The sequence below is a fragment of the Peromyscus leucopus genome, chromosome 1, assembly GCF_004664715.2.
Source record: "Peromyscus leucopus breed LL Stock chromosome 1, UCI_PerLeu_2.1, whole genome shotgun sequence".
NCBI classification, from domain to species: Eukaryota; Metazoa; Chordata; class Mammalia; order Rodentia; family Cricetidae; genus Peromyscus; species Peromyscus leucopus.
This window is the reverse complement of record NC_051063.1, coordinates 181,279,138-181,351,002: the sequence shown is the minus strand read 5'-3', so window position 1 is coordinate 181,351,002 and position 71,865 is coordinate 181,279,138. Positions and strand designations below refer to the sequence as shown.

The window sequence follows — 71,865 nt, the reverse complement described above, 5'->3', positions numbered from 1 at the left end:
CCAGCCAGTCTGAGCTAAATGTTGAGGTATAGGTTCAGTGGATTCCATATTTTAAAAACCAAGGTGGAGAGTAATAGAGAAAGACACTGGGATTCAACCCCTAGGCTTCACATGCACTTGAACTGCAGAACCTACACCCACTACATATACACACACACAAGCACCCATCAGAGCAGGAATCTGGACAAAACATAAAGTGAACATCAGTCATAAAACAACTGTTCAGTTGGCATCAGGAGTTGGAACTATCGGTTAATTTCTTTCATTATCTTCCTCTCGCACTTAGTAGACACCTAACATTGACAGTTCATACACAGGGAGGTGAGTGAGATCAATATACATATGGGTTTTTCTATGCAAGGTTTCTCCATGCAGTCCTGGCTGTGCTGGAACTCTATCTGTAGACAGCCTAGCCTCAAACTCAGAGATACACCTGCCTTCACATCCCGAGTACTGGAATTAAAGGTATGTACCATAGTTCCAGGCTTTGATGCAACTTTAAAATGATTCATGATGCTGGATAAGAAAATGATCAATTTTATTCTATTAATAATTAGAGCTCATTATCTGTTTGCCCACTGGGTGTTCTTTGGGATTTTTCAAAATTTTAATGGTTGTTCCCAGTTACTTCTGCAATTTTCAGTAGAGTGTTATAATTGTGAATTGGTTGTTGTCAATAATTTGTACAATGTGTGTTTTGCAAACATGATCTCACTTCCTTGTGTATGTACTGTCAACACTTCTAAATGTGAAACAATAATCAGTGCCCAGGAAGTGTGGGCTCCACAGGGCTGAGCTGCCTCTTCCACACCTGAATACAAGCTGCACTGTTACTAGGCATGCTGACTGAAAATGCTATTTGGTAAGTTTTTATAGTTTATAAAAATGTCTGGTCTAGACAAGGATTAAATCACCAAAAACAGTAAAAAAAAAAGTGTGTGTGTTTTATTGGGAATAATATAAGCATACCTCTATACCTAGAATATTGCCCCTGAGAACAACTGTGTTTTAGAGCAATTTCCTCCAAATTAAAACATTCACTCTAGGAAGAGGGGCAGTGCAGATTCACAAAGTAAACACATTTTAGAAATATAGGAAAACTCAAACATACAAGATTCATGAGGGTCCCTCCACAGGTTATAGAAGCAGCTTTTTTTAAAAAAAAAATCTACTAAGGGAGGATGTTCTGACCTATGAACTACTTAGAACTTCTCAGAACCGTTGCCCCAAGTCAAGCAGGGATACAGGGATGCAGATTCCTTGAGTCTTCACACCCCTGAGAGGATGGACTTTTCAATGAGGCAGCTGCATTTGAGTCATGCCCACTCCTGTAAGAAACCCTGCAGCCATACTCTGGTAGAGAAGTCCAATAAGAGTTTAATTTAATGGTTTACTACCATCTGGGACTTTGGTGTTATGGTTGCTTTGATCTGTTTTTGGTTCCCTATCTTGGGTGAGTAGACTTGTGTGCATCATGTCATCCCTAGGAAATCTCTCACCACAAAATGATACCCAGCAAGCCGATTCCTACATTCTGTAGGACTTCCTCATCTCTCGGCTTGGTCTTCACTCCCATCGCTTTTAAACCTTTCAATGTCTCTGACTGAAGAAGCTGGATTGCCCAGTCTTCACTCTGAATATTTTATGAGGCAGACATTTGTCTAGAAATTAAATGCCCAGTTCCCATGACTGAAGTTCCCTGGGATGTGAGCGTCAGTTGTTCACACACTTTTCATCCTGTTCTGTTTTGTTCTGTGCCTGTTGTGCCAACAAGCATCAACACCTATGATCTATGAATTCCCTGTCATCAACAGAAGAGTGAGAGCACTGACTTCTGCAAGAACCTAAAAACCACCATCACTCTTCATTTTGACTGTTGTGTGAGACTCTTCCTAGGTAGAAATACCTTATTCACATCTACTCACCCCAGAAAGGGAACTCATGACAAGTCAAAGCAACAATTCTCCCAAAGCTCAATTGTATGAACTATTAAATTTTAGTTGGGGTTACTTAGGGGAGTATGGGTGAGCTGGTATTGAGAGCAGCAGCTGCCACATTGAAAAGCCCACCTCAACACACTGGTGGGAATGCACAGGAGCTGCATCCCTGGAGGTATCCACATGACTTGCTGGCAGCTCAACTGGTCAGAGAAGCTCCTCTTGGTAGCTGGACTGGACAGAGTCTTCTTCTCCAGTGTTGGGGCCACAGAGGTCCTTGTACTCACAGAGAGGCACAAAGAAAACCAGGAATGTTAATCACCCTGTGGTGTCTCCTCAATGGAGGAGATCAAATCAAATGCCAGCATTCCATTCAGAAAGTTGGGAGAGGAGATTCTTAACAACCTGGTGACCATTTTGCTATCTGTGGAGTCAGACCTCATGCCAGCTCCCCAGAGTAATTATGCCACACTCTTCCCTTTCTAAACTATTGTCCATTCTTGCCAGAGACCAACCTCAGCAGTTTCAGGGGTCCAAAAGACAGGGCACTTGGAAGGCATTGTAACAACTCAGAGACAGTGCAAGCTGACAGGTCACTTCAGGCTTCCGCAGTTGCTACATAGCTTCTGCTACAGCATCTGCTTTTGCATTGGTAACCTCAGACTTTTATTTTCATGAGTAAGGGGAGACAGAAAGAAAAGGGGAAATCACCCAATACGGAGTGTTCTCGTGATTCCAAAGGTTATTCTTAGAAAATCACCAATATATTCTTAATCAACTTTAGTTAAACACAGAAACTGTCCCAGGCTGAACACCAAAGAAAGCATAATCTATTTTTATTACTAATGATTATATAATATTCTGAGCACTTAACCCAGAGGCTAGCAACATGCAATTTCACAAAAAAAGGTAAAAATAAGAACAGTGGTCAATGAATGAGACAGTCATTTCCTTCTTGCACAGCCTGCTCCAACATCAAGACCTCTGCAGCTGCCTAAGTTCCTCCTCAGCCCTCTGCAGACACCAAGGCCCATGACTGGTGGGCCACAATAACTTCAGACAAGAGATCTATCCCTGCAAGTCAGCATCTTTTGTCCTTCTTATCCCAACACTTCCAAGGAAAAACTGATACAATTTTCAGAGCTTCCATGAAAGGAAGCTCACCTTTCCTGGCAGCTCTTTTCAATCTAGGAATCCAAGAAAACTTGCAGCAATCACTCCAACCATTGCCACATTGTCTCCACACTCTTTCAGAAGGAATCAAAATATCAGGATTAAAGTTGCCATCTCCCTTTCTTGGTGGAGGCCACTATTTTCTTCCTATTCTAGGTTCCCACACTTTAGTTTATCATCCCATCTATATGTGACCCCATCCACAGTCTTCAGCCAATACCCCTTAGGCTCTCAAGTCTTACACAATGCCCTTGGAATACCCTCAGAATCTGAATTATTCATCATGGCCATATTAAGTCCAGTGTGCTATAGTTGACCACACACTCGGTACAGTTTATCCAAGCCTGAAAAGCTTCCCCAGGCTTCAGGTTCTCTCCCATGACCTGCATAGCTGCCTTGACCCCAGCCTGGGTGATCACCTCTGCATTATTTCCCATGAAATTTGTTTCATTCCTTTCCTGTATCACAGAAATCACCATTGATCTAGGAACATAGAACATGAAGATCAGATAGAAGAAAAAGACTAGCATCACAAGAAGTATTTATATGGAGGAGAACATGACATGTGCATGCCATAAAGCATGACCTTGGGACACATAGGCATTTCTGCCTTGGCCCTCTAGAGGCATGCAAAGCAGATAATGTGGAGGGGATCGCACAGAGGGTTGATACTCCACAATCTCAGGTCCCTCATCTCCAACCTCTGCTGGCAGCACATCAGGCATCTTGTATGCTGTCCCCGGCATGTCCTTAGTGGGAAATGTCACAGTACTTTATGGCCTGCAGACCTCTATGCTATCAGTCAAAGACTACACTAGATTCCAGGTCTTTTAGCTATAAAACCCACCCTCATGGTCCCACATACTTTGTAAAAGAGTCTATATGTAGTCACACCTTACGTTTTATTGGTACCCTGGAAATAGACGTATTGTTGCCCGGAAGCCTTTTCCCAAATTGTACTGTGTACTTTCATAGGCTGACAGTAAACTGTCTTGCATTAGACTTCCCAAAGTCTGATTCAGATTGACAAGTCGATCTTTAACGGGTTTTCATTTTTATCTCTTCTTGTGGCTTGCCCCCCTGTATGACACCTGCAGGGATGTGCTCACTTTCTTATTCCCCTCTCCCAGGCAGGGAGGCAGAACCGCAGCCTTGCATGAGAAGCCTTTCCATCACATCATGTTTGCTCATGACTGACGGCTGCCTATTGAACTGCTAGAAGAATTCATCTTCTCTCCTCTCTTGTGAGATATACTTATCATTGTCCACAGATAGTAATAAAGATCATGTCCTCCCACTACTGTCATTTTTCTAACTGTACAGAGAATCTAACTGCCTTCCAAATACTTATCCTTATACTCCTAAATAGGTCCAGTTCACACGTCTCGTTTATAGAGGCTTCTTTTTTAAGCTAATAGAGATTAACTTGAAGAATACAAATGAACAAAATGCAGAGAGTGACTGCCTGTGGAGTGCTCATATATATCACACTCTCTCCCCTCAAAGCTCAGGGAATTTCATGCCACATGAGGTGCAATGGTTGTAAAAGACAGATCAGAGAAGACTTCTGGGAAACAGTATCTTGTGGACACAACAGGCAGTTACATTCCTGACCTCTCAACAGCTGTATTGGCCTGCACAAGACCCTCGTGAGTTCAGTCTAGTTAAAGTTTCAGCATGGATAGTGGGGGGATCACAAGATTCCACCTCTATCTGAGATGCTACAGGCAATTTGCTTGGGAAGAGAGAGTGAGCTTTATTCAGGCATGGAGTCCCGTACAGATTGCCTATTGTATTCCTGGCAATTCTGCAGCCCTACACTCATGAGCAAAATAACTTCCTACTCAGATGGAAGAGGGACTCCTAGAAAATTTCTGTCTCCTTGGCCTTCCTAACTTCACTTTGCTCACCAGACACACAGACCTGATTCTCAACCAGATGGTTTCAGCCAATTTCTTTGTAGTGTTTTCCAGAGAAGTCCCTCAGATACTAGAAGCCTTTGGATTGAACTGTGTCCTGGATGAGGCTGGATATAAAGTTCTCTACTATTTTCACTCAGTGGCCAGAAGGGCTTCTTGCAGCACTAAAGTCCTTGGTAGCTTCCAGGCCACCCAAAAATAATTCCTCTAAGTGGCATTCTTCTGAGGGTCCCGATGAGATGGTGCCTCCCACAGTATCCTCAGTGGGATTCAGCATCTTTTGATAAGCAGGCAAATAAAAATTGAAAGAAAATGAGTATTTAAATGTTGCCAATGACTAGTGCTTGAAGAGTCCCTCTGCCTACTCATGATTCCTATCCAGCAGAACAAAGCGACTCTAGGCAACTGACTTGTAGCAGACAGACTCCATAACCCCAGAGTGACCTTCAGGACACACCCCTATCAATTTTCTTATAGGCAGGGGCTTTGAGGATTTCCTGAGCAGGAATCCTTGACTCCAGGTGGGTCTGAGGACTGTGAGGGTTGAAGACTAGTACTTTTGTCCTCTCCCAGATGGCCTTTGTGTCTCAAAGGACTATCTCTCTCCCAGCTCATAGTGGTATTTCCATCCTCCCTTGAGGACTGGCTGTGTGCCTTCCACTCCAAAGATCTTATGCATGCCAAATCTTATGCAGGTATTTTCTAAATTGAGGTACCCTCTTTCCAAATGATTCTAGCTTGTATCAAATTGACATGAAACTAGCTGGTAAAATATTGTACTGATTTTTAAGAAAGCAGAGTAATTAGGCTTTCCATGTCATCATACTATTTATTTGTTCATTTATTGATTTATCCATATACTTCAGAAACTAGGATTCACTTATTCCAGGCTTGTAGTAGGAATCTTAAATGGTCTTATTAATAAAAACAAACCTGAGGCCAGTTATTGGAGTGAATGCTGGAAGATCAGAGAAGTAGAACAAGCCACAAACACCTCACCTTGCCAGTTCCCCAGCTGATCCTGTTTCCTCAGACTGGAAGCCTCTCAGTCCTCATCCAGAATGAATCTCAGCTGAACTACTGATCAAAAGCCTAAAAGCTTAACCAGCCAAAAGCTTCTAGTTTCTGGTCTTCACGCCTTATATATCTTTCTGCTATCTGCCATCACTCCCTGGGATTAAAGGTTCACTTTCTGGATTAAAGGTGTGTGAGTCACCATGCTTACCTGTTTCTAGTGTGGCCTTGAACTCAGAGATTCAGATGGATCTCTGCCTCTAGAATGCTAGGATTAAAGGCATGAGTGCCACCATTTTCTAGCCTCTGTGTGTAGTGGCTGTTCTGTTCTCTGACCCCAGATAAGTTTATTAGGGTGAACAATATTTTGGGTGCACAATAGCATCACATTTCCCCTTTTTTTGTCTAGAATTTAAAAAGCTTATAACTAATACAAGAAAAACTATCCAATATGTATATACAATATACACAGTCAAGAATTACATTAACGATGCCTAGTCCATTAACATTTGACAGATTCAGACAAAAAAACTCCATTATATATATATGTGTGTGTGTGTGTGTGTGTGTGTGTGTGTGTGTGTGTGTATATATATATATACACTGTGGGATGTTCTGTATAGCAAATGTGTTGCCCTGATTGGTCAATAAATAAAACACTGATTGGCCAGTGGCTAGGCAGGAAGTATAGGCGGGACTAACAGAGAGGAGAAAAGAAAGAAAGGGAAGGCAGAAGGAGACACTGCCAGCTCCTGCCAGGACATGCAGCATGTGAAGATGCCCGTAAGTGCTGAGAGTAAGAGGCTGCGAGTGCTAACCACTGAAAGGGATGTAGAGTCCATATTCCCCTCTCCCATGCTCCTATGCACAGTTTTAAAATAAAGTATACTTTTACACTATTCATCAACAATTGAAGTTTATTGATGGATATTTAATGTATAGCATAAGACTGCTTCTGTTATGTGTAATACATCTTATGTTCATAAACACTCATAAATATGTCTAACTCATTAAAATTTCCTGCTTTATGTATGTATGTGAACAGTTACAGGCTGTTAATACCTGAGATGAGGAAGCCTACTTGTCAGTCTTCTCACACACAAGTAATTTATTCTTGAACTTTCAGAATCCAAAGGGAAGCTTTGCCAGTCCTCTTGATCTTGGCCTATATGAGTAATGGCTTTGCCAATTTACCACTTGCTAAATGGTTATAGAATTCTTAAGAGACCATGTCTTTGCCAAAATACATTTTCAATGGCCTTTGTTTCAGGTTAATAATAGCTGCATAAAAGAATTTGGGAATATTACTGTTTTGTAAAGGAAATTCATTTCTGATTCTTGACATGGAGCCAACTACTCATAAATAGTGAGGTCATGGGTCTTAGAGGAGAATCTGGTACTATCATGTTATTAAACCAGCATAATTCCTAACCACATGGCACATTTTTATCCTTGTAACCACAGATAAGCATAGGCCTTACACCTCATCAGAGAATGTGCTTTACAACAGATGGAGTCTATTGGAGAGAACGATAACAAACCAAAATGCTGAGAACAAGAGGTCATGTGTTACCTGACCTCATCTAATACATCTGCAATATAATAACTGCACCTCAGCCTCAAGAATCATAGTGCAAGAAAGGTTGGCAAGATTATAAGAGCCAGAGGATCGGGAAGATTTATGTGATAGTCCATCTCCCAGAAATATCAGAGAAGCTTCACCCATGAAGTCTCATCAATGTGGCTTCCAAAATAAGACCTAAACAAGGGTGACATTGATAGACATGCAAACATGGGAGGGGGAATCTCATGAGGCCTCAACCATAGACAGACAGCTACACACAACCAAAGAATATTGAGAACAGAAGAAATAGTCTTCTCCAGGGAAGAGCCTATCAATTGGTCATCTAACCCCAATTAATCAGCCCTGAAAAATAATATATACAGGTAATATTTTGTAGACAAATAAGTTTGTATATAATTCCCAGAATTCTCCTTGTCTGTTTATCCCACCTAATCTTCTTGCCTGGCTACTGGCCAATCAGCATTTTATTCAATCAGTGTACAAAAGCCTTATCCCACAGAACTCTTCCTTCAAAAATTAAGGATCATCATGAAAGAAGAGGCAGAAAGCATATTAGAACATTTATGGTGGTAGGTGATTCCAAGAAAACTGGTTTTGTCCAGACAGAACAGTGCCCTTGTACATAGGAATTTGCTTGTTATGACCCTAAGCACAAAGCCTGCACAGATCAGTCTAGAAAAATCCAAGTAGAGTGGAGGTGTTCAGGAAGTCCCACTCTTAGCTGAAGAGCTAGTGGCCACAGATGGTTTCTGGGAGATAATATGTCAGATATGTAACTTTTAGAGACTACTCATGATTCCATAGATGCCACTCTACTAGGCACATAATAGTGTCACTAAATAGATGTGTTGATTTTTAATTTTTGGTCTTTTTTTTCTTGTGTTAAGGAACACATGAAAATTGAAAGAAATTGTAGTTTGTGGATAAATCAGTGAAGTGTGGAATCCACAGAGACACAGAGACTTCTCTAACTTTCTCATAAATCTGAACTCAAAGTTTCTAGCGCCATCCCCAGGTGCCCTGGTCAGCCTTCTAGGCTCAAGAAAACTCAGTGCCTCTTCAATAAAACTTATCTCTATGGATAAAATCACAAGGAACTCTAAAGGGTCTTTACTAATTAACAATGAGAACTTTTTCATAAATGATCTAGTCTCCCAAAGCGAGCTCTGTCCCTGTCGTTGCCACCGCAGTTGAAAAGAAAATTACAGTTCTGGAGGGAGGTGAGGTCACAGAGTCACAGGCCTCTTCATCTGCCTTGCTATAACACTTCCACAGCAATGCTTATTAATGAGAATAGATCTGACCAATGAACCGACCATCCTGCAGAGACAAGAAGCTAGGTGAGTGCTTTGTACTTCATTCTGATTGGCAGAGTCCACAAAGAATGAAGGTCTGAGTAAGTGTTCCTGTCTGGTAATGAGATAGGGGATAGAAACAGATCTATGGAATAGACAAGGAAGGCACAAGAATAACTGCATAAGTAAGAGATGAGTCAGACAGATCAAAGCATTCCTAACCTTGTCTCTGTTTTTTTTCTTAATATAATGTAAGTCCCCCACCATGGGTGACTTTGGGTAACACCAGGATAATGCAGCTCATCTGTGAATGTGTTGAAGCATTTTGGTAATAAGACAATATAATATTTCACCTCAGTTAACATGATGTGTATACTCTCTTTTCACTATTATTATATTAGTTGAATTTATCATGGTTTTATGTCCTATTAAACATTAGAATGGAAATATAAGAAGTACACATCCTTGGGAAGTGCAGGATAAAAGGTTTGTAAAGTAAATGTTCATATGTGACAATAAATTTATGATCAGGTTATAGAAGCAATAACCGAATTTTTGTTTAAGGGCCATAGTTTAAGTGACTGGTTTGAAGCCTCTGCCTCTTGCCCTTGGAAAAGGCAAATGGAAGGGAATGTCCAGCATGAGTATCAGACAAGGACATCCAGTACCAAGTTTATCTTGAGTTATTTTCCCTGGTTTCATCATACTCTATTATTAAGTACAACATGATGGCATGCCTTTACTCACTGTTTATCTGTATTGCTAAAGGGAGACAGAGCCTTGTGTATGATGTCCCAGGGTTCTGTCAACTAAATTGGTACTAACATTTAGTATGCTACATCTCATTGGCCAATATTTAAGGTTTCACATTATTCAGATTGCACTTTATTATCTCACATGTCACCCCTCTATTTGAATGCATCATAAATTTTATTGTAATAGATTCATCAATATAAGAATAAGCAAATAAGCCAGGCGTGTGGTGAAAATCTTCCTCCGAGGACTTGGGAGGCAGAGGAAGGCATATCTCTGTGAGTTTGAGCCCAACCGGATCTACATAGTGAGTCTGAGGACAGCCATAGCTGCATAGTGATACCCAGTCACGAAAAAATCACACAAAATCAGCAAGTACATGCTCACATTTAAAAGGAATGTTTAGGAACTTAATGTTCCTCTCATGCTATTTTTTGTTAATTACGTATTAGTGCTTCATGTACATTTTGTACAGATTAATAGTGTTAGTAATTCCTCTGTATTACCTACTAAAGCCTTTACCTGTGTGATGACACTAATTTATATTTGTTGTGGCATTTTGTGCTTCTGAAATCAAACTGAAGTTAGGACAGTTTTCTGTCAGGTCAGACTGTACTGAGAATACTGCACTTTACTCAGAAGCACTGGAACTTGACATTTTCTATGAGATAAACCTTTATGTCAAAGTGAAAGGTTATTTCTAAAAAGATTTATATGCCTATTTTTATTTTGTGTGCATGTATATTTTTGCCTGCATGTAACTACGAGCTCTTTGAGAATGCAGTGCTTGCAGAGGCCATTAGACAGTGAGGGAACCCCACAGAACTGGATTTATAGGCAGTTGTAAGGCACCATGTGGGGGCAAGAAACCAAACACAGAACACTTACAGCAACAACACACTTTCCTTACAATGAGTAACCTCTAGTCTGCTCAAATGACAACCTTTTAAAGCCAAAACATACAACAGAATACCAATAGAGTGAACAAAAATCAATCACACGAGGAACACAAACTGCACAGAATTCTGTAACAGGTTTGAGACCATCCAACATGGCTTTATTAGCATTGACTGAGATGGCTGTGCTTGTGCCAAACTAGCCATGGTCTAGTCCCAATATTGTCTTTGCCTAAAGCATTTTTAGTCTTTAAAGAGGCACATGCTCTTTGTGATTCTAAATTCCGTTCTTGACAATGGATATAATGATGCTGTCTATATTATACAGTTTTAAACATCAAAGAAGGTGTCAAACTTAGAGCATAGCAGTGAATCATAAATTGTCATTACTTTTTTCTGATATATATATATATATATATATTATTTAACTCAAAATAATTTTATTTTATATTATACACTTATATTTACAAAATTTTAAAAACTGAATATTTTCATGTGAAAATACAGGATATCAATGGATGTGACCACTGTGACCACACTCTTCCTTCAATACTTGTATTTTTGTTCATCCTCCCAGATTTGACAAGGTAGATGCGCTGGCATCAATTCCCTAGAAATGTTCCTGGGCTCCGAGTAAGCACAACTCCAGGCATGTAGAACTTTCTAAAGCATCCAGGGATGTTGAGTTTTCATTTGTACCATGTTGAATATTGTGTATTTTAAACTGTATCACAGTTGGCCCCTGCACTCCAGAGAGGTGTACCCAACCCCTCATCAGAGGCAGGATGAAGCGATGCTGCTGGCATGGGCATAGGGATTTGATTCTGCCCCACATGAGGTCAGTGGCCACAGTGATCCAGAATGACCCTCTCAGTTACCAACCAGGCCCAAGCCTGGACAATGGGTTTGGGCACCCTAGTATCTACCCCATTTAGGGCATGCTGTAGCTTTTGAAGAGACTGATCCCATGAAACAATACTGCAGGGATCTCCAAGACTAAGTAAGAGCATCCATGGAATATCCCAGAGGAGTTCCAGTGAGAATCCAATGATGACAGCGTACAAGAAACCAGAGGCCTTGAACAAGACCAGTGACTCATTCAATGAGCATTTGCTAGTAAAGATAATAGGATGACAGGATATAATATGTGACACATTGAGGGCCACAATTCTACCAGGATGAATGAAGAGGTGTTGGAGATATGGGAAAGAAGGAGAAGCTAAGAAGGGTTTTTTTGTTTGTTCTTTTTTTGTTTCTCTGCTTGCTTCCTTCCTTGTTTGTTTTGTTTTCTTTTGTGGGAGGGCCCTGCAGGGGTGAGGGAGGAAATGGAGAGATCATGAGGTGAACAGAATTGGGATGAATGATGTGAAATTCAGAATCATATAAACAAGTTAAAAATTAAAAAAATATGCCATGTTTCCTATGTGTATGATCATCACCAGAAGAAGCAAAAACATGAACAAATAACATGTTTGTGATACTGTTCTGGTGAACTTTTCAGTGATCTCAATCGCCAGTGAGCATCAGTGTTGACAAAAATTGGAACATGTTTGTTGCAATATTAGTCTCAAACTGTAATTCCATGAGTTTTATGTGCAGACACCAGCTGTCATTCCTCCAAAAACCTTAAAACAAACTCAATTTCTTTTTTTGTTTGAGAACTGTACATTTTCAAATAAGGAAACAAAACTCATACCCATACATCTCATGAGAATGTCACAAGAGAAATATCACTTAGAACCCAACAGATGAAGCACAAAACAATACTGCAAGTTTTCAAGGACCCTCTGGTATGCAGAATTCTGCCCTGTATTTCTATTGAGTAATTGATCAAGAACTGCAGCTGGACTAATGTGGATGGTCTGCAGGTTGAAGTATACAAGACAATAAGTGGATTATAACCACCAATTTTATCTGATGATACAAAGAAATTTATTTTGGTTCTCCTTATTTGAACTGGCCTTATTGGCATGTATTTGTTCCCCATAAACAGATGTGACCATATTTTTGAGTGCTTGTGGTGACATTCACTGACATTGCCAGGCTGGGATGTTCTTGGTTTACCCAGAATTATAACCAACTTTGGTGTTGTCAACATACTTTCCTTTAATAGTTTTCATTTTAATTATCTATTATATTTTGGTAACTAATTTTCAATTAGATTAAAAGTAGCAGGTTTCTTTTATGCCTTTTCCTATTTAATGTTTTGATTTAACCAGTCCCACTTTTTTCCCATCTGTCCACCCATATCCAGCATATGTGATCCAGACACTTCTTCTATTCTGTTATCATTGTATGTTCTCATCTTCACTGCCTTCATATAGAGTCTCTTTTTAATCCTCTTATGGACCCCATACTAGCTTTTGTGACCTTGATACACTGTCATTCCCACATAATCATGTATTTTAAAAATGATACACTAAGAAACAACATTGAGACACAATGTACACTATTGATCCATCAAGGTCTATAGTACCTGGCTTAGAATACTTTCTATTTTCTGATGTATCCATTTTCTAGGGAGTTTCCAGTCCCAGAGCATGGATAAAGAGAAACTGCTGCTCTCTGGTAGTTCCTAAGGTCATCTCTGCACTCTGTTTTAACTTCTTCAGATTTCAAGATTCACTGGCAATTCTTCTCTAGTTCTTGATTGCCCTGTTGATTGTCCAGCTAACTGTCTTTGCATAGCGAATTAGTGAAGTAATGTCTTCCTTCCTGAGGCTCCTTGGTTTAGCCTGGTACTGATTCACAGCTGCTTCTGCCTACATCTTCAAGGGGATCTCTCACTCTACTAAAGAGGGCTACAGACACATTCTCCTGCAGTAAGTGTATTGCATCCTGAGAGTCTCCTCTATCTGCACTTATGGGCTGTTTAACCAACTGCCTTCTTTTCTACAGTTTCTACTCTAGACTTCTGAGTGCTGACTGACTATCACAGACATAGTTTCAATAGAGAAAATGAACATTTCCCCATTAGCTGTCATTCTTCAGATAGTGACTCTTTCCTTGTTATTTCTGCTGACTTATTTTGCCTACTATTATTCTGTTGAGTATTGTGTGGCATTTCATCCCATTGGATGTGCCCAATTCTCTAACAGTCCTAACCTAAGTGTGCACAATAGTGTGTGTGTCTATTTGGTGGGACTTTACATAAGAGCTAGCTCTTAATTTCATAAGATAAAAGCGGTCACTTACCCCATCATCTGAATATGTTTTATGCTCTTAATAAAATTTTCTTATGTATAACTCTAGATATATTCTGAATGACATTATAAACTTTTCATGACTCATCTTTTAGTTTTAGATGAGATACATATGAATAAATGATGTCTTTCAGTTTTTTAAAGCTATTGAAATTATCTTCTTTTATACCAATTCTAGAAAATATTAGTATATTTTCATTCTCTTACATTATAATTGATAGTATTGGCTCTCACACCCCATTGCTTTTCACAGGCCAAATATCCTAGCCCATAATGCTGCCTGTTCCATCATTATGAAGACATATCCCTAAGCCACATTTGTGTGCTGAGGCCTTTGGATATCTTACAGTTGTATGCATGTTGAAAATAATTGTCCCTGCCATTAACTTTGAGAAATTCGTGATATGTAATCCAAGCTGAGATTGTACTCCAGAGCTCTAAAGGACTTTTTAATTTAGTCATTTCTAAAACACTTTTTTGATTACTAATACTTTTCAATCATTTGACCAGAGAAATTACTTTGGCCATTATTTACAGAAAAACATACCCGATCACAAAATGGACTTCTGGAATCTGACCATCAAAATCATATTATTGTCACAAACTACAGCTGGAATTCTGGGAAATTTCTCTCTTTTTTACTACTATCGAGTTCACTATGGAGAAAGCAAATTAAAGCCCACAGATTTGATTCTCATGCACCTAATGGCAGCCAACACCTTGATCATTCTCTCTTTAGGAGTGCCACTCACAATTGCAGCTTTTGGATTGAATCAGTTTGTAAATTATTTTGGATGCAGATTGATTTTATATATTCAAAGGGTTGGCCGGAGTGTGTCCATTGGCACCACCTGCCTCTTGAGTATCTTCCAGGCCATCACCATCAGTCAGAAGGAATTCTACTGTAAGGATCAAAAACTTAAATCTGCAAAATACATCGAATGCTGCATTGCCCTCCTCTGGGTCTTGTACATGTTGATAAATGTCATTTTCCCTGTGTACCAATTTATCAAAAGGAATAGTAAAAATGTGACAAGAAAATGGGACTTTGGATTCTGCTCAACTGCTGGACGGGATGAAATCAATGACTCCCTCTATTCAGCACTGGTGGTATGCCCTGAAATCTTCTTTTCTTTGCTCATGGCCTGGTCTAGTGGCTACATGATTGTCATTCTGTACAGACACAAACAGAGGGTTCAACACATCCATAGCACTTGTGGTTCCAGCAGAATCGGCTTTGAGTCCAGAGCCACCCAGAGCATCCTGGCCCTAGTGTCTACATTTCTGGCTTTTTATACTCTCTCCTCCATCTTACAAGGCTGCATTGCTCTTTTGCATAATTACAATTGGTGGCTGGTGGACATAACTTTCCTAACATCTCTATGTTTTCCCTGTTTTGGACCCTTTGTTTTTATGAATCATTACTCCATGGTGCCTAGACTCACTTGTTCCAGATCATGAAAAAAATCACCTGTTCTTATTTTAAGTGTGTAAATGATATGTTTTGTGGTTTACTTACACCTTGCCCTCAGAAAGTCAGTACAGAAAGTTAAGGATGTAATGCCTTGCTTTTAACTATTAACAAAAATGGTGAGTCGCAGAGTTTTGTCAGCTGGTTGTATTAGCCTTCTCCCTGAACGTATCCCATTGTGTAGAGGATGATCTCACTCTTCAATTACACCTGCTAGGCTTCCTTTTGTCCAAATGATGTCCAAAGGATAAAGCAAAAAATTCTCTCAATAATGCTGACCATCTTCAGGCTTTTATTCTGCCAGGGCATCCTGAGTACTTGGTTATTTTACAGACAGCTTGTTGGCCCTACAGTCTGACTGCAAGGAAAACTAAAACCATGTTTGGACATGAAGTTGTGCTTCAGGAGGCCCTGGTCCATTCATCACTGTTCTACTCTGCATCAGTACCAGCAAACTTCTTCAGTTGTAACTTTCCAAATACTTGCTTTCAGCTCCATGAGAGACAATTAGGTTGATTTGCTCTGAAGCTTGTAGCAACAGTCCTCAACAAATCTCAGAAAAGAGAGTCTTCCCTTGCCACTTTTTCAAAAAATATGATCAATATCTTCCATCTCCCACAGAAACCAATGAAAATGAATGATGGTTTTGATGTTATCTTGGATTTAGGTTGCATATATGTTCATTAGGGAGATTAGTATGTAAATTTTCTTTGTTGCTGTGGTGTTGTTATCTGTTTTGGTATCAAAAAAGCCTTAGTTCAGGGGGAGGTGTTTGGACCTGCCTCAACTGAGTATATTAGACTCTGATTACTCCCCACTGGAGGCCTTGCCTTGGAGGAGGTGGGAATTGGCATTCGGGGGGAAGGCTGGGGTATGGAAGGAGGGAGGGGAAGGGATCTGTGAAATAAATAAAAAATTTCTTTAAAAAAAAGAGTTAAGAAGGCAATTAATACATCCATTGAGGACATTGATCAAAAAAACTAAAAATAGAATTACTCTATAACCCAGCTATTCCACTCCTGGGCATATACCCAACTCCATACTCTTCCATGGAGATATATGCACATCCATGATTATTGCTGCTCTATTTAGTATAACAATGAAATGGGACCCACATATATATTAATAAACATGTAAATCCATAATCAAATTTATGTTCATATATAAAATGTATTATTACTCAACAACAATGATTGAAGATATCTCAAAATGTGTAAGAAAATTGATGGACGAACCTAATAACATTAAGCCAAATCACACAAACTCAGAAAGAAAAAAAAATCACATGTTCTCTTTCATGTGCAAATCCTATCCTATAATGTGCAAATGTGTATAGGTAAATGGGTGAGTATAACTATATTCTAACACATATAAAGCAGACCAAGAAAGGTAATGTTACACAAAGAAGCAGGCAAAGGCATTTGTTAGTTATGGAACAGTATATCAAGTTAATTATTTTTCTAATTTCAACTCTGCCATTTTCTTATTCTGCAGTGGATAGGGGCATAAAAATAAAATTGCTAGTGACAGTGTAAAATGCTAAACAAAACTCTATGGCTTCACCGTTGCTATTCTAACTGTATAGAACTAAAGTGAATCATACTGAGCTTAGGTGTGCGCAAGTGTCCTTTGAGTATTGATTGCAATGTTATCTCTTTAATGTGTTTATTCATGAGCTCATTACAATAAAGTGATTTTAGTATAAAATAAAATGGTGTCAAAATTTATCCAAAGATATAAGAATGGCTGAGCTATGGCCAGCTTTAAATGTAGTACATCACAGATATGGACTCAATGAAAGATATCACTTGATTATCTAATTAGATGCCACAAAAATATACTTTCTTTTTTCCCTTTTATTGAAAATACTAAGGAGGACCATAAAAATACTAAATGGAAAACTATATTGTATTACAGAGGACTAGGTGAAGACCTGTGCAGCCCCTGTACTTGTGGCTTCAGTCCTAGTGAATTCATAGAGTTTTGCTCAGTTGATTCAGAGGACCTTGTTGTCCTGATGTCACCCATGCCCTCTGGCTCTTGCACTCTTCCTGCCTCCTCTTGCAAGGGGATGTCTGATCTCTGAAGGGGTGAGTTTGATGGAATCATCTACTTTTCCAGCTCTGATGTCAGAAATATTTTTAATAAAATCCAGCATTCCTTCATCATAAATGCCATGGAGTGTCAAGAGATACCTCAGCATAATAAATGCCAAATACTACAAACCTACAGCCAAAGGTTAGGACCCAAGAATATTATACATAGGAATTACATGCTTACTGACCACTTCCAGTTATGTTTAACCAGCAAAAAGGTCCACAATTTTCTAAATATTGCTATAGTTGGGGAACATCCTGTAAAACAAAAGACTTTGGAAAACTTTTCTATTGGAGCCTTATTAATAAAAGGAACAGGTTGGGTGAACAATAAAGATATGATAAGGGAAGTTAAATGAACACAAAAAGCCCCAAAGGGAACTAGAGGATACAGGACAATTTTGTATCCAAGTTGTATAAAAAAGTGCTCCATGAAATGGCAAAGACTCTAGGTGTTAACAGTATTTATTAGTGTCATAGAGGATTTGAAAATGCCAAAAACATGAGGGGCAAAGCATTTGGAGTAGTGTCTAGTGTAAGATACTGTGATTGAGAGGAGGCTTAGAACATGAGGATGGAGACAAAGAAGACTGACAATGACCAATTGGCTGGAGGCTGGGAAGGTCACTGCTAAGTGAAAACACAGTCACTCACAGAGTTTCCAGGGTAGAAATGGGATGCAATAGACATTAGTGGGGGTATGATGAGGTGTAGTGGGTTTGTGAAAATCACAGTGGTAGAAAGACATTGAATACATATAATATTTCATAATGACCCTATAAAGCCTCTAAACCCTTTTCTGATACTAGATATTGGTCTATAGTTCAAAATATTCAACATGCATCAGACAGCACATGATGCAAATAACATTTAAAGTGAATCTAGGTTACATTCATACTCAGATTTAGACACAATAACCATGGTCAACATACCTAGGAGTTTTATAGATCTTGAATTTAGAACTTTGTGTTGCAATGCCTGAACCTGTCCTAAAAAGTGATCATACATAATGATGTTCATTTTTTTTTGTAATTAATATACTATAAGATCTACCATTAGAAGGGTGCTAGCTGTCCTTCAAATTCCTAGTCTTTTTTACTTTACATACATATAAAATTAGGTATATATAAATGATATGTTTTGAATTATATAAAATAAATATATTACATATGTTTATCTTTATAATAATTAGCATTATATGCATACTAATACACTGCTAAATTCTTTTAGTGTTGGTCATATGTATATAATTTTAGGGCTGACTACATAGTATTGGATAACTAATCCCTAAGGAAGATTGAGTCTCCCTTTATGTGCACTCATTAAATAGCTTTCCATCCAGAGGCTGAGAATTGGCAGATTTCCCATCCATGTTGGCATGTCAAATTGTGCTGCCACTGTTCAGCCTTGTTTCCAAAACCATATTCTTGAAATTTCATGAATAAACTTAAGGCTGTCTCAAGAGGAGAGAATTCATGTCTGGGACTGTTAACTTAGCTCCATATTTTAATGCCTGATGAGGCTGTTAATCTAGAGGAGAACTTAGTATTTCCACCATCCTACACCAATATAATTTAAAAATGTATTCTATGTACTTACTCTGATACCCAGAGGTAAGAGTAGGTCTCAGCCTTCATCAGCAAAGAAACTTCCATTGGTAGTAAATAGAGATCATTACAGAAGTCCAAAACTAGTCAAAATGCAGAAAACAACTGACTATTGGGTACTGAGCCACAATTTGATGTTCCTACAACACATATGCTGCAACTAAATCTCAAAGAACAACTTTCGAGTAGTGGAAATGTAAAATTCAAGGGTCAATACATATGCTGAGAGATTATATTCTCTCTATATAACAAAGAAGCAGAACATCCAGGCCCTTCCTAACTACCTTCTCATTTCCTTTATTTACTCCCACATTTAAATCCATATATAACAATTATAGGCAGCATGTTCATGAGAGTAAACATATGCTATTTTTCTAAGCTAACTTAGAAAACATGCTGCAAATTTGCTCTTTTATTTTTTCTCCACAACTCAATTAAATTCATACACACATAATGTATCATTGATTATGATACATATTCCTAATGCTCTTAATTGCTATGATACCTATTTTTCCCTATGGATTATGATCTCATTGAAAGAAATGGTAATTTTTTAATATTTACATCCATCTTTTGATATTGTCCTGAGCAGAGATGAATTTTCAGTAAGAATTTGATTATAGGAATGATAAGATGACACAACAAAAGAATAGAAAGAGGACAGGCAATGTAAATGTTGGAAGTCTCTGAATTGTAATGTGTTGTTTGATATTAGCAAGTACAGCAGAGCATTGAACCTGAGGTGTAGTGACTGATGAGCAGAAAGGGACAAAATGCTGGAAATCAAAGAGCTATTTATGCAATGCCAATGACCAGCCACCTAGTGATTCCAGTTATAAAAGTTAAACACATGGTTCAGTTGTCAGATATTGTATAAAAGAGCACAAAACTGTTCGCCACGACAAGGATGGTTTGGGTGGCTATGGTGTCAGGAGATGACCTAGGACACAGGACTCTACACGTGTTGGAACCTCTGATTGTGTTTCAACAAGATAAGCACCGTGTAACTACTGGCATGCATCATGAGTCCCAAACACACGATGTCAGAGGAGCCCAATAAAGGTACATATAAGATGTGGATAGATTTTTTTAGGTTTGGGTACAGCACAGCATAGGAAATCTCTAAACCCAGTGCAGTTCCTTCCATCCCAGATGTCTATCAGCAGTAGAGCAGTGAATCCATAGTGATCAGTTGTGGGGACCGACCAGCATAGGATGACAGAAATTCCAATGATCTTGGGGGCTGTGGCTTTAAGATGTTTATATTTGGCATTCCTTGACATGATCATGCCTGACTGGAAGAAACTTAAGAGGGATGTGGAGCATAGGGACAGTCTTATGGCCACTCTATAGAAATAAAAACAATTTAATATACAATGCTATATATAATATACATCCAACAAAATGCAGCATTGCTTGAGGTATTACTTCATGCAAAAGAAAATGAGGTTAGCCCCAGTCATGTGTTTGACAATTAGAATTATAGCTCTTGCCCTGATCTCAGAGAATTCATCCATGATAATACAGCAAAGCAAGGCTAGGTTCAGAGCATTTCCATTGCTGTCTGGACCAGCATAGCCATGTCTGTGGATGGCGTTCTAATATACTTCTAGGACAGAGAAAGAGATTTAGGTAACAACTCAGAGGAGTCATGTTCCCTTCAATCATGTAAATCTCTGGAATTACAAGGGATAGAGGGAGGCACCTTTACAAACTGAACCATGGTAGGTAGGTTTTCAAGGTGAAGCATATATATTTTAGACAGACAGGTTATCTTCAAACACTTTAGAGATCTACTCAATATGACATTTAAGGTGTTTTAATAGCACAGATTCTTTTTCATGACTATGAAACATGTCTGCTTCTGGTGGCACCAATCTACATCAATAATTCTTGTTTGAATATAAAAATGAATTTGGTTCATATGACTGTTTTTTTGCTTTGTTCCATTTAAAAACTGCATCTGTGTTTCTCAAACTATTCTATTGAAGCTTGAATTGCTTTGTAGGCCAATATAATGTAGGTATGAAATATAATTATAGAAAGTGTCAATAATGATCATATAGTACACTAAAACATCTAAAACTTGAATTCAATAAATTTAAAAATTGCTTCAATATCAGAATTAAAGTCATGAGAACATTTGGCTAATTTTTTATCAGTTATCATTATTTGCACCTAGAAAATTATCACTAATTCAGTGCAGTTGTATAAATATGTTACAAACTAAATTTTATTCACATAAATAAATACAGTATCTAATATTGATAAGTATACAGAATGAAAATGCCTACTATGTCTGGATATACAACCAGGGAATTACCCAGAAGACAAAATAATGTCTAAGAATTAAAAATTCAAAGATTAGTAATGTAAACATGCAGCTTCAACAATGAAAATTATATTTGGTACAGTGAGAGAACCCCATTAGAGTTACTTGATATTGGTATCTACAGATGTCTGACTTTTCTACATTTTATACACATAAATTCAACATTAGTTCCTCAGTACTATTACTTCCCTTTACAAGGGGAAATAGCCTCTTAATATCCACTGTGCACTGAGGTTTACACCAGGAAAAAGAAAACCATTGATCGACTTCTTCTGGAAGCGGAGTTTATACAATCAAGCAAAGTGTATAGGAAACCACTTCCCTATCTCACCATGGCCGCCATGCATTGCAGCATCTCACTGAATAAAGCCTGAGATATCTTCAAAGGGGTAGGGAGAAGAGGAGAACCTCTAAGCATCATGATGGCAAGTTACAATCACAGAGATCGCACCTCTGTCTTACTGGTACAGACCTACAGCTAAAACAATAGCAAATACCTCCAAAAAGAGCTGAACAGGACGGAAACAACACTTCCTGTACAGGTTTCTTGAACCTTATTTATGCTGAGGAATCATGGACATCAGTCTCTCTGTACGTATTTTGCCTCTGCTGGTTTCTCTAATGAAAGAGAAAACTACTACTGAGCTCTACTCACAAAGCTTGCAGTAGACTTTTGTAGCTTCTGCAGGCCGGAGGGAATAAACCAAGACTCACTTATTAAAAAATATTTCTCTGTGATGACAAAACCCACATAGGCACTCAGTGGTCAGATGGACAGACAGCCTGTCTCCATGTAGGAGGGAGTCCATCATACAGTATGACTGGCATGTTGATATGCTGAGACCTCCTCTTCCTGGTGGTCAATTTGATGTTACAGTAGGCAGCCATAATAGTGCCTGCTGAGGAACTGATGTCATCCCTGAAGAATACTTCTTCCCATCACAAACTGAGAGACTTCCAATCTGGTTTGAAAGACCAGAAAGACATGCTGAAGACATATCTGAGTTCTGCTCTCCTGGGATGTAAGGACACAAAGAGACCCAAGGAGCTGGAGGAGAGGGATGGATTCAGAGGAAGAGTAAGTGATGGTGAAAAGAGACACTATGGGTGGATTTTGAATTTTTGAAACAATATCCCCCAAATTTACTGATTAAACCAATAAAAATGACATTAACACACACACACAGACACACACACACACACACACACACACACACACACACACACACACACACTCACACATACATAATACCAAACCAAAGTATTTTTTCAGTAAACCAAACACGACCTGCAGAAATTTCTTTGTAGGAACAAGACTTGGATTACTTAGTGCCACAGTTCTGTCACAACTTAGGAAACATCCTATTATTCTAATTTAGGAGCAGGGAAATTAGATATGCACTATAACAATAAAATTTCCACACACCATAGCTTGCTTTCCTTATGGGTCTGGAGTCACCAATAGATTCTTCATGGCCATGAATCAATTTGAATAAAAAGAGGCTTTTATATAGCTACTGTACATTTACAGATTGGGCCCAGGTCTGCAGCCATGGGCTCATCCAAAATGCAGAAGGTAGCCCTATAGATGGAGGAATTGAAAAGTCATAACTCACAAGATTATGTGTATTCTGCCTGAATGTACATAGAGGTTGATTTTAAAATATGTGTCTTGCCGGTGTCTTAATCATGTTTCAGAGCAGAGTAAGGAAGTTTGGTTACAAAAGCAGAAATAGCAGTTAGTCTTATGACCTACTACCTTTTAAGAATATCAAATTTTACAATATCAGCCTATTTTTAAAAATAGATTTTTCATGTCTGGAAAATTTGGAGGCATTTTTATGGTACATCCTATAAAATTTAGGGACATTTGAGTTATATGTATATATATAATTTAGGAATAGTAATTAAAACCTAAAATGTATTGGAGGTAAAACTACTTCTGTAAGTATGTTAACTGAATCATGGAGACCAAAAGCTCAGAGATCAACATGTTCATTCCTTTACTATGTTCTCAAAGGGAATTTTTAGCATGTGTTACACTGTAAACTTGATAAACTTAATGACCATAGTGTCACGCAACATTAAGAATGGGCATTTAAAGAAATGTTGAGATAAAATTCAAGCATCACTGCTCAAGTAACCCCAGAAGAGATGAAGGAAAAGAATGAGAATCATGTGGAAAAGAAACCTGAAATGAATTTACATGATTACCATGATCAAGTGGTCTTCATCCTAGAATTGCAGACTTCGTTCACCATATGAAAGTCTGTCGATGTAACTCAACATATAAACAAACTGAAAGAAAAATAGCCTCATGATCATCTCCCTAGATATTTAAAAGTTCTTTGACAAAATTCAAAACCCTTTGGAAAGATCAGGAATACAGGGAACATACCTAAATATAATAAAGGCAACTTACAGCAAGCCTGTAGTTGACATCAAGACAAATGGAGAGAAGCTCAAAGCAATTCCACTAAGATCAGGAACATCACACTCTTGTATATTCTTTCCATATATATCTAGTAACAACTAGCTAGAGCAACAAAATAACTAAAGAAGGTCAAGATACAAATTGGTAAGGAAGAAGTCAAAGTATTGCTGTTTGCAAATGATATGATAGTTAAATAAGAAAGCTCAAAAATTTTACCAAGGAACACCTACACCTGATACATACCATCAGTGAATTGTCTAGATACAAGATTGACTTAAAACAATCAGTGGCCCTACTATCTTGACAAATGATCTGAGAAAAAAATCAAAGAAACAACACCCTTCACAATAGACACAAATAATATAAAATATAATTGAGTAACTCCACCCAAGCAAGCAAATGACTGGTATGATAGAAACTTCAAGACTTGGAAGATGAACATTAAAGAATATGTCAGAAAAATATGGAAAGACCTCCCATGCTTATGGATCAGTAAGATTAACATAGTAAAAATGGCCACCTTAATAAAAGAAATCTATAGATTCAATGCAATCCTCATCAAAATTCTGAAACGATTCTTTACAAACATGAAAGACTAATACTCATATTCATATGGAAAAATAAAAAATAACAGGATAGGTAAAAATATATCCTATGAAAGAAAAGAACTCCTGGAAGTTTCACCAACCCTGAAATCAAGCTGTACTACATAGTTACAGTAATAAAAAGTTCATAGTGTTGGCATAAAAACAGAAATGTTGATCAATGGTACTGAATCAAAGATCCAGATATAAATCCACACAATTATTGACCGCTGATTTTTTTATTAAAAAATCCAGAAGTATAAAAATAGAAACAAAAAGCATCTTCAACAAATTATGTTCATCTAGCTGGATGTCTGTTTGTAGCAGAATCCATATCAATCACCTTACACAAACTTGCTAGAGAACACAATAAATAGCCTTAAACTCTGTGGCACAGGTGACACCATCCTTAACAGAACACATAGCTCATGCACTATGTTAGACAATTAACAAATTTTCATGATACTGAATATTTATAAGGCAAAGTACACTGTCAATAGGACAAAAAGTCAGCCCACAGAATGGGAAAAGTTTTTCCCCAATTCCATATCTAACAGAGCACTGATACCCCAAATACATAAAGAAATCAAGAAATTAAACATCAACAAACTAAATAATTCAATTAAAAATGGGGTAGAGATCTAAACAGAATTCTCAACAGTAGAATCTGAAATGACTGAGCAGCCCTTAAAGAAATGTTTAACATCCTTTGCAAGCCGGGCAGTGGTGGTGCACACCATTAATCCCAGCACTCGGGAGGCAGAGGCAGGAGGATCTCTGTGAGTTCGAAGCCAGCCTGGTCTACAAAGTGAGTTCCAGGAAAGGTACAGAGCTACACAGAGAAACTCTGTCTCAGAAAACCAAAAAAACAAAAACAAAAAAACCCCTCTGTCTTATACATGTCAGAATGGCTAAGATCAATAACACAAGGGACACCTCATGCTGGAGAGGATGTAGAGCAAGGAAACACTCCTCCACTGCTGATGGGAGTTCAAACTTGTATAGCCACTATTGAAATAAATACGTTGGTTTCTTAAAAATTGGGAATCTATCTACCTCAAGACCATAACACTCCTGGGCATATACCCAAAGATATTCCATCCTATCACAAGGACACTTGCTCAGCTATGTCATAGCAGCTTCATTCATAATAAAGAGAAGCTGGACAAAACCTAGATGTCACACAAATAAAGAAGGGATGAAGAAAATGTTGTGCATTTACCCAATGAAGTATTACTTTGTTGTTAAAAACAGTGACATCATGAATTTTGCAGGCAATTTGAATAAACAATGATCTTGAATAAAATCATCCTGATAATTCCATCAAGATGCAGAAAGAATAGCATGGTATTTACTCACTTATAGATGGCTATTAGTTGTTAAAGTAAAAAATAATCAGGTTACCATCCACAGACCCAGAGTGAGTAAGTAACACAGTGAAATTAATGAGGACGTAAAGATCTCCCTGGTAAAGGCAAATAGAATAGATTTCATGCATATACTGGCAGTGGGTGGTGTTGGGAACAGTAGTGATCAAGTTGTGGAGATGAAGGGAGAAAATACTGGGAGAAACTAGTGGAATTGGGGGCATATTCAGAGGTGGTAATCTAGTGCCACGAAAACACAATAGATTCTACGAGAGTAACCCTAACAACAAGTAGCCTGGCACAAGAGGGTCATGAACATCAAGAGAGTAACTAACAATTTCATGAAGGATGAAGATCCATTTCACATGATGGAATCCATGATTTGAGGCACTATCAGGGACAAGATTATGTGGCTAAGGGATACACAGATCCAATGATAAATCCACAAAACAAATACAAAGACCATCAGTATAATGACATTAACCCAAATTTTGTTGATGATGTTGCTTTTATTGTTTTCATTTTTCATGAAAGGGTATCTCTGTGTAGCCTTGGTTGTCCTGGGACTCCCTCTGAAGAGAAGGCTAGCTTCAAACTAAAGACATTCACCTGCCTCTGCCTTCCAGGTTCTTGGGTTAAAGGCAAGTATCACCACTGCCCAGCCATAATTTTGATCCAATTAATTAAGTTTTACTTCTGTGCACACCAAAGCTGGTCCAGCAGGTGTGTTCCCTGACGTGGAGCTTAGAAGAAAAGCAAAGGATAAATTTCTAGACTCCTTTTATATGGGAAAATCATAATCTTGTGATTGCCTGAGGAATTGGGCAACATAGGAACTTTTCAAGCAAAATACAGGAGCAAATACCAGTTTAATATTAGCTGGCAGAATATCTTCCTGTGGTTTGGGAAAAGATGGAGGTCAAGATAAAGTCAAGGTATGAAACACATCAAATTCCAGAAACCAGAGATTTGAGTTTAAAGTAAATAGAAATGAACATATTATGACATTGTAACAGGATGGCTACCAATCTTAAGATGGAGTCAAATTGATTCATCACTTGGGAACAACCTAATAATATCATTCTGCTAAACGGATATAGTAATAAACTCACCACTAAGCTCTTATCTTAATTGATTAGTATATCTCTCAACTCTTGACCAAAACACATGCATGTATGAAACATTTGCATGTTTTAAGTAGTAAATGATATATTCTAAAAGTTAACTATGTTGGTTTGTGTTGGAAGAAGTCAGTGAAGTGTGGAATCCAAAGAGACACAGAGACTTCTCTAACTTTTTCATAAATCTTAATTCAAAGTTTCTAGCTCCTTCCCCAGGTGCCCTGGTCAGCCTTCAGGGATCACAAAAACTCAGTGCCTCTTCAATACACTTTATCCCTTTGGATAAAATCACAAGGAACTCCAAAGGGTCTTTGCTAATTAACAACCAGAACTTTTTCACAAATGATCTAGTCTCCCAAAGTCAGCTCTGTCCCTGTCGTTGCCACCACAGTTGAAATGAAAATTGCAGTTCTGGAGGGAGGTGAGGTCACAGAGTCACAGAACTCTACATCTGCCTTGTTATAACTCTAGCCCAGTGATGCTTATTAATGAAAGTAAATCTGTCCAATGAACCCACCATCTTGCAGAGACAAGAAGCTAGGTGAGTGCTTTGTATTTCAGTCTGAGTGGCAGAGTCCGCAAAGAAGGAAGGCCTGAGTAAGTGTCCCTGTCTGGTAATGACATAGGGGATAGAAACAGATCGATGGATTAGACAAAGAAGGCAAAAGAATAACTGCATAAGCAAAAGATGAGTTAGAAAGAATGAAGTATTCCTATCCTTGTCTCTGTTGTTTCTTAATCTAATATAAGACCCACACCAAGGGTGAAATTGGGTAACACAGGATAATGCAAGCCATATTTGAATGTACTGAAGGGTTGTGGTAATAAACACAATGTGATAATTCACCTCGGCTAACATGGTGTGTAGATCTCTTTTCAGTATTATTATTTTAGTTGAATTTACCATGGTTTCATGTCCTAGTAAATATTAGAATGGAAATATAAGAAGGACACATCCCTTTTGAATTGCAGGATGTGACTAGGTTTGTGAAGTAAAAAGTTCATATATGATACTATACTTACTATCTGGTTATAGAAACAAAAACTGAATCTGTGTTTAATGGCCATTGCTACAGTGACTGCTTTAAAGTCTCTACCTCTTGCACTTAGAAAAGGAAAAAGGAAGGGAAGGTGTAGTAAGAGTGTTAGACAATGACAGCCAGTACCAAGTGTATCTTGAGTTATTGACCCTGGTTTCTTCATACTCTATTATTAAGCACAACCTGATGGCATGCCTTCACTCACTGTTTATCCTTATTGCTAAAAGAAGACAGAGCCTTGTGCATTATGTTCCAGGGTTCTAACTCACATGCCGCTCCTCTTTCTGAATGCATCATAAATATAATTATAATAGATTCATCAATATAAGAATACACAAATTAGCAAGATGTGTGGTGAAAATCTTTCATCCTAAGACTTGGGAGGCAGAGGGAGGCATATCTCTGTGAATTTGAACCCAACTGGATCTATGTAGGGAGTTTGTGGTAGGCCACAACTACATGGTGATACACAGTCATGAAAACTAACAAAAAATCAGCAAGTACATGCTCACTTTTAAAAGAAATGTTTAGGAACTTAATGTTCTTCTCATGCTACTATTTGTTAGTTATATATTAGTGTTTCATGTCATATTTTGTACAGATTAACAGTGTTAGTAATGTCTCTGTATTATCTACTATAGCCTTTGCCCATGTAATGACAAAAATTCATATTTCTTGTGGCATAAACATCATGTCCATCTTATCCTTTTGAAATCAAACTGGGAGATGGGACAGTTTTCTGTCGGGTCCGATGGCACTGAGAACACTGCTCTTCACTTAAAGCTCAGAAGCATGGAAACTTGACATTTCCTATGAGATAAACCTTCATGTCAAAGTGAAAATTTATTTTTAAAAAGATTTATATGGTTATCTTTATTTTGTGTGCTTGTATGTTTGTGTCTGCATCAACTATGAGCTTTTGGAGAATGCAGTGCCTGCAGAGGCCACTAGAAGGTAAGAGAACCCCTTGGAATTGGAGTCACAGGCAGTTGTAAAGCATATGTGGGGGACCAAACACAAATCCCTTACAGTAACAACACATTTTCCTTACCACTGAGCAACCTCTCCAGTACTCCCTGATGAAAGCACTTTAAAGCTAGAAACATACATCTGAATACCAATAAATTGAACAAAAATCAAATGAGGAACACAAACTGCATAGAAGGTTGAATCACCCTACATGGCTTTGTTAGCATAGACTGAGATGACCATGCTTGTGCCAAACTAGCCATGGTCAAGTCCCTTCAATATTGACTCTGCCTCTAAGCAGTTTTTGGATTTAAAGAGGCGCACATCCTTTTGTATTCTAAGTTCAGTTCTTGACAGTGAAAATAATGGTATGGACTACATTGTATAATTTTAAACATCAAAAAAGATGTCAAACTGAGAGTATAGCAGTGAATCATAAATTGTTGTTGCTCTTTTCCACATATACATAAATTATATTTAACTCACAAAAATTATATTTTCTATTATACACTTAACTCTTTACAATTTTTAAAACAATATTTTCATGTAGAATACAGGATATCAATGGATGTGACCATTGTGATCACACTCTACCTACAATATTTGTCCTTTTTACATCTTCCCAGATGTGACAATGTAGTTGCACTGGCATCATTTTCCTAGAATTATTCCTGGATTCTCATGAAGCACAACTCCAGGTACATGGAACTTTAAAAAGCTTTCATTTGTCACATGTTAAACATTGTGTATCTTAAAGTATGTCACAGTTGACCCCTGCACTCCAGAGAGGTGTTCAAACCCCACATCACAGGCAAGGATGAACCAATGCTGAAGGCATGGGCATAGAGGATTTGACTCTGTCTCACCTGAGGTGGGTGGCCCCAGTGGTCCAGAATGACTGGCTCAGTTACTACCCAGGCCAACAACTGGGCCCACCCTAACATTTACCCCATTAAGGACATGCTGCAGCTTTTGAAGAGACTGATCCTATGAAACAATACTGGGGGATCTCTAAGACTCAGAGCAGCCATGGAATATCCCAGAGGACTTCCGGTGAGAATCCAGTGATGATAGTGTACAGGGACCTTGAACTAGACCAGTGACACCTTGTAATGAACATTTGCTAGTAATGCTAATAGGAAAAAAGGATATAATATATGACACAATGAGACCCCCAATGCCACCAGGATGAATGAAGAGGTGTTGGTGAGGTGGGATAGAAGGAGAAGCTTAGAGAATTTTTGTTTGTTTGTTTTGTTCTTGTTTTTGTTTCTCTGCTTGCTTTCTTCCTTAATTTTTTTCTTTTATGGGAAGGCACTACAGGGTGAGGAGTGAAAATGAAAGGAGGAGGAGGTAAACAGAATTGGGGTGAATGATATGAAACTCACAAATAATCAATAAAGAAGTTAAAATTTTTTTAAAATGTCATATTTCCTATGTGTATGATCATCAGGAAAAGAAGTAAAAACATCAATAAAGAACATGTTTGTGATACTCTTCTGGTGAAGAGTGATCTCATCTCTCAGTCAGCATCAGTGTTGACAGAAATTGGAACATGTTTGTTGCAATATCAGTCTCAAACTGATTCCATGAGTTTCATGTGCAGACACCAGCTTCTATTCTTCCAACAACCTTAAACCAAACTCAATTTCTTCTTTGAAATTTGTACATTTTCAAATAAGGAAACAAAACACATACCCATACATCTCATGGGAATGTCACAAGGGAAATATCACTTAGAACCCAACAGATGAAGCACAAAACAATACTGCAAGATTTCAAGGACCTACTGATATGCAGAATTCTATCATGTGTCTGTATTGATTAATTGATTAAGAACTGTAACTGGGCAAATGAGGGTGGTCTGCAGATTGAGGTATCCAAGACTATTATTGGATTATAAACACCACTTTTCTTTGATGATACAAAGAAATTTATTTGGGCTGTCATTTTTAGGACTCACATTATTGGCATGTAGGTTTTTTGGTTTTTGTTTGTTTTTTTGTATTTGTTCTCCATAAGCAGATGTGACCAGATTTCTGAGTCTTTGTGGTGATATTCACAGGCATTGCCAGGCCATGATGTTCTTGGTTTACCCAGAATTATACCCGACTTTTGTATTGTCAACTATATTTTCCTTTACTATTTTTAATTTTAATTATATTTTGTAATTTTGTTACTAATTTTTAATTAAATAAAAGTAGCAGGTTTCTTTTAAGCTTTTTTTCTATTTAGTGTTTTGATTGAACCAATCCTACTTTTTTTCCCATCTGTCCACCCATGATCCAGGCACTGTTCTTCTATGCTGTTATCACTGTATTTTCTCATTTTCACTGATCTCTCATAGAGTCTCTTTTTAATCCTCTTAAAGGCTCCATACTAACTTTTGTAGCCTGGACATATAGTCACTCTTACATAATCATGTGAGATAATAATGATAAGCTAAGAAACAACACTGAGACACAGTGTAAACTATTAATCCTTCTTGGCCTATATTACCTCATTTACTAGAATGCTTTCTGTTTTCTGATGTAGCCACTTTCTAGGGAGTTTCCAGTCCCAATGCATCGATAACGGGAAACTGCTACTATCTGGTAGTTCCTAAAGTTTCAGCTCATCTCTGTACTTTCTTTTAACTTCTTCAGATTTCAAGATTCACTGGTAATTTTTCCTCAGTTCTTGATTGTCCGGCTGATTGGCTGGCTAACTGTCTTTGCATAGCAAATCAGTAAGTGGAGCATTTTCTCCTTTCCTGAGGCTTCTTGGTTTAGCGTGGTACTGATTCACAGCTGCTCTTGCCTACTTCTTCAAGGGGATCTCACCCGAACTTAAGAGGGCTACACACACATTCTCCTGCAAGAAGAGTATTGCATCCTGAGATTCTCCTCCCTCTAAACTGATGGGATGTTTAACCGACTGCCATCTTACCTACTGTTTACACTCAAGACTTTTGACTGGTGCCTGATTACTCTAGACATAGTTTCAACAGAGACAATGAACATTTCCCCATCAGCTATCATTCTTTATATAGTGATCATCTCCTTGCCATTTCTGCTGGCTTATTTTGCCTATTATTATTCTGTTGAGCATTTTTGGGATTTCATTGCATTGAATGTCCCAATGTTCTTGCAATCCTAACCTGTGTGTGTGCGCGTGTGCGTGTGCGTGTGCGTGCGCGTGCGTGTGTGTGTGTGTGTGTGTGTGTGTGTTTGTGTGTGTGTGTCTATTTGTTGTGACTTTTCATAAGAGCTAGCTCTTAACTTAATAAGATAAAAGCTGTCACTTAACCCATAATTTGAATACATTCTACGCTCTTAACAAAATTTTCTATGCATAACTGTAGATATATTCTGGATGATATTATAAGTTTTTTATTAATCATCTTTTAATTTTAGATAAGATATACTGTGAGAATTGATGTTTTTGAGTTTGGTTATGGATGTTGAAATTGACTTCTTTTATACTAAGTCTAGAAAATATCAGTATATTTTTATTGTCTTATATTTTGCTTGATATTATTGGCTCTCACTTTCCATTGCTTCTCACAGGCCAAATATCCTTACCTATAATGCTGCCTATTCAATAATTATGAAGGCATATCAACAATACATATATGTGTGCTGAGGCATTTTGACACCTTACAGTAGTATACACTGTAAGTAATATTTTTTTCTGACATTAACTTTGAGAAATTCTTGTTATGTAGTCTAGGCTGCGATGTTACTCCTGAGATCTAAGGAACATTCTGATTTAGTTTCTCTGTATGTCTTTGGATTACTAAAACTTTTCATTCATTTTGACCAGAGAAATGGCTTTGGCCATTGTCTAAAGAGAATCATGCCAGGTCATAGAACAGACTTCTGGAAATTGGCCATCAAAATCATTTTCTTGTCACAAACTATAGCTGGAATTCTGGGAAATTTCTGTCTTCTTTACTACTATCTAGTTCACTATGGAGAGAGCAAATTAAAGCCCACAGATTTGATTCGCATGCACCTAAATGTCGCCAATGCTTTGATCATTCTCTCTGCAGGAGTGCCAAATACAATGGCAGCTTTTGGGTTGAAGCATTTTTTAAATGATCTTGGGTGCAAATTAATTTTGTACATTCAAAGAGTTGGCAGGACTGTGTCCATTGGCACCACCTGCCTCTTGAGTGTTTTCCAAGCCATCACCATCAGTCACAAGGAATGCTGCTGTAAGGATCAAAAAACCAAAGCTTCAAAGTACATTGGACACTCCATTGCCCTCCTCTGGGTTTTGTACATGTTGATAAATGTCATTTTCCCTGTGTACCCACTTATTGAAAAGAATATTAAAAATCTGACAAGAAAACGAGATTTTGGATACTGTTCCACTGTAGAGAGTAATGAAATCAATGACTCACTCTATTCAGCACTGGTGGTATGCCCTGAAATCTTCTTTTCTTTGCTCATGGCCTGGTCTAGTGGCTACATGATTGTCATTCTGTACAGACACAAGCAGAGGATTCAACACATCCGTAGCAGTCGTGGTTCCAGCAGAATCTGTTTAGAATCCAAAGCCACCCAGAGCATCCTGGTCCTGGTGTCTACCTTTCTGGCTTTTTATACTCTCTCCTCCATCTTACAAGGCTGTGTCGCTCTATTGTATAATCACAATTGGTGGCTGCTCAACATCAATAGCCTCACTTCTCTGGGTTTTCCCTGTTTTGCACCATTTGTTCTTATAAATTGTTACTCTGTGGTTCCTACACTCAGTTTGGCCTGCATAAGGAATAAAATCTCTAATTCTTATTTTAAGTATGTAAATGATATTTTTTGTGGTATCCAGGTGTTTACCATCTCCATTACGATGTCAGTACAGAAAGTAAAGGAGTTAGTGTCTTGTGTTTTAACAATTAACCAAAATGATAAGTTGGGAGTTTTGTCAGCTGGTTTAATTAGCAGCCTACATGAGCTTATCCCATTGTAAGAGGACTATCTTACTTTTCAACTTACCCCTGCTAGGCTTCCCTTTGTCTTGCTGATGTACAAAGAAGCTAGCAAAATCCTCTCAATAAAGGTGCCTTTCTTCCCACTTTCATTCTCTAGGGCATCCTGAGAGCTTGGTTATTTCACAGACAGCTTATGGGTCTTACAGTCTAGTGGTAAAGAAAACTGAAATCATGGCTGACTATGAAGTTGTGTTTCAGGAGTCCCTGGTCCATTCACAACAGCTCTAGCATGCACCAGTACCAGAAAATTTCTTCAGCCATAACTTCCCAAATACCCTGCTTTTAGCTACACTAGAGGCAAATAGGTTGGTTTGCAAAGCTTACAGCAATAGTCCTCAACAAGTTCTTAGAAAAGAGCATCTTCCCTTACCACTTAGTGAAAAAATATGATCAATGGAAATTAATGATGGTTTTGATGTTATCTTGAATTTTATATGTCAACATGTTTTAGAAATTTTCATCTATGTACATCAGAGAGAATAGTTTGTAAATTTACTTTATTAGTATCTGGTTTGGAATCACTGAAATGCTGGATTAATCAATAGTTTGGAAGCCAATTAATAGTGAAATTATAGAAATCAGTTTGGAAGTTCCTAAAAAAAATGAAAAAGAACTACTATTTGACACAGCTAATCTACTTCTGGGCCTATAGCCTGTGAACTCCATATACTTCCACAGAGATATATGCAAATCCATTTTAATGATGCTCTATATATTATATTGAGGAAATTCAGCCCAGCTATATATCCATAAACAGATAAATCCATAATCAAATGTGTTTTCATATATAAAATAGACTATTATTCAACTACAGTGATAGAAGAAATCACAAAAAGTGTAGGAAGCTTGATGGACTTTTAATGAATAGCATTAAACCAGGTAACACCAACTCAAAAAGAAACTCACATCATCTACTTCATATGCAGATCTTATCCTATGTGGTTCAAATGTTTATATGTAAGTAGATATGTTTAACTTTATTATGACACTTAGAAAGGAGACCCAAAAAGGTAATGTCAGGCAAAGTAGCAGTTAGTTAGTTATGTGAGAGTATATCAAGTTAGTTATTCTTCTGTCTTCAACTCTGCCAATTTCTTATTCTGTAGTGGATAAGGGCATAAAAATATACTTGTGAGTGACAGTGTAACTCCCTAAGTAAAGCTCTATGGCTACAGTATAGCTATTCTAACTGTACAAAACTAAATTGAAATATAAAGAAATTGGGTCTGGGTAAGTGTTCATTTGAGTAGCTGTCTCATCATAGCTCTTTAATGCTTTTATTCATGAGTTCATTACAATACAACGATTCTAGTTGAAAATGGTATCATAACTTATGCAAAGATATAGGGATGGCTTAGCTATATGGCCACCAGTAAATGTAGTATATCACACAGTTGGACTAAAAAATGGAAATCATATGAATGGCTTGTTAGATGCCACAAAATATTCGTTCTTTTTCCTTTTTATTGAAAAATAGTTTATTTTCTTATACAATATATCCTGATTACAGCTTCTCCTCACTCTATCATCTCTCCTCCCCATCTGATACACTTCCTTTCTGTCATTAGAAAAGAACAGTCTTCTGATATATAACAAAAAATGACAAGATAAAATAAAATGAGATAAAATATATCACATCGAGGTTGGACAAAACAAAACCCACTCATTCATATACTCAGGAGGCCCATAAATATGCTAAACTGAAAGCTATAATTTATATGCAGGGGACTAGATGGAGATATGTGCAGTCCCCATGCTTGTGGTTTCATTGTCAGTTAGTCCATAGAGTTTCGCTCAGTTGGTTCAGAGGACCTCGTTCTCCTGATGTCATCCATCCACTGTGGCCTTAACACTCTTCCTCCCTTTTCTCCCATGGTGTTGGCTGAGCTCTGAGGGAATGGATTTGATGGAAACATCCCATTGCCATCCCTGATGTCAAAAATACTTTTAACAAAACCCAACATTCCTTTCCCATAAATGCCATGAAGTGTCAAGAGATACACCAATAACATGGTGGTGATATGTTGCATATCAAACAAAATTTGCCTGAGGATCAGAAGACAGAGGCAGGCAATAGATTAAACATAGAGGCCAGACAGTGTTGGCACACACCTTTAATCCTAGTATTCAGGAGGCAGAGATTCATCTGGATCTTTGTGAGTTCAAAGCCATCCTTGACTACATGAGTTTAATTCAGTCTAGGAGAGAAACAGAGCCAGGAAGTTGTGGCAGCTGCCTTTAATCCCAGTGCTTGGGAGTCACATACCTTTAATCCCAGTTCTTGAGATCTCATGCCTTTGCTACCAGTATTTGGGAAGCATACACACACACCATTAATCCCAACACTAGGGAGGAAGTGAAATGGCTGGGCAGAGAAAGGCCTATAAGGCATGAGGAGACAGGAACTAGACCCTTTTCGGCTGAGGACTCAGAGGCATTCAGTCAAAGGCTATGTGGAGATAGTATCAGGCTTTCTATTTGGCCTGAGGATTTGGTAATTGTGAGAAGTTTATCTAGTGGTTTGTTCCGTTGTCTCTCTAATCTTTCAGCATTTACTCCAATATCTGGCTCCAGGTTTTATCATAAGACCATTTAGGATTTGTGCAATATAATACCTCAGCATAATAAAGGGTACATACCCCAAACCTGCAGCCAACAGTTAGGACCCAATTATACACAAGAGTTACAGGCTTACTGAACACCTCCAGTTATATTTAACCTTCAAAAGTGTCCACAATTTTTGTAAATAGTCCCATAGTTGGAGTATATCCTGTAAAACCCAAGTCTTTCAAAAGCATTTTCTATTTGAACTGTATCAATAAAAGAAACCAGTTGGGGGAACAATGAAGATATGAGGAGGGAAGAAAAGTAAGCACAAATCCTGAGGGGACCCAGGGCATACAGGACAATTGCATAAATGAGTTTATAAAGTACTCTCCAAAACTGACCAAGACTCTAGGTGCCGAGGGTATGCATTAGTGTCATGGAGGAGTTGAAAATCCCTATAAATTGAGGGGTGAAGCATTTGGAGTTGAATACAGAGGACTTACTGTCTATTCTAAAATATTTTGATTGGGAGGAGGCATAGAACAAGAGGATAGAAAACAGAGATGATTGACAATAGACTGGAGGCTGATAAGGTCACTGCAAAGGAGCATAAACTAATGCAAACATAGAACCACTCTAAGAGTTTTTAGGGTAGAAAGGGATGCCATGATACCAGTGGGGTATGATGAGATGCAGTGAATTTCTGAAATTCACAGTGTTAAAAAGATGGTGGGTTTAAAATGTTTCTACTCAACATTCCTTGGAGTGATCATGCTAGACTGGAAGAAACTTAAGAGGGATTTGGAGCATTGGGACACTCCTGTGGCCATTCTGTGGAAATAAAAACAAGTAACATACTTGTACTATCATCTTCATGCCGTGCTAAATACTGTGTTCCTCAGCAACAATTACATTCCATTCTTGAGGAATTAGAAAGTGTATCATTTTCATAAGAAGCTTCCTGATATTGAAAGTGACTTGGAAGTGGTGAAATGTCAGATTTATAGTGTCCTTCACTTTGAGTTTACATATTTATAGTGCCTCACAATGAATATTTAATTTGAATTTGTTGCAGCCTTGTCCCTGAGGATCCAGTGGTGAGACTGTTAATACCATCCAGTATACTTTAGAAATGAAAAAGATAGATAGATAAAGAGACAGAGAAAGAGACAGAGGCAGAGAGAGACGGTTTTAGAGAATAACTCACATGAGTTATATCCTCTTCAGTCGTGACCAGGCTTGGAGGCAGGCACGTTTACCCACGGAACCATCACTCTAACTCTGAGAACACCAGATTCCACCGATAGTAAAAGTCAGACTTAGCAGGACTGAGATGACCTGCAGCAAATAAAATTAAATCATCACAATGCATGCAACACTATTCATTCATTATCTGTTATGATACTCCTTTTTTAATATAAAAAATGTATTTTGTTTATCTGGCTGTTCTTTTCTTTGTTCCTTTTAAAAACTCCATCTGTGTTTGCAAACTCTCATGCTGTGGAACAATCCTTTTCTACACTATGAATATGTATTACTCTCATTGGTTAATAAAAACTGACAGTTCATTGGCTGAGCAGCAAGTTAGGCAGGAAAGCCAAACTGAGATGATGAGAAGAAGAAGGGGAGAGTCAGGGGAGTTGAGAGAGACACCAGCCAGCTGACAAACAAGTAGTTGCCTAAAAATGAGATAACAAGCTTTGTGATATATGGTAAAGCATAGATAGAAATATGGGTTAATTTAAGTGTAAGTGTTAGCTAGTAATAAACCTGAGCTACTGGCAGAGCATTTATAGTTCATATTCAGCTTCTAAGTTGATTATTGAGGACCATGCAGTCAGGGCAGGAAATACCAATTTACACTATCCTACTGAATCTTGAGATATTTTATAGGTCTATATTATTTATTTAAAATACAATTACCCAAATGCATCAATGCTGATCATATAAAAATCAACTTCACCTAAAATTGAATTCAATAAATGTAAAAAAAAATGCCCCAATATAAGAATTACAATCACGGGAACTTTTAAATGGGCTATTATGGTACATCCTATAAAAAATTAGGGACCTTTGAGTTTTATACATGCATCTTAGGCATAGTAATTAAAACCTTAAATGTATTGGAAGCAAAACTACTTCTGTAAGTATGTTAACTGTGAATCACAGAGACCAATGTAGTCAAAGGCAATGTTTATCATTTGTTTATCACATGTCTTACACTGTACACTTGATGGAACCATACGATCATGCAACATTGAGAATGGGAATTTAAAGACCTGGTGAGATAAAGTTTCAGGCCTCACTGCTCAAGTAATCCCAGAAGAAATGAAGGAAAAGATTAGGAATCATGTGGAAAAGAAACCTGAAATAAACTTACACAAAGCAGATGGGTCAGAGTTGTAAAGGAGGAGTGTGAGTTAAACCGTAATTAAAAGAGTCACAAGAACGTTCTGGAAACCTTTAGAATTTGGCTATGCCTCACTTAGGTTTATGCATAAATCACTCAGAGAGCATGGAGAGCTTAGAGTATCCATTGCTCCCCATATCCATGGAGACAATAAACCAATGCATAGAGCTTTAGAAGGAGAATCTGTAATTGCTTAAGCAAAAAGACATTTAATTGAACATTTCTATTTGCTAAAAATAATCCAGAAGATATTGAAAGTCACTAGAGAACAGTGTAAAAAATAGCAAAACACAGAAAAAATCTGGTTAAAAGTAAAATCCATAGTTTTTCCTACATGAGAAGCTTAATTTGAATACTTTGTCATGTAAAAAGAGGGGAGTCATGAGAAGCAAATGTCTATGATAGGTGCTACATGGATACAGGCATCATTGTATGTATATATACATATATGTATACACAAAAGCAGAAGGGGAATGTGGGAAGGAAGGATACTAGCAGGAAAGAGAAAGAGACTGGGGAACAAATGATAAGAGGACTTGGGGTTTTCTATGAAAACTGAATAAATGAGGGCTGAGGATGTGGCTCAATTGGTAGAGTGTTTGCCTGCTATGTCCAAAGTGCTGAGTTCAACCCCACTTCACAAACTGGGCATGGTGACACAAGATTATAACCTCAGCACTCACGACATGGAGGCAAGAGGATCAAGGACATCCTAAGTCATGTAGCAAGTTTCAGTCCAGCCTGCAATAACTGAAACCTAGTCTCTAAAGAAAATGGATAAATAAAACAATAAAGAAATAGTAAGACTGATTACTCTGGTTTCTTAGAATCAGTCTTGTGCTGGCTAGTTTCATGTCAGTTTAACACAATCTAGAATCATTTGAGAAGAGGGAACCTTAATTGAAAAAAAAAAATCCTGCATAAGATTGGTCTGTAGACAAGCCTGTGGGGGCATTTACTTGACTAATGATTGATGTGGGAGGGCCCAGCTCCTTGGGCAGTGCCACTCTCATACACATGGGTACACATGGTCCTGGATGCAGTAAGAAAGCAAGCCGAGCAAGTCATGTGGATCAAGGCAGTAAGCCACACTCCTGCATGGCCCCTGCTCCATTCGCTGCCTCCAGGTTCCTGCCAGACTTGAGTTCCTGCCATGACTTCCTTCAGTGATGGACTGGAAGTAGAAAATTAAAAAAGTGTTTTCCTCCCCAACTTGCTTTCTATTATTTTATTTATACATTTATTTTGGTCAGGGTGTTTTATCAGAATAGAAATTCTAACTAATACAAGTTATGCATGTATTGAAATGTCACACTGTACTCCATAAATATGTAAAATTTTACTCGTCAACAAAAAGAAGATAGTAAGGAGGGAAAGACTGAATGTAAAGGAGGAAGAGATGAATAGAGGAAGAAAAGAAGGGAGGGCGGGAGGTAGGAAGGGCGGGAGGGAGGGACAGCCTAGTAAAACCTGATTCCTTCTCTCAAGAGGTAGTCAGGGTTACTTCTGCAGGAGTTGCCTTGGTTACCAACAGCACAAGCCTGTGGCCTTTGAAAACTACATTGCCCAGAATGCAGTTCGCCAAGGCCAATGAATGCTCATAGGTCAAAATCTCTGGGTCAGTCTGGTCATCACGGAACTCTTGCTTCACTACAGGCATAACAGTAGTTCTGCAGGCTGTGTTGAGCGCTGTGTTCCCGCACTGCAAGCTGTGCGGGTTTGGGCTTCAGCGGAGCGAGTGTTGCCACCTCTCCTTTCTGGCTGGACTGAGGAGCTGCGCTGGTATCGCGATTCCCGCTGCACCATCGGAATCCGATGGCGGTGGCCACCCAGAGCGACCTGGCTCAGGTAAGTGCTGCGTCCTTTGGGTTTTGCTCCACCTTAAAGCCTAGTGCAGGGCCAGCTACCAAGTAGAAATCCCTGGGTTCAAAACAGTGCAGGACCCACAGATGGGCCCCCATTTCCAAATTCAGAGTCAGAGCTGTGGGAGAGTGCTGAGCTGGGAGCTTTCGCGGCAGGAGGCTGGTAGCCAGTGTTGTGAGCTGAATGAATCAGTCAGATTTCAGCGTTTTAAAAGTGTTCTACTCATTGTAATCAGAGTTTGAACCGTTTGGAAAAGGGCAAGGTGAAACCCAAGAAAAGTTGGAACCGTGTGCAAATTCTTATAGTAAGAACGAGCACTGCGAATTGGAGGATCAAGCGAGCGATGCCCTTCATGAAGTTCTTTCCAGGTCACCTGGCTTACTGGCTGAGCAGGGAAAGCAGAAAAATGAGGAGGCATGTGATGTGCGCTTGGATCCCCGACCGTGGATAGTGGCTTCTCACCACCTACCTTTGCTCAGAAACTCTTATGACCATTCTACGGCCTCACTGGAGCTAGTCCTATTCTTTGTCTTAGGGATTGTGTTCAGGAATCTGTGTCCAAGTTTGGCCTGCTGACCTGAACAGACTCTTAAGTACAGGAGCCCTACTCTTGGTTTGGGGACTATATGGACTGGTTCTTATCTGCTGGGAACCAGGGCAAATGAGGTGTGAAGGTGTTACCTCTTACATAACTTCTTTTGGGTGTATTATGGTTATTGGCCTTTATGGAGCAGAGATTGATATGGTGACCTACAAAATACACTGGTCCCTTAATCGTGACAGTGAAATGGGCAAAACGGTACAGTGATAGCGAGACATCATGGCAGTGGTAACAGGGGAGAGGATCACCATTAATTCCTCACCACTGCTGAACCAAGCTCACCACATCTGTCCTTGGTCTTGTGGAGTGCTAGAGCAGTGATTCTCAACCTGTGGTTAGCAACCCATGATGGGGGTGGAACAACCCTTCCACGGAGGTCGCCTAAGACCATAGGAAAACACAGATATTTGAGTTACGATTTAAAACAGTAGCAAATTACAGTTATAAAGTTGTAACGAAGAACAAAAATCATTTTAAGGTTGGGGGTCACCACAGCATGAGGAACTGTATTAAAAGGTGGCAGCGTTAGAAAGGTTGAAAAACACTAATCTAAGTAGTCTCACTGTTTCACCAAGCCAACTTTGGCTAGTGCCATTACCTTGGTCTATTAATGTCCTGACTGGGATGAACAATACATTTCTTAATGTCTCTTCAAGATAATTCATGTAAAGGGAAGACTACCCTACTGTTACACACTGGATAAATCAATGGGTGAAGGTGGGGCAGAATAGTTTTTTCTTTTATTTCTCTTGGGACCCAAAAACTAGGGCATAGTTGTCAGACCTGCAATGGCTTTCTTAGATGCTCTCTTCAGAATCCCTCCTTTGGGAGCTTCTATGACCCAGGTTACACTTCCTGGTGGTACAGAAGAATGAGGTAATCAAGGAAGAAGCTACTGTAGTCACAGAGGTGGTTGCTGTTGGGCTCTAGGTTTTGTGTTGTTTAGATAATGAATGTCAGGTTTACTGGTGATGATGGTGAGAGAGAAAACTTCAAGCTAATTTTGTGTGTTAAATCATGGTGTTCATGTTTAGTAACTAGAAGCTCCGAGGCATCGCCAACACTGGTGTGAAGTTGGTGGTAGATGCAGTTAACATTGGAATTTGGTTTGGGGATATGCTTAGAATCCGAGATGTTTCAAAATACATAATTTGGGCATACCAAATGGGTGGTTAACTACACAGCCTAGAACCATGTCGAGAGTGGATTCAAATTCAGGATGGAGTCATTCAGAAGGCAGTGTTAGAAGTATTTGTGCTAGGGTGTAATTTGGGTAACCATTGGGAGGAGTTTTTAGTTTAGGTAGTCATATTAGTACACTTGGGAGAGAGGGCAGGGATCGCTGGTGGATTATGTTTGGGTCCCTGGGTAGCCATTGTGAGAATTACAGGTACAGAAGTGGCCTTGGGGAGGGTGTGAGATGTAGCAAGTTGTCAGAACTCTAGGGGATAAGATCAGTGAGAAGTACTAAGAGAAACCAAGGCCATAAAGCTAAGATTAATGTTTATCCAGCTTGCTTTACATGAAGTGGAATTCTGTAGTTACCCTTAGTGTGTCTGAGGAGGTTCAGGCAGGTCATACGTTCAGGGCATAGGTGTTAATTGAGAGAGTCACAGGGCTTCGTGTAGAAGGAAGGGCACTGTGTCAGGCCATTGAATGGGGTCAGGAGAAGAGGAAGGCAGCAAGGGAAGAGGGTACATCAGGTTCAAAAAAGTTGAAGAAAGTGATGTGTGTATGAGATCAGCCGGTTTTCCCGAGTGGCTCAGGTTGAGATGTGAAACAGTCAAGCAGAGTCTGCGGTGGTTTCTGCGTGGTTGCATGCCCAACCCCATGACTTCATGCATTGAAATATAATACTCAGTGTCAGGTATTAATAGGGTAAAAACTTACCTGCCTGAGGTGTTTAGAGATAGAATCTTTAAGGAGTAAGTAGGATAAAATTAACTCATTAAGGTTGTTCTTCTCACCCATGGCTGAATCCTGGTGTCTTTATAAAAGAGATCACACATGCATACCCTCCTTTCTTCTTGTCTCTTATCATATGTTTCTTTCTTGCATCAGGACCCTGCAGCAAGAAGGTTGTCACCAAAGAGACCTTGCACCACCAGAGCCACAAACCAAAACATAGTTCTTTTCTTTATAAAGGAGCTTGCCTTATATGTGTTGTTATGTTAATGAAAATAGACTAATCCAGAGGGCTTGAGAACAGAACTCGGGCTGCCTTTGGTCTTGTGGACCATCAGAGGGATCCTGTATCAAGCTGCCAAGGCCCCTCTGTGTTATAACAGAGTGCAGGTTAGGGATTGCAGGTCTGTGGAGAAGGAAGCTGAGACCAGTCATCCTTCAGAACTCCTGGGGAGGGGACCTTGGGGTCATGGGTCCATAGTTGGACTGTGAGGTGGGAGAGTATCAGACAGGACAGCAGCTCACACCAGGGGCAGCATTCGTTGGGCCTTAAAGGGAAAGAGAAGCTTCCCTTTAAGACATAGGGAAGGACATCATGAAGCTATAGTTCAAGGTAAAGCAGTAGAAGAGCATAGCATTATGGGGACAAGCCTGCACAGAAATCCCCTGAAATAAGGGGACCTCTGGCTTACAAATTCTGGAGGGGCTGGCAGGAAATACCACACTACTTAAGTACCAAGGAGCCAGGTCCTCAGTTGGATCCTAAGTTTATCTTGCAGGGCTGTGAGGCCATAGCACAGCAGAGCTGTTTAACTGTGCCCCAGAGAGACAGAACAAACCCACCCATGAGCAGGCTGCACGGAGGCTTTGCCTAATTTTTTGGAGGAGAGGCATTTGGAGAGTCTGTGGTCTGATTCTCTGGATATCATGTTCTGAGTAATGTGAGAGGAACAGAAAGAGGTCTATGGAAAGGGATCCAGGTGGAGGTAGAAGTAGGAAGTAGTGAAGTGATACATGGACAGAGAGGGTGTGGATCCATAGGGATAGCCTTGAGAACTACAGAATGGTAGATAAGCTCCAAACTTTTTGTATCAGAAAGGTACAGCTTTGAAAACCCTTGGAAACTGGCTGTGGGCTGTATATACCATGACCAGAGTTGAAGTGTTATCCCATGTTGTATTTCCCACAGTTGGTGCTTTCAGAGGACATGGTGATGAATGGGAGCATCATGAGAGTGGGCATTAGTGTCACCAAGTATCTCCTCTAGGGTTGAGATCAGGAAAGGATATTCAGGGAAAGAATGACTTGTGGGGAGGAGGATGATGAACTTGGGATCCTAAGAGAGCTGATAATGGAAAGTTCTGTTCCCATTGTGGCAGGACTTTGTGACTTTTGAGGATGTGGCCATCTTCTTCTCCAAGGAAGAGTGGAGGCTCCTCGATGAGGCTCAGAGGCAGCTGTACCTTCGTGTGATGCTAGAGAACTTTGCACTTGTAACTTCATTCGGTAAGGCCCCATACCCAGCCCATCCACGTACTTGCCAGTATCCATTTTTTTTCCCCATACAGATAGCTTTGCTATTTCCAGAGCAAGATTTTGGGTTCTATTAACTTCTTTATTATCTTCTCATATATGGAGGGATTAGCTGTATGCACTGTTCCAAACAGTGCCAGAAGAGTCTGGGCATCAGGTACCCTGTATCAGTAAAGTAAGTTTCTTGTTCATCTGCTTCCTATTATCATTTTTGTAGCCTGGATATGTTGGGCTTCATTTCCTAATTTCTGCACCTCTTCCTAAATGATAGCTCCCCATGACTGCCAGAGTGAGAAATGACAGGCATTGTCATGATCAATATTTACATAGGACTATGAGATGTTGCCAAAAATCTACGAGTATGTTATTTTCCATCCTGGTCATGTAATAAGTTGAGTCTTTTGGGCCATTGTTGGAGGCTCATCTGCTCTGTTTTCTATTTCTTTTAGGACTTGCTTCATGCAGGTTCCATGCAGATTCATGACAAGGGGCATGGAGATATCCCTGGATGCTTTTTAGTACAGTGCAATCCCAGAAAACAATTGACCTTGATGAGTTGCCCAGAGAAACAGGGAGATTTGTTACCTGTTGTTCTGTAACCCCCCCCCCCCCCCCGTGTGGCACTTTCCAGGACTCATATGCATTCATTGTGAAGTATCCATAAATGCTTAAATATTCCTTGAACACATCTGAGATATCCTTAACCTTCAATACAGAATTCCTGTATTGAAGACCCCAAACAATAAGGTCTTAATGAATGTTGTTGACTGAGGAATAAGTTGCCTCTAATGTTTGTGATATAATTCAGCCTTGTGTCCTTTGTCTCATTAGGCTTCCATATTTTGTGATATTGACCTAACAGTCCCTGACAGCCCCTTCCTTACCTCACATGTAGTTCCCTCTTCCTCACATCAATACACCATGGCCTCATGCCTTTCTATGTGAATCATAAGACTTTCCTTTTCTTGTTTTAATATGTACCCGCAGGATTTTAACTAGAGAAGTGATTGAGTAATAGCACAGAGAGGTTGGGGACACTGATATAAGACAGTTTGGTGTTCCCATGAGAAGTACCTGGTGTTCAGGAGACACAAGCAAGAAAGGAAAAACAGTTAATCACAACCACCAATAGTTTCTCCATGAAAAGCAGAACGTGGCAAACAGTTTAGGATTGAGCAGTTTAAATAATAACAGCAGGTTTGTGGGGGAGTTGGCCTTACTTGTCTGCTCCCTGAACTCAGGATGATTATAGACAAAGGAATATTCATTCTATCTTGAATTGTCCAAAAGAGAGAAAATGTGGCAGGGAGCATGAGCTGTTGATTGGTTCATTTGCATATAAATGCTATAGGCCCGCTGAAGCCTTTTGTTATTGCTTAAGAATTGCCTTGCTTAGAGGAAGACTCTAGTTTCTCCCCAGCCAGCAGCAATAAAGAAGATCCCACTCACCAGTCAGGCTGTGCTGCCCAGGCTAAGCCTGAATGCCTGAGCTAAAACAGTTCTGCCTCAATCTCCAAGATAGCTAGGATAACAAACACATGCCATCATACCTTGCTTTTAGCAAAGTTTTGAAGATATCTAAAAATCAAGTTGTTACTATACTGCTCAGTGGTTGAGTACTTAACCTAAGATGTGTAAAGCCCTAGGACAGTGGTCCTCAATGTTCTTAATACTGTGACCCTTTAATACAGTTACTCCTGTTGTGGTGACCCCCAACCATAAAAGTATTTCATTGCTACTTCAAAATTATATTTTTTCTACTTTTATGAATTGTAATGTAAATATCGTATACATAGGCTATCAGAAATACAGCCCACAAAGGGGTTGCAACCCTCAGGTTGAGAAATGTTGCCCTGGGGTAACTCCTGGCACCAAGAAAACAATAAAACATAAAATTTAAAACAAAACAAAACAACAACAACAACAACAAAAACCTCACATTACCTATTGGGCTGTGGTGTAGCTTAGTTTTAAAAGCTACATGTCTAGCTTTACAAGCATATATGTTGGAGGATCAGAAATTCAAGGTAAACAATGACTTCGTGATGTGTTTGAGGTGAGCTTGAGATATGTGAGGACTTATCAGAAAAATAAAATAAAAAGTAATAAAGTATATAAATAATTTTACAGAAAATTATTTTAAAACATGAATAATACACCATCATAATAAATATGTTTCATAATAATTAATTTCTCTGTTTTCAGATTGCTGGCAAGGAATGGAGAATGGAAAGCTACCCTTTGATCAGGTTGTTGTAGAAGAATTGTCACTGGTCAGGACCCCAAAAGCAAGTCCCACTAACCAGGAGTCTCATCCATGTGATATATATTTGCCACTCTTGAAAGGCATGTTGCACCTGGTTCATCAACTTAGGCAGAAATCAAACCTTCCCCAGGAACAAAATCATCGCAACTCAGAAAATACCTTGAAAAGACACTCACATACAGCCTTACTGGTGAAGAATTGCAGAATTCGTCGGTCACAAAAGCCCTTCCCCTCTGCAGAAGTTAGAAAGAACTTCCCAGATGCATTGGGCATTATCCCTCCACAGACCATTCCCATTTGTGAGCAACCAAACCTAATCACTGAATGTGGAAAGGGCTTTCAGACTAGAAGAGGATATTCCAAGCAGAGTGAACACAGAGAAGCCTCCAGCCTTAAACACACTCAGGATCACCACCCAAGAGCCAATGCTAGAAAAAGACTTTCTGAGTCTACTAAATGTGGGAAAGTCCACCGCCATAAAAGCTCTTTTATTCATCTCAATAGAGTCCCTGGTAGACAAAAGTCTTACAAGTGCAATGAATGTGGAAAATCTTTTAGACAGACCTCCCACCTAAATAACCACCTCAGAATTCACACAGGTGAAAAGCCTTATGAGTGTGGTGAATGTGGGAAATCATTTACCCAAAGAGATACCCTCATTAAACATTATAGAGTTCACACAGGAGAAAAACCCTATGTGTGTGATGAATGTGGAAAATCCTTTAGGCAAATTTCCAACCTTACTGAACACCGCCGAATCCACACTGGAGAAAGACCTTATGAGTGTGATGAATGTGGGAAATCCTTTGGATGCAAATCAACTCTTGTTCGGCACCAGAGAATTCATGCAGCTGAAAAGCGTTATGAATGTGATGAATGTGGGAAATTCTTCACACACAGCCATAGTCTGCTTGAACACCAGATGATTCACACTGGAGCAAGGCCTTATGGGTGTGATGAGAATGAGAAATCCTTTAGCCAGAGAGATACTTCCAACAAACACCACAAAACTCATACTGCAGAAAAGCCTCATGTGTGCAGCGATTGTGGGAAAGCATTCATTTACAAATCTAAGCTTGTTCGACACCAGAGATCTCACACTGGGGAGAAGCCATTTGAGTGCAAAGAATGTGGGAAATTTTTTCAAGAAAGCAATGGTCTTATGCAACACCAGAAACTTCATACTGGATTAAAGCCTTTTAAGTGTGGTCAGTGTGGTAAGTCTTTTGTCCAAAAGTGTCACCTCTTTCAACACCATGTAGTTCACACACGAGAGAGACCATATGAGTGTGGTAAATGTGGGAAATCTTTTCCTCAACAGTCTACCCTCTTTCTCCACCGAAAAGTCTCACACCATGGAGAGGCTTCATAAGAATAACATGCAAAAATAGCTTCAGTCCAAGGTCTAATATTCTTTAGGTCTTGGAAGTTCATACTGTGCTCAAGAAGACATGGACCTGCAGGGAGTGTTCTCATTTATTTTTCCTTTTCCTTTTTTCCCAGTATTAACTTTTATAATTGAACTGCTTGCCTGAAGTTGAACCTTATATTTTCAAACATCCAAGGCGTTTGTATTCTTTGGGTGTTCAGGAATGGATGGGGTTTACAGGAACTGCTCCATACATGTTGATGTGATTTGGGCCCTTGTGTGAGTTATACTCAAGCCATTTTCTGTGGTAGAAACCATCTTACATTTTTATCAGCTTGTTCATTGTGCATTGGTATCCTCAACATGCTAAGGAAAGGCGAAATCCTGAGCAAAGCCTTAAGAGGAACATGTTTTGTTTCGTTTTTTTCCTGAGTGGTTGAAATGTGCATCTGTCATGTTTTACCAGGAGGAATCAGACTTCAGTCTGCTGAAGTTTTCCAGCATTATCATCCCTTCTTTATGGAAATTGTTGTCTTACACTGACATGGTGGTTAATTTTTCCAGCCTTCCATTTACCAACTTGAGACTACCAACCTCTAGTCTGTGCATTAATAAACACGTTTACTGTGGAGTCTACCTGTAGTCTTTGGGATTCTTCTTCTCAATAGTAGGAGACAAAATTGAACTCTGCATGGATCAACAGCTTTTGTGGAGATCTCACTTTGTCTTGTAGGTACAGCTGAGTCAAAAATATGTCTCATTTCTTTCATCTTGTTTTCTTTCTGAGACCTAGGCATATAGGGCTTTGTGGTCTTAATTTGTGGCCTTGATGCTTCCATTTTGGTGAAACCAGGGGCCAGTGAAGGGGGTTTATTTTTTTTTTCTGTCCTTCTAATGATAGCATGCATTTGTTCAGCTCTTGTATGCTAATTTGTAGTGCCCGACACTGTAAAGGGGAGGTTTTCACCTGCTGTATAAGAAGTTACATGTCCTCCTGTCCAGAAATTTACATATACTGGTTACCAGGTATGATCCCTAATTGGAAATATAATACTGGGTGTGATAAGCAGGAAGTGGAAGAGCTTTACAGCAAAACAAGTGAACTCTGCCTATTACAAAAAAATCATCACAAGTCTAGTGACTGTGCCTTCATTGATTTCTGCAGCCTCTTACTGTTTAGGAATGTATGTATAACTTTGCTGTGTGACTGTTAACTGTGAGATTGCAACATTCTATCCTTACACAGGAAGGAAGCTGAGACAAGTCAAAATTTTAGTTTCAGAAAATCCTTGAAGCTGAGCACTTTCCCTAGGCTCCTTCTTCCTAGGAGTAAACAAGCCAAGCTGCAAAGAAGATTGAGACCAGAGGAGCTGAGTAGAAGCAGAATCCAGGCCAGCTGCCTGGAAGAAGTTTAGACCAACTGAGTCACTTGGACAGGACACTTGCACTGAAAGATCAACTCAGGACCCCCAAGGCCAAGTTCTCAGCACAAAGGAGATTTATTTGCCCCAGGGGGATAGAAGGCTAGAAATAAGAGACAAACACAGGAGATAGAGGAAGAGGGAGAAGGGGAAGGGGGCAGGGATATTTGTCTCTAGGGGGACAAAGGACTGCCTCTGTGTAAAGGGGAGGTGGGCAATGCACCTAAGAAAATGGCAGCTTTTAAAGGAAGAACAGAAAACCCTCCTGTTAGGGTTTTTAATTGGACATATTCATTAGGTGAGCCAAAGGGGCTTCTGATTGTTGGACTTAAGTACTTTGATAGCTGGACCTTCCATCAAGAGATGGAATGGCCAAATAAATGATAGACCTTGGGGGCAAGCTTTAAGGAGTGTAATGGTTTTTAGCAAGGCAGCGTGTATGGGAGAGAGGAGCAAGGCCTGCCAGAGCCATGCTCTCCATGCTCACCATACTCAAGCTGGCCATATTCCCGTCAACACTTTCCAACCTGTTGAGTTGGCTTTTGCTGTTGGTATTTGTTGATATTTTGTTGTTTTGTTTGACTTGGGGTTTTGCTATCTAGCCAGGCTGGCCTGGAACTAATGATTCTCTTGCCTCCAGTATCCTGTACTGGAATCACATGCTGTATATCATCATAAGCTATTTGTTCGGTCCAGAGATTGACAGATGCTTAAATACACAAATACAAGAAAAACACAGAACTTGTTCACAAGCTAAAAGTTTTAGAATTGCTTAAACTGTGTTCATCTTTGCTTTGGGCAGTTGTGGACTGTGGTTACATTTAACCTTAGTTTATGATCAGTTGGTGGCTATAGCTGGCCACTTCTGTAGGTGGCTAGCTGGGTCTGTTTGCAAAGGGCTGCACCCTCAGAAGAGGGGGAGTTGTGAGGAACTTGTGGGCTTCACACAGGTCCTGTTTTTTTAGAGAGGTAATCTATGCTCCTTGTGGTATTCAGGAAAGTCAGCTAGCTCTCTAGTTTCTCGATATATACATATTTGAAGTTTATAGGACCATGTGTGATCTGTGATGCATCCTCTGACAGGACAGAGAGGGAGGGACAATTCAAGTGCCATGAAAGGTGGGGCACGGGTGTTAGAATACTAAGGGAGGGCTCCAGGATATGAGAGCAGATCATGGAAGTGTAACACACCTAGTAATTTAGAAGAGACTACTTACAGATAGTCTCCAGCAGTGGATTAGGGCAGCTAAGTGCCTACAGTTCTGGAGGCTAGGCACGGGCTTCCATCATGATGCCTGTCCAGAATTTGGGCAAGAAGTGGAGAAGTTTCTTTGCTCCCTCAGAGAGAGTGTCATCCCCCTAGCCAACCATAGCCCCTTTGACCTCCAGTGTAGCTTACTTGCAGCCCTTTGGGGTATTCTGTTGGCTCCCTGGTTGGAAAACACTGGGGTGGCCCAAGTCTACTGCACACCAGAAAACAAATACCTGGAAGAGGCTTGTTTGCTACCCTCTATGAAGACATTTCCCTGCATCCCGCTTAGCCTTTGTTCCAGGTGGTGAGGGTCCACAGCTTATTACCCAGCCACAGATGCACAACTAGAGGAACTACGTTACCCAGAGTGCGTTTGTCACAGAAAGAAGAACACTGAACCAATGAGCATTTAGAACAGTATCATCTTCAGGTTTTTACTGGTAGGATAGGGCGGGACTTCCGGGTGTATTCTGTGGCGCTCGTTTTAGCGGTTTTGGGTCCCGTTTTTGTTGATTGTGTGCAGGACCCCTTTGTCCAGCGTTAGGGGATGAAGAGTATGAAGGGGCGGTTCTAGAAGTAGCATTCATCGCACACTGGGCGCTGGCGGCAACAGCTTTGCCCAAGTCCGGGTCCCGTCTCCGTGCCATCTGTGTGCGCCTTAGTTGGATGGCTGTGCCCACGTTCATTCACCAGGCTTAGGTAAGTGCTGCGACATCTGATGCTCCTTTGCACTCACCAAGTATCATACAAAGTCTGAGTGAGGGAGTCCGCTTAAGTCGCTACTCTCCAAATCCTGGTGTGTGATTTAGGTTCCCTATTTGCAAAGCTACTGTGACGAGACGGGGCAGCGTGTGACAGCCAGGGCCCCAGCGTGTGTAATTTCTTGGAGCGATATTGAAGTCCGGAATATTTTAAGCCTGTAATAGTAAGATGGGGAGTTTTATCCTTATCCCTACGACATAGGAATTTCTGTAGGGAAGAAGTACACAGGCTTGAGTGTGGGCTTTTGGTTTTCCAAAAAGCTGTTCCTGGTGAAAATATATAGCAATAGCACGGGCGAGTTGAGTCATTGTTCAGGGCCCCACAGGTAACCCTCAGCACTGAGTATTTGGGATCAGATGTAATGAAGGCACCCCCAGGTCACCTTGCTCCATGTTGGGAGAGTATAGAGAAAGACCCAAGGATTTGGATCCCTGCCATCATTCATGATATCTCTCTTACAGGTATCCATTACTGAAGAAGTGGATATGGCCCTCATGCAGGTAAGGAGAGCGTGTCAGACTGTCACTACTCATGACTTTGTCCTGGGCCAAAGAACGCTTAACAAACCCAAGCACAGCATCCTCATTCGATATTGGGGGTTCTTTGAAGTAGTTCCTAATGGTAACAGACAACAGAATGAGGTTGACTCAGGCACTGGAATGTGTAAATGCTTGGAGATGAGTCTGACATCATACACAGATTCACCCCACGTGTTTTCTTCTGTGGGAATGAAAAGGAGCAGGGTAGGATTCAGACCTAGAATGAATTGAAATCTAGGTATCTGCTTTGGAGTGATGAGAACAACGGGACACTTAGAAAAGGAAAAGAAAGAGGAGGGAGCTGACCTAATGTTCGCTATATCAGCCTCCATGTCCCTGTGTCATGGAAAACCCAGTGGTTGTGAGGGAGGCAGTAAGAAACCTATGGAGGAGGCTGCTCTAATAATCCAGGTGAGTGTTAATAGTGACTAGACCAGGGTGAAAATGGAGGAAGTGGTAGAAGTCTACATTGGTTTTGTAGTTAGTGCTGCTTAGAGTCTTAGCTTTTAAAGAGGGGAAGGTAGTAGTCATATATTGGTACGGCCTCCAGGACAGTGGTTCTCAACCTCCCTAATGCTGTGATCGATGAATACAGCTCCTCACGGTGTAGTGACTCCCAACTATAAAATTATTTTCATGGCTACTTCCTAAGTGTAATTTTGTCATTGTTATGAATCATAGATCAGAACTGTATATTTTCTGATGTTCTTAGGTGACCCCTGTAAAAGGGTTGTTAAACCTCCCAAAGGGGTCATAATCCACAAGTTGAGAACTGCTGCTCTAAGAGTTTAAGATCTAGAAGGATGGAAACTCCATCAAATGCAGGTTCATTTTCATTGAGAATATTTTTTTAATTGTTTTTAGCTACTTTTAAGTTATTTCAAAGGTCAATGAAGGAACACATCATATGGGTGGGTGGCCTTCTATGTCTGGAATTTGGGAAGTGGCTGGAGATGGATACATCTAAAAGAATGCTGGTCAGTATTTAGCCCAAACATGTAGATGTATAGTGTAATTAGGAGTAGTTCTGTTTCTCATAGTAGTAATAATGATAGCTACTCAGGAAAGGTGGGGCTATGAGTGAGTCTTGGTGACCTAGGTAGAAGTGATAGGCATTAGAAACACAATTGTGAAAGAAGTAGAGATAGATGGACATGAGAAAGAGTATGATCAAAGTTTCTAAGGCATGGGGCAATAAGGCAGTCACAGTGCCAGCAATACTAAGTCGAAGGTGGCCCAAGGCCAGGACTGAATGGTTTCATCTCCTCAGAATTCTGTTGTTGAATTCTAACTTGTGTGGCCTTTGAAAAGTAATTAGATTATGAGGCTAGATCCCTTTTATGTGGGATTACTGAGTGCCCTTGCAACAGCATGCCAGGAAACTAGCTAATGCTTTTTCCCACCATTTGAGAATACCAATGGAATCAGTGGTCTATAACGATAGAACAGGACCTTCACCAGAAACTGCCAATAATGGCTCCTTGACATCAGACTTAAAGCCTTCAGATCTGAGAGAAATACATTTCTGTTTATAAGCCACCTAGTATATAGTCTGCTGTTAGAGCTCCCAAACTAAGACTCCAAAAGTGGTGACTATTCTTCATGCTATAGGCTTACTGAAATTTTGTTGTGATCCTGTATATGTCTACGGTATTTCATGCAGGCAGATGGGTAATTTTAGGGACACAAATCTGCATCTGTGAGTTACTGAATATGGGCTCGAGAGCCATTGATGTTTTGAACCACTTCTTAGGCATGATTAAGAACAAGAGTAAGACTGTGATTGTCTAGGGAATGTGAAGATCGTCAGAAGTAGAAAAATGCTGTGTGAGATTGCAAGCGATCCTGGGTAGCTATGATTGAAGCAAAGAACAAATGGTCTCTGGAGCAGGATCCTGGACCACTTATGACAATCAGGACGATTGTGAGGATGTAAGGGTGAAAGGTGAACTCATCTCTGAGTATGTCTAAGAGGGACCATCAGGGGGACCCTGAGAAATTGTTTGACAAGAACAGATGTAGCCCTACATGTCAGTTTAGATGGTGTCATTGTATCTGCTGCTGGAGCTATGACACCAATACTGGAAAAATTAGAATCTAGTGGGATATAGCGGCACTGGGACCTGGTATTGCTTTGAGGTAGGAATGTGGGGAGGAAAGAGAAGAGAGCATGGGTAAATAAGTGGGTATTCTTCGCAACATAGGGGTGAAGTTGGATATGGAATAACCTGTCCCTATTATAGCAGGGCTGTGTGACTTTTGAGGATGTAGCCATTTGCTTCTCACGTGAAGAATGGAGACTTCTTGACAAGACTCAGAGGCTGCTGTATCTCAATGTTACGCTGCAGAACTTTGCACTTATAAACTCCCTGGGTAAGGCTCTTACGTTCCCCTAGCATCCTGAGACCCTCTGCCTCTAGGGAAAGAGGCTGATCCTCTCTACGGCTGGACCATGAGAGCTGTTAATTTCTCCATATTCTGGTTAAATATGGTATGTGTGGTAGCACTAAGCTATGTCTACTATCCCAAGTAGATCACTCCCTAAGTAACCTGCTTCTTACTGTGGTAAAGGAGTTGGGCATCCTATGGTCATCCTAATTAATGGGTACCATCTTGCTTGTCTTGCCTCTTGCTTGTCTTGCCTCTAGTGGTGTCTAGAAATCCTGAGCCGTGGCATCACAAGTGCTTCTCCTTGACTAGCTGGCTTTTTTATGACTTCCTTTGGCATGGCTGCAGTTTTGGAACCATGTACTGTTCTTGCTGGATCCTCCATTTTGGATATTTAAAAATTAGTGTTTCCTTTCCTGGGATCTATGGTGATCTCTTGTGAGACAGTCTATCAGAGCTGACCATTTGTTATGTCATTTCTTTCCTGTGGACTTTGTTTCATGTGGCCGTATGTAATGACACCATTGGGGGAAAGAGGGAAGGATCTGGTTCTTTTGAAAGGTCAATCTGGCTTCATAGGAGGCCTGGGTGTGCTAAGTGACAGCTAGAGGAAGACATCCACCCAGGCTATCATCAAAACCATCCTGTATCCATTGTGGCTTAGGTGCAAGTGTTACCAACCAAGCCTCATTTCATATTCCCTTCCCCAGACATGGTAGTTTTCTGACTTCTTATTTTATCTGTGATTTCTAGCACCTGGGTACTCCTATTCTTGTCTCCATGCATCTCTAGTTCGTTTGTACTGTACTGTTCCTTTATGGATTCCAACATGACCTCACATATAAATCTGAGCACACGCTCTTCATTTTCAACTGTAGTGAGTTCCCTAGGCTTGCACACTACCTGCCTCTGCAAAGCTTACACTTTGCACTAGCAGATGATATTATGCTACAATCTGGGCAGAAAGCCCTAGGGATTTGGAGGCTACTCCATGATGAATGTCTAGCCACTGTGTTACAGAAGCTTAAGGCCATGGGTAGAAGAGTTAGACATCTTTCCCTTTTGGTTCCTGCCATCCTGGTGGCCTTCATTCAGTGAGGTCTTCACAATTCTGTTCTCTTTAGCAACCCGATGTTGCAATGCAGCTCATCCCTTAACCTACCCCTGTAGCTCCCTTGTCTTCAGGAGAAGCATTCTGTGGCCTGTGTGGATGCTGGGGCATCCTCCTCTGAACGTAGTCAACAGGCATTTCAGCAGTTATTGTCTTTCAGGTTGTGGGCATAGAACAGAAGATGAAGAGCAGAGAGTTTCTACACGAGCGTCACGGGTTTGGAGATCTGAGACAACTCTTTCTCCACTAAAAACTCACCTCTGTGAAAAGTGTGTCCCAATTCTTCAAAACATTTTGCTCCTGCCTGATCTACCTGGGCAGAACCAGAGTACAGAGGCACGTTCACAGTTTAATCAGCACCAAAAACATACTAGTACAGAAAAACTCTTGAAGAAGAATGCCGACGAGGCCTCATACTTGAAACAATGCCTATTCCATACATCAGCAAAGTCCTTCCCCACTTGGGATGTTGAGAAAGACCTCCCAGACATACTGAGTCTTCTGAAATCCCAGGTCTTTCCCAACAATCTGAAGCCCAGCAAAAGCAAAGAGGGTAGGAAAGAAGCTCACAGTCATAAAAGTCGTAAGTCAGGAGCCTGTGCGAAGACTTCCATTCAAAAACAAACACCTATGCACCAGCCAAAAGCCTCTACTGGGAAAAAGCTTTATGAGTGCAGCAAATGTGGGAAAACCTTCCGTGGCAAGTACTCGCTTGATCAGCACCAGAGAGTCCACACTGGAGAAAGGCCTTGGGAGTGCAGTGATTGTGGGAAATTCTTTAGCCAAACCTCCCACCTGAATGATCACCGTAGAATACATACTGGAGAAAGGCCTTATGAGTGCAGTGAATGTGGAAAATTATTTAGACAGAACTCCAGTCTTGTTGACCACCAGAAAATTCATACTGGGGCAAGACCTTATGAGTGTAGCCAGTGTGGGAAATCCTTTAGTCAAAAAGCTACACTTGTTAAACACCAGAGAGTTCACACTGGAGAAAGGCCTTACAAGTGTAGTGAGTGTGGGAATTCCTTTAGTCAAAGTGCCATTCTTAACCAACACCGGAGAATTCACACTGGAGCAAAGCCTTATGAATGTAACCAGTGTGGGAAATCCTTCAGCCAAAAAGCTACCCTTATTAAACATCAGAGAGTTCACACTGGAGAAAGACCTTACAAATGTAGTGAATGTGGGAAATCCTTCAGTCAAAGCTCTATCCTTATTCAACACCGGAGAATTCACACAGGAGCAAGGCCCTATGAGTGTGGCCAGTGTGGAAAGTCCTTTAGCCAAAAGTCTGGTCTCATTCAGCATCAGGTAGTTCACACTGGAGAAAGGCCTTATGAATGTGACACATGTGGGAATTCTTTTAGCCAATGTTCTAGCCTCATTCATCACCAAAAATGTCACAGTGCGTAAGACACCTCATAAAAGTAGCCAATGTGGATAAGCCTTCAACCCAAGGCTTAAACATCATTTAGCTCCTCCAAATTCATACTTGAGAAAAGCCTTAGACTTACAGGGAATGCTCTCTTTTAGTATTGTGACACTAGAGAAGCTCCTGAGGTTGATCTGAATTCTGCCCACATCCAGGGGTGTGAGATTACTCAGGAGGTCAGGCACGGGAAGGTGCAGGGGCTGCTTTGCCCATACTGAGCCGGGGTCCTTGCCATGTATGAGTGTTTGTGGTAGAAGCCGTCTTTCTCTACCACATAACCAGTGTGCAGTAATCACCCCATCATGCAAATTGTCTGTCAGTGCTGCTTGCCTGGAGGAACTTTGAATGGAGTATTTATGGAGAATTTGTTTTCTGCTTTTAATTGTTGAAAGCATGGCTACAACTCAGCTTTTACCAGGAAGATGTACCATTTTGTCTACTGAAGGTAGCTACAATTTGCTTACCTGCATCTTTAAAAAAAAAAAAAATAGGTTTTAATCTGTCACATGACAGTTGGGTGAATGTTTCCAGCCTTCTAATTATGGTTGGTCACTGCCTTCTCATTGCTCTGGTTTATACATAGATAGATGCCTTATTCTGAAAGCTACTTTTACTCTTAGCGTCCAGTTTACTAGTGGGAAGGCTGGAAAACAGACTGAATTTTCTAGGAAAGTATGGACAACTTTTGTGGATGTCTCAACTTGGTATACCTCTGCAGGTGCAGCAAAAGGAAAAAAAAACAAATTTTTATTGCTGTCCAAGAGCTGCAGGATCTTCGTTATCATCTATTTTTTCTCAGAGAATGTCCTTATAATGCCCATGACACAAGGAGAGGCAGCTTGTAAGGGTCTACAAAGAATGTGCCCCCAAAGCAATTATTCCATAGGCTGGTATCACCCATGAGATGAGCAGATCCAGATGTGAAGCATCATTGGCATACAAACAATGGGTATGGTAGAGTCTGCAGCCAGCCTCTACCTCTTGTAAATGTGCCTCTTGTAAAAGTGCACCCAGCGGTCTTTGTTTCTGGCTGTGTTCACAGGACCTAGAACTCTGTGTATGTACATAGCTGAGGTCATTGTCAAAAAAAAAAAAAAGATTTTGTGGGATAATGTGGTCTTTCTTGATTGTTTACCTCAAATCTGTTGCTATAGAGACAGGAAAATGAGATCCTGTAGTCCAGGAATATAGCTATTGTAATCACAGTCTAGCTGCTGTATTGCAGTCTGGTATGGCCACGATCATCACTGCTTGTCAGTATTTCTTGCATTAACATAGGGCTAACCTTACCTGTGCATGAGGACAGAGTAGGATCAAAATGGAGGAGGGTACCATGCCTTTTGGTTTCCAGAAAGTAGGAGTTCTGAGTTTTGTATTTTGAGTCACTTTTTAAAAGTTTATTGATGTATTAATAAATGCAGTCATCTCTATGGTTTATTCTTTGAAAAGTTGTATACTCATCTTTGTGATGATAACCTTGTCTGTGATTTACCTCATAACCTTTTATAATCTCCCTTTTCCCAGACTTATAAGTGTTCAGTAGTTTATATTTGACTCATAAGAGTACAGTTTGTGAATGAAAACAAAAGTTGCTTTTTACCTAGATATTTTTGACAGTACATCATTATTTTGAGATTTATCACTGCTGCTTTTTTTATACCTTATCCTTTATACTGCTCTACTGTGTTTGTTTTTTATAACTACAACAATACCCATTGATCTTTTTATGTATTCAGCTACTTAAATTGAATCCTTTTGTTTAGCTGGTACATACAAGACTACAATGGATAAAGGCATATGACTCATTATGCATATGTTTTATTTCTCTTGGGCCAGTAATTCAGTATGTGTGAATGTTTCCACTTTTAAGAGATTGTCAAACTGAACTAGCTTGGTATAGATCAGTGGTTGGTTCTCAACCTTCCTAATGCTGCAGCCCTTTAATACTGTTCCTCATGTTATGGGAACCACTAACCATAAAATTATTTTGTTGCTATTCATAATTGTAATTTTGCTACCATTATGAATTATAATGTGAATATTTGTTTTCTGATGTTTTTAGGGTGACCCCTGTGAAAGAGTTGTACAACTCCAAAGGGGTCACTACCCACAGTTTGAGATCCACTGCTGTAGACAGCATGTGAACTCACTTGTCCACACACTTGCTAGTCTTTGGTATGGATAATGTGTTTGCTTTGAGCCATTTTAATAGGTGTATAATAACATATAGTCTTAATTGCTTTTTTGGTGTTTCATGATATTGAGTATTTTTATGTGTTTATTTGCTAACTGTATGATTTTAAAAACCTATTTTGCCTATTTTTGAATGGAAATTGGTGTTAATGTTCTTTTCATTAATAAAAAAATATATACTAACAATATGTATTAAGACTTCATTCATTCTTCGATGAATTTGATAGACTAACTTTTATTATCAAACTTCAATGGTTTGGTAGACCAGTCCTTGGTAAATGGAGGGAAATGTGTTTGAGTACGAGAAAAATATTATAGCAGCTTTTCTCTTTTATTCACAGTGTAATAGTCAAGGAAGGTGCTGTATTTTTTAAACATTGTCTGCATTAGTAACATATTCCCTGTCTCTTAAGTCTAGCTCTTTCAGTATAAGCAAATACTGGTTTGAATATTCAATTGCATTCCCAAGATGGGCAATTCCAAACTGCCAAAGTGATATTACCAAAGATTGAGTTGGGAAGAGATATATGTTCATTTTATACCCATCATATTGATGTAATAGTCAAAAATTACCTGAAGAACATAAATATGTAAGTAAAACATTAGAAAGTGACAACTTTTGATTATTATTTTACTCTTACTTTTTAAAGATAATTAATTGAGGTGCAATTATGTTAACAAAATTTTGTATGTATACATTGTTTCTATTTTAATAGCATACTTAAAAACAGGTCTCCTAATACCCTTTTTAATCTATCCCTCTAAATATAAAATGGGTATAAGGATATATTCAACCTTTTTAATGGATATTTTCACGTATGCAAATAGTAAGATTATGTGAAAAAAACCTTATGAGTCCTTACAAATGAATTGCAATTAACTGTGCATATATAGATATATGCCTTTTACCAAGTAGTTTTTGTTTGTGTGTGACAGTCTCCTGTAGTCTAGGTTGGCCTTGAGTTCATTAGCTGAGAATGATCTTAAGTTTATCCTCCTGCCTCTCTACCTTTCTAGTTCTATGATTACATGCATGTTCCATCCTGCCCAGTTTATGTGGTGCTGGAGATTAAATGCAGGGCTCCATGCATGCTAGCTAAATACTCAGCAGCTAAGCTACATCCCAGTCCTGAATTTTGATATATCTCAAAATCCTGGTTTTTGTTGTTTGGGTTTTGGTTTTCTTTATGTTTTATTGTTGTTGTTGTTGGTTTTTTGTTTTTTTTTTTTCACATTTTCTTGGTGTTACTGAACTTACCCTGTGACCTGATATTGTATTACAGTTATCAAGGGGAATAGAACCAATAGAAAATGGATATACAATAAAAAGGAGAGTAAAGTTAAAATTGTTTATACAAAGGCTGGATAATCCCACAGTGGCCGGGAAGACTTGAAAACCAGTTGCTGCCCAGTCTTAAGAAGCTGGAAGACTCAGAACAATAGGGTGCATTATCCATTCCCAGTCTAAGGCTGAAGGCCTAAGAGAATTACTATAGTCTAGTCTGCTATTTAAAAATTGAAGACCGGTGTGGTGGCACATGCCTTTAATCCCAGCACTCCAGAGGCAGAGGCAGGTGGATCTCTGTGAGTTTGAAGCCAGCCTGGTCTACATAGTTTCAGTAGAGCTAGAACTACATAATTAGATACTGTCTCAAATGAGTAAATGAGTGAATAAATGTTGAATGATCTGCAGTCTGGTGTCTTCAAGTCATGGCAAAAGCAAAAAAATTGCCCATGGGGAAGAATCAAGCTTGGTTGTTGTATGACAGCATTTGGGCTTTGTTCATCCAATCCCCTAACAGGCAGTGCCATCAACACTCAGGGGACATCTTCCTCCTTTACTTTCATGACGTGACGCTAATCATCCTTGGAAATCCTGTCATAAATCTTCCCAGAAAGGCCAATGAGATTCCTTAGTGCGTAAACCTTACCACCAAATTGATGATGACCTGAATTCGTTCCCTGAGATCTACATGGTGGAAGAAAAAGGAAAATAACTCCTTCAAATTGTTCTATGGCCTATACATACATACACACAAAAGAAATAAATGTTTAAAAAACATTCCCAGAAAGAGCTTTACCAGTTTTCTAAGCAACTTTCAATCCATTTAAGGTAACTAAGATTAACCATGACCTAAAAACAAAAGGGTTGATTAAATCTATACATAGATTTATGACAGTGACACTCCAATGCACTGGTTGTTTCGTTGGTTTTTGACTATTTACAGTGTATGCCTTAAGCATTATTTTTACACATTGCAATTTACTAATATACTACAGCTTGGAAACAAAAAAAATTAAGTGCTGTATTTTAAAGTAAAAAAAAAAAATGGAGTAGGAATGTCTAGGAATTTATCTAAGAGTTTCAGAGCAACACAGCCTGAAGATAAACATAGCAATCCTGCATGGCAGTTACACAGTTGACAGAACACACATGTATGTATGTACGTATGTGTGTATGTATGTACGTAGTATCACATAACCAAATCAGATATGACAGACAAGGTACCAAGAGCCAGTACATGTAGACCAGAGATCTGTAAGACACAATGATCAGAAGCTGATAACTTTTAGCTGTCCAAAATTTCTCCTGTAGATCAACTAAAGAAAGCCAAATATGCTCCCTTAGTCATACTGGATGCCAAGTTTCTTGGAAACCCGCCACCACCTTCCCTGTGCCAACAGCTGCCAAACTTGTCATTCCTATAACCTTTCCCTATTAGAAGTTTTGTCCCTCCGTTATTTTTGCTTCTCTGACAAAGGCAAATATTTGATGCTTGATTCTTTCATCAAGCCATTTCTAGGAAGTATCCTTTCTTGTCCTGATTTTTTAAGATTACCAGATCACCAGAGGCCAGAGATTTGGATCCCCTGCAAGTTGGAGTTAGTTATGAGATGTGCACGTGCATCCTGATAACTGGACTCAGATCCTCACTAAAAGATGTATGTGTCCTTCACTTCTGAATCATCTTTCCAGCCCACAATTACCCCCTCCCTCTGTTACTATGGTAGGCTCTACTCTTCATAATCACGTGTCAAGTGTGATTTCTTTGGGAGAAATAGGGCAGCAGAGAATAACAGTTGATGCTGGTGAACGCCTTTGTGAATGCAGTAAATGCAGGAGATTCTTCAGGTACAAATCTTACCTCAGTAGACTCAAAAATGATCACATAGGTGCAAAATTATACAAGTGAGTGCACAAAATCTCCAAGAGATAAATCTGTCCTCAGTCAACACCAAAGAGTTACACATTGAAAAGAGTATGGGAAATGGAGAGATTACCCACACTCTAGAAGATGGTCTCACACTGTGTACATACAGTCAGCACTAAATGGACTAGGTGGGTATTAAATTGAAAATAAAGAACACATGAAATTGGGAAAAGTGGGTTAATAGGGAGTAATTGAAAGGGAGGAAATGGGGGACTGGGTTTGATAGAACAGTGTATTCATGTATTTTTAAGATCTTAAAGTGCAGCGGGAATAAGTATAGGAAAATGTTCAACATCCTTAGCTATGAGGGAAATGCAAATGCAAGCAATACTGGTATTCTCTTTCACCCCAGTCAGAATGACTATCATTGAAAAAACCAATGGTGAGGATGCAAGAAGCAGAGAGAAAGAACCTTTATACACTCTAGGTGGAAATGTAAATTAGTGCTGTCACTCTGAGTATGGAAGTTCCTCACTGAACACACACACACACACACACACACACACACACACACACACACACACACACTGCCACTCCCTGTGATCACACAGGCCACTCCAGCCAGGGAAGAAGATAGGCTAACTACAGATCTCCACTTTTCTCTCCATTCCTGCTCCAGCCCACCTTCCCCTCCTGCACTCATCTATAGTGGATCACACAGATCTTCCCTTGCAAACTGACCACTCCTGCCAAGGAAGCAGATAGGCTAACTGCAAATTTTCACCTTTCCCTCCATTCCCCCAAGTCTAATCCCTCAACACACTCCTCATCTGGGCAACAGAACACCTGCAGCAACCTCCCCCACCCCCATGTCATCTCTGGTGGATCCCACAGATCTTTCCCTCCTAACCTCCTTTCCCCCACATTTTGTTTTATCTACTCCTCAACTCCAGCAGGCACTCCCTGCAAACAAGCCACTCTGCTGGGGATGGCATATAAGATGCCTGACGTGCTGCCAGCAGAGACTGGAGATGAGGGAGGGACACTAGATTGAGGATCATCAACCCTCTGTGCAATCCCCTCCAGATCTTCTGCTTAGCATGACTCTAGAGAACCAAGGCAGAAATGCCTACATGTCCTGAGGTCATGCTTTATGGCATGCACATGTCATGTTCTCCTCCATATAATTACTTCTTGTATGCTAGTCTTTTTCTTCTATCTGATCTTCATGTTCTATGTTCCTAGATCAATGGTGATTTCGGTGATACCGGAAAGGAGTGAAGTAAATTTCACAGGAAATTATACAGAGATGATCAGCCAGGCTGGGGTGAAGGCAGTGATGCAGTTCATGGGAAAGAACCTGAAGCCTGGGGAAGCTTTTCAGGTTTGGATAACCTGTACCAAATGTGTGGTCAACTATAGCACATGGTATGATGTGTATTAACACACTGGACTTAAATTGGCCATGATGAATAATTGAGTTTCTGAGGATATTACAAGGGCATTGTATAAAACTTGAGACCCTAAGGGGTAGTGGCTGAAGACTGGATGGAGTAACATATAGATGAGATGACAAAGTAAAAGTGTGGGAACCTAGAATAGGAGGAAAATGTTGGCTGTGTGAGAAGGAAATGACTGTCTGGTACATTGACCACTGTTCTTATTTTTACCTTTTTTGCGAAATTACATGTTGCTAGCCTTTGGGCCAAGTGCTCAAAAGATTGTATAATCATTAATAATAAAAATAGATTATGCTTGCTTTGGTGTTAAGTCTCGGATAGTCCCTGTGTTTAGTTAAAGATGATGAAGAATATATTGGTGATTTAAGAATAACCTTTGCAATCATGAGAACATTTTGTATTGGGTGATTTCCCCTTTTCTTTCTGCTCCCCCTTACTTATGATAATAAAAGACTGAGGTTACCAGGGCAAAAGCAGAAGCTAAGAGAAGATAGGGAAACTAAAGAAACTGTGGCAGAGAAGCTACTTAGCAAGTGCAGAAGCCCGGAGTGACCTGTCAGCTTGCAGTAGCACTGTCTCTGAGTCATTACTGCGCCTTCTAAGTACCCCATCCTTCAGACCCCCCAGCACCACTCGAATCAGGGAAGCAGGTAGGCTAACTTCCTATCTTCAACTCTCCATCCATTTCTCCAAGTCTAATCCCCTAGTGCCATCCTCAGCTCTATAGCAGACCTTCTGCTATGGCCGCTCCACACTCTCTACCCCCATTCTCAGGGGACTAACTAAGCGGATGTTTGCTTTCATCCCTCTGTGGACCTCCTAAAATAATCCCCATTCCTAAGTGTCAGCTCCCAAGTCCCAGAAACATATTTTACCTAGAACACCCAGTGCTCACACCTATCAGGAACTCAGAAGATAGGCAACACACAGTCACCACACTCTCCTAGGAACAAACCACCCAACAAAGGCAAGACCAGATATTACCACCTAGAATCACAGTTTTCCCAAACACAGATGCTTAAAGCCCAGCATAAAAACACAATTAAATACTCAGGACAATATATCTCCACTAGAGTCCAGCAGCCCTACTTGAGCAGGCCTTGAATATTCCAACATAATGGAATCATAAATAAAAGCATTTAAATCAGCCTTTATGAATATGAGAGATGTCCATAAAGAGGAAATGAATAAACCCCTTAAAGAAATCAATGAAAACACAAACCATGGAAGAAAATGAATAAAACCATTCAAGACATGAAAATGGAAATAGAATCAATAATGAATACCCAAAACGAGGGAAATCTGGAAATGAAAAATATAGGAAGTCAACAGGAACCACAGAGGTAAGCTTCACCACCAAAATACGAGAGATGGAATAAAGAATCTCAGGCATTAAAGAAGAAGTGGATACCTCAAAGAAAAGTCTAAAAAACTCCTGACACAAAACATCCAGGAAATCTGGGACACTATGAAAAGAAGAAAAATCTAAGAATAATAGGAATAGAGGAAGGAAAAGAAACTCAGCTCAATGGCTGAGAATATATTTTCAACAAAATCATAGAAAAAAAAAACCTAACATAAAGAAGAATTTATCTACAAGGTACAAGAAACTTAAGGGACACTCAATAGACTAGAACAAAAAAGAAAGTCCCCTAGTACCTGTGGAGGGCCCTGCCAACATATGTTGCTATGAGAACACACCTCACAAAAGAGTTAGTGAAAGAGGTTTATTGGAGGAGGGGGAAGAGCAAAAGAATGTAAAGCAGAAGGACCATTGTCCATCCAGTTCATTTTACAAGACCACAGTTACACTGATACCCAAACTACATAAAATCCCAACAAAGAAAGTGAATTACACACCAATTTCCCTTATGAACATGGATTCAGAAATTCTCATTAATACACAAACATAATCTGAGAACACATTAAAGATCATTCACAATGATCAAGAAAGCTTCATGCCAGAGAAATAGGCATGGCTCAACATACATAAATCAATAAATGTAATCCTCCATATAAACAGCCAGAAAGACAAAAACCACATGATCATTTGATTAGATGCAGAGAAGGCCTTTGAAAAAAATCTAATGCCCCTTCATGATAAAAATCCTTGACAAATTAAGGATAGAAGGACATACCTCAACATTATAAAGGCAGTTTATAGCAAACCCATACCCAACATCAACTTAAACAGAAACTCAAAGTAATTTCATTAAAATCAGGAACAAGAAAAGGGTGACCACTCTCTCCTTTTTTATTTAATGTAGTCCTCGAAGTCTTACCTAGAACAATAAGACAACTGAAGGAGATCAAGGGGATAGAAATTACAAAGGAACAAGTCAAAATATCTTTATTTAAAGAAAATATGATAGTATAGTATATAAAAATCTACCTGGGAACTCCTACAGCTAATAGACACTTTCAGCAAAATAGCTGCATACACACTTAATTTACAAAATCAGTAGTCCTCCTATAGAATGGTTTGAGAAAGAAAGGAGGGAAACAACACTTTTGATAACAGCCTGAAATAATATAAATTATCTTGGGGTATCTATAATCAAGCCAAAAAAAAAAAAAAAACCTTCTACTCATTGAAGAAAGAAACTGAAGAAGATATCAGAAGATGGAAAGGTCTCCCATGCTCACGGATTGGTAGGAGTAACAGTAAAAATGGCCACCCTAACAAAAACAATCTAGAGATTCAATGCAATTCTCATCAAAATTCCAACAATGTGTCTTCACATATTTTGAAGTATAATTTTCAGCTTCATATAGAAATAAACAAACAAAAAACAAAAACAAAAAACCTAGGATTACTAAACAATTTTGAATAATAAAGAAACTGCTAGCGGTATCACCATCCCCAAATTTCAAGCTGTACTACAGAACTATAGTAATAAAAATAGCATAGTATTGTCACAAAAACACATTAATCAATGGAATCTAATTGAAGACCCAAGCCTAATGTCACACACCTTTGCATACCTGAGTTTTTATAAAGGTGCCAGAAATGCACACTAGAAAAAGACATCCTCAATAAATTGTGATGGTCAAACTGAGTAGTTGTATGTAAAAGAATCCAAACAGATCCATACTCATGAACCTGCATAAATCTCAACTCCAAATGGTTCAAAGACCGCAACATAAAAACATATACACTGAACCTGATAATAAAGAAAGTGAGGAATAGCCTTGAACTCGCTGGCACAGATAAAGACTTTTTGAACAGAACACTCATCACAGGCACTAAAACAAATAGTTAATAAATGGAAACTCATTAATCTGAGAAGCATCTGCATGTCAGAGGACACCATCATTCAGAGAAAGCAGCAGCCTACAGAATAGGAAAAGATTTTTTTTTTTTTACCAACTTCACATTCAATAAAGGGCTAATATCCTACATGACTGAGAAATATTTAAAGAAATGTTCAACATCCTTAGCCATCAAAGAAATGCAAATTAAAACTACTTTAAGATTTTTATCTCACACCCATCAGAATGGCTAAGATTAATAACCCAAGTGACAGCTGATGCTGGTGAGGATGTGGAGTCAGAGGAACACTCATACATTGCTGGGGGAGGTATAAACTCATCCAACCACTACAGAAATTAGTGTGATGGGTCCTCAGGAAGATGGAAATCCATATACCTATATTTCCAGCTATACCACTCTTGGGCATATACCCAAAAGATGCTTTATCCTACTACAGAGACACTTGCTAAATTGTTGCTCAGTTCATAATAGCCAGAAATTGGCAACAACCTAGATATCTCTCAACAGAAAAATTAATGAAAATGTGGTACATTTACATAAGAGAATACTATTTCAATTTTTAAATGACATCATGAATTTTGTAGGCAAATAGACAGAACTAGAAAAAAAATCATCCTCAGCAAGGTGTTCTGGATGGAGAGAGACAAACATGGTATGTATTTGCTTATATGTGGATATTATCTGTTAAGTTAATGATAAACAAGCTACAATCCATAGGAACACAAAGACTATGTGTAGAGTAAGGGCTTAGAGGGAAAAGGCATATCTCTTTAGGAAATGGAAATAGATATGGATGGAGGTCTGGAAATGGAGGATCAATTAAGGATAGTGAGGAGAGAGGGGTTGTGGATTGGGAATACGGGGAGTAGGAAGCTAAAATAAGGGACACTTGAAGAATAGTATGAAAACCTAATACAGTGGAAGCTTTCTAATACATATCTATAAATGAAGGTGATCTAAATGAACCACCAAATAGTGGTACAGTCAGAGTCATAACTGTCCATCTGTTGTCACCCAGTGAATTACATTTTATGATTAAAGCTCTGCAATGGTCACAGTTCAAGCACCCCTGTGCTCAGCATTGTGTATGTCTGAGACTTCAGTATCTCCTTCAGTTATCCTGATGCCCTAACAATTCCAAATGCCATTGGCTTCCTCGGAATATATATGTACTTGTGAAGACAACATGGTCGTGGTTAAACAGGTTTTGGTTATTTAAACGGTTCAAGCTTCTCTATCTGAAATTTCAATTCTAATGTTATTCCTGGAATTGTAGGTGAAATGAGGTCAGTTATTCCAAGTCTACATTTCCATGCCCTGATGATATCTTTGCACGTGACTGTCAGTGAGACCATGCCAACTCTTTATCTTGGCACGTGGGACACTTAAAACAGTTTTCATTTTTTAAATAGGTGGCATAATCCCAAAAGGAAATAAATGTATTTCAGCTTGAGGGCTAAGGGGCACCATTTAGATAAGAGTGTTACTTCATTGGTTGGATACCATACAGAAAGGTGCCTCTGTTGATCACCTGCTTTTAGAATATTCTGGTATTCCCTTCCCGATCTGGTCATCTCTTGGAGTCCTCCTAGCTGAAATTTGTCTCTATGGAAAGCTGAGGAAGTGCTCCTCATTAACCAACTTTGGAGCTCATATATCCATACAAAACCTCTAAAAACTATTCTTCCACTTTATGTCTTGGGACAATTCTCACCGTTGAAGCTTGGACAACTGACTTAAAGCTTTATATTTTACTTATTTAACAAAGAAGAACATAAGAGTGGGCAGTTAAATACCCTTACCTATTTTGATGTGTATGCCCATCCTGGGGAACATTTGACGTAATTTGTCTCAATATTTGCACTCGTTGTTCTCTCGGTCTGGGCCTTCTCAGATGAAGGAGGTTCTGCTCTTCCCAGCGAGTTTCTGGGACCTTTCCCAGAACTTTCAGCCAAGTCACACTATTCAGGTCCTAACTGATGCCAGAGTCAGCGCCCCTTGGGTCAATTTTTCTGAAGGAACTACATTGTCCAGAATCCAGCGCGCCCGTTGGGAGCATTTCCATTTAGGCGGGACTTCCGGAATTTTTCCCAGGTCGAGTGTCTTGACAACATAATGGCCAAAACTTTGGAGCTCATTCCGATTTGACGGGCGCCAGAATTCACAAAAGGAGACTTACTTGCCCCTGAGGGAATATTGAGCGGTGACAAAGCCAAGAGATCTCGTCTCCAGGGTCAAGTGACAGCGGTCCCTGCTCGCCCTACTTTGGCGCTGCTTAGGCAGGTGAGGGCGGTGGCCATGAACCCTGCGCAGGTGGGTCCTAAGTTCTCAGACCTTCACCTGTCATCCTCAACCTCTAATCAGAAATCCACAAGTGGCTGCAGGGCAGGGGACCCGAGTGAGTGGGAGGATTGCGGTTTCTGACCAGCAGTGGAATGTAGAGCAGTGTGATGGCAAAACAAAACACGACCAGAGCAGAGGCTTGGCGAGTGCATGAAACAAGCGAAAAGTGGGTGCCTTTTTGACCCTTGTATGCAGGAGAGATTTTGCAGTCATTCCTATCCTGCGTCACACGCTTACGATGAATTGTATCCTCATTTGAGAACTAAGGATCATTTTGAATGATGGAAAAAGATGATCTTAAAAAGACTTAAATATGCATTCCGGTATTCATTCAGGAAACAGTCTGCTGTGGGGTTGGGATGATAAGGACTGGAGCAGGGACTCAGGCCAGGAAGCTATTGCAACTGACTTTGAGAATGTTCTGGTAATAACTCGACTAGCATAGGGTCGGAGGAACGTGGAATGGATTCTGGATAGTCATTAAATTCTGAAGATAAATTTGGAGATGAAACCGTCCAAGTTTCCTGGTCTTATCAAATGTGGTTGTGAAAGCAGTGAGTAAAGAACTGTCCCACTACCTCTCCCCCACTTCATAAACACCTGAAAGGTTAAAAATGATGTTAGAGTGGTGAACATTTTTTTTTTCAGAAGGATTAAGAATTGGGGTTTAGACATGGTAAATCCAAGGTGTCTCACAGTGCAACCAGCAGGAAAGCTTGCAAAATATTCTGGTCCAGCATCCTGGGGAAGGGATTGTTGGAGACCTCATAGGTGAGGTATGAGGTCATACCTAGAGATTTGGATGACGTTGAGATTTATTATGGGTGTTATTTTATGTGGTGTTTAAGATGAGAAACAGGAAACTTGAGGGTAGTTTTCCATTTTGCTCAGGACCATGTGACATAGCCTGAGAATGAATTTAGGTGTTCTTCCTGTTTGGAGTGGGAGCTTCTTGATGAAGTTCATACATTGTACTATTGTGGTATGATGCATTCTGTGCTTTATATTTACCGTCTCCTGGGATAGGGGAGCTATCCTAGGCTTCTGGGATGACACTGTTCTCCTTTTTTTTTTTTAATTTATTTTACAATACTATTCAGTTCTACATAATAGCCACAGATTCCCTTGTTCTCTCCCTTCCTGCCCCCCTCCTCTTCCCCCCAGAACACCCCCCATTCCCACCTCCTCCAGATCAAGGTCTCCCCCGAGGACTGGGATCGACCTGATAGACTCAGTCCAGGCAGGTCCAGTCCTCTCCTCCCAGATTGAGCCAAGCGTTCCTGCATAAGTCCCAGGTTTCAAACAGCTAACTCATGCAACGAGCCCAGGACCTGGTACCACTGCCTAGATGCCTCCCAAACAGATCAAGCCAATCAACTGTCTCACCTATTCAGAGGGCCTGATCCAGTTGGGGGCCCCTCAGCCTTTGGTTCATAGTTCATGTGTTTCCATTCATTTGGTTATTTGTCCCTGTGCTTTATCCAACCTTGGTTTCAACAATACTCGCTCATATAAACCCTCCTCTTTCTCACTAATTAGACTCCCAGTGCTCCACCAGGGGTCTAGCCATGGATGTCTGCATCCAGATTCCTCAGTCCTTGGATGGGGTTTATGGCACAACTATTAGGGTGTTTGGCCATCCCATCAACAGAGTAGGTCAGTCCTGGCTGTCTCTCGACCATTGCCAGCAGTCTTTTGTGGGGGTATCTTTGTGGATTTCTGTGGGCCTCTTTAGCTCTTTGTTTCTTCCTTTTCTCATGTGGTCTTCATTTACCATGGTCTCCTATTCCTTGTTCTCCCTTTCTTTTCTTGATCCAGCTAGGATCTCCCGCTCTCTTTCCCTCGACCCTCGCCCTTCATTGCTCCCACTCATGTCCAGGCTGTTCATGTAGATCTCATCCATTTCTCTGTGTCTTTCTTGGGGTCCCGTTTTCCAGGTAGCCTCACTGGTGATGTGAGTAGCAGTCCAGTCATCCTTGTTCCACATCTAGCATCTTCCTATGAGTGAGTACATACCATATTTGTCTTTCTGAGTCTGGGTTAACCTCACTCAGGATGATACCAGCCACCCTGTTCTCCTTTTTTAAACTATAGGGCTTGATCTTTTCTTACCATAGCTGTGCCTTAGCCACTACTGTTTTACCTGATTGCTTCACATAGGTTCTCTGGGTGCCAAGCCTTAGATACAATGAATTTTCTTCTTCATTCTCTCTGCTCCCCAATTCTTACTCTCAGGAGACTAGCCAGGACATGTTTGGGCATCAAGGGTC

At 39.7% G+C, this 71,865-nt stretch overlaps 5 protein-coding genes and 1 long non-coding RNA gene across 9 annotated transcripts in view; 5 read left to right on the top strand and 1 right to left on the bottom strand.

Annotated features, from left to right (window-relative positions):
• The first annotated feature begins 14,324 nt into the window (after positions 1-14,324).
• On the top strand, positions 14,325-15,236 carry LOC114710887 (vomeronasal type-1 receptor 4-like). Its single transcript, XM_028895182.1, has one exon. It carries the CDS (start codon positions 14,334-14,336, stop codon positions 15,234-15,236), a length of 903 nt encoding a protein of 300 aa, XP_028751015.1. The 5' UTR covers positions 14,325-14,333.
• A 17,397-nt stretch (positions 15,237-32,633) lies between these two features.
• Positions 32,634-33,749, top strand: LOC114710886 (vomeronasal type-1 receptor 4-like). Its single transcript, XM_028895181.1, has one exon. It carries the CDS (start codon positions 32,634-32,636, stop codon positions 33,747-33,749), a length of 1,116 nt encoding a protein of 371 aa, XP_028751014.1.
• An 860-nt stretch (positions 33,750-34,609) lies between these two features.
• LOC119087774 lies at positions 34,610-37,652 on the bottom strand. Its single transcript, XR_005091253.1, has 2 exons — positions 37,526-37,652; positions 34,610-34,871 (listed from the first exon to the last, which is right to left on the bottom strand). It is a non-coding gene; the product is annotated as an uncharacterized LOC119087774 (long non-coding RNA).
• A 2,667-nt stretch (positions 37,653-40,319) lies between these two features.
• Positions 40,320-48,901, top strand: LOC114710858 (zinc finger protein 416-like). 2 transcript variants are annotated; one of them, XM_028895150.2, is made up of 3 exons: positions 40,320-40,576; positions 44,477-44,603; positions 46,836-48,901. In XM_028895150.2, the coding sequence occupies exons 1-3, from the start codon at positions 40,544-40,546 to the stop codon at positions 48,266-48,268; spliced, it is 1,593 nt and encodes a 530-aa protein (XP_028750983.1). In that variant the 5' UTR covers positions 40,320-40,543; the 3' UTR covers positions 48,269-48,901. The 2 variants fall into 2 exon arrangements, with proteins under 2 accessions (XP_028750983.1, XP_037057999.1); XM_037202104.1 differs by lacking the exon at positions 44,477-44,603 and having other exon boundaries at positions 40,321-40,576.
• An 89-nt stretch (positions 48,902-48,990) lies between these two features.
• LOC114710859 (zinc finger protein interacting with ribonucleoprotein K-like) lies at positions 48,991-59,156 on the top strand. 2 transcript variants are annotated; one of them, XM_028895152.2, is made up of 3 exons: positions 48,991-52,200; positions 54,486-54,612; positions 55,899-59,156. In XM_028895152.2, the coding sequence occupies exons 1-3, from the start codon at positions 52,144-52,146 to the stop codon at positions 57,152-57,154; spliced, it is 1,440 nt and encodes a 479-aa protein (XP_028750985.1). In that variant the 5' UTR covers positions 48,991-52,143; the 3' UTR covers positions 57,155-59,156. The 2 variants fall into 2 exon arrangements, with proteins under 2 accessions (XP_028750985.1, XP_028750984.1); XM_028895151.2 differs by having other exon boundaries at positions 54,483-54,612.
• A 9,803-nt stretch (positions 59,157-68,959) lies between these two features.
• Znf134 (zinc finger protein 134) overlaps positions 68,960-71,865 on the top strand; it is a 5,612-nt gene continuing 2,706 nt past the window's right edge. Inside the window, exon 1 of one of the 2 annotated variants that reach the window (XM_028895157.2) lies at positions 68,960-69,535. The gene's annotated coding sequence lies outside the window, so the exon portion shown is untranslated. Of the gene's footprint in view, positions 69,566-71,865 lie in introns of both variants that reach the window. The other variant, XM_028895153.2, reaches the window with a different exon arrangement.

Bases quoted from the DNA above. Each gene is read 5' to 3' on its own strand.
- LOC114710887 (XM_028895182.1), top strand. From the start codon at position 14,334: ATGGACTTCTGGAATCTGACCATCAAAATCATATTATTGTCACAAACT.
- LOC114710886 (XM_028895181.1), top strand. From the start codon at position 32,634: ATGCCAGGTCATAGAACAGACTTCTGGAAATTGGCCATCAAAATCATT.
- LOC114710858 (XM_028895150.2), top strand. From the start codon at position 40,544: ATGGCGGTGGCCACCCAGAGCGACCTGGCTCAG. The intron at 40,577-44,476 runs GTAAGTGCTGCG...CCATTGTGGCAG, and splicing joins CCCAGAGCGACCTGGCTCAG to GACTTTGTGACTTTTGAGGA. The intron at 44,604-46,835 runs GTAAGGCCCCAT...CTCTGTTTTCAG, and splicing joins TGCACTTGTAACTTCATTCG to ATTGCTGGCAAGGAATGGAG.
- LOC114710859 (XM_028895151.2), top strand. From the start codon at position 52,144: ATGATATCTCTCTTACAGGTATCCATTACTGAAGAAGTGGATATGGCC. The intron at 52,201-54,482 runs GTAAGGAGAGCG...TCCCTATTATAG, and splicing joins TGGATATGGCCCTCATGCAG to CAGGGCTGTGTGACTTTTGA. The intron at 54,613-55,898 runs GTAAGGCTCTTA...ATTGTCTTTCAG, and splicing joins TGCACTTATAAACTCCCTGG to GTTGTGGGCATAGAACAGAA.